This window comes from Aythya marila (genome assembly GCF_965140915.1).
Source record: "Aythya marila genome assembly, chromosome: 3".
In the NCBI taxonomy this organism is placed as follows: Eukaryota; Metazoa; Chordata; class Aves; order Anseriformes; family Anatidae; genus Aythya; species Aythya marila.
In genome coordinates this window covers 116,433,098-116,503,357 of record NC_139044.1, presented here as the reverse complement: position 1 = coordinate 116,503,357, position 70,260 = coordinate 116,433,098, and the positions used below count along the sequence as shown (strand labels likewise).

Sequence of the window (70,260 nt, the reverse complement as noted above, 5' to 3'; positions counted from 1 at the left end):
AGACCTTTCTCCCTTCTCTTTCTCTCTTTCCAGGCGGAGAGCGGCGCGTCGTAATTAACGGGCTGCAGGTGATCAAAGCCCCGCAGCCCCTAAAGGGAAGCGAGGAGGAGAAGGGGGGGGGAACAAAGGGGTAGGAGCAAACTCTCCCTGCAGGGCAGGGCTCTGAAATGCAGACGAGCTGAGCTCGGGGGGCTGGAGGCTGGCCACGAGCTCGACAGCAGCTTCACATCCTACAGGTTGCAATGCTGATGGCCAGGCTTGGCTCTTCCCCACCGCTTACAGCAAGGGAAGGCAGCGCGATCAGAGGGGAAAAGCATCCTCCTGTGCTCTTAACAGGACCAAAATCCTTGGCCAGGCTGTTTGGGTAGACTCATGTAGCCCTGCTGGAAGAGAGGAGGACTCCTGCCCCTGAACTCTCCTCCCTATCCCCATTCACCCCCCTCCTGTGCGTTACCACAAGGGTTTGGGGTCATTGGGAGAGAAAAAAAAGAGGTGGGAAGGGGTCAGCAAGCAGCAGGTTGGCACCTGGAAGGGATCCAGGCCAGTTCCAGCAAGAGCAGGGCTGGCCCTGTTTCTAGCCCAGTTTTCTAGGGAAGAAAACCAGGCACCATCAGGGGCTCGGGGTGGCTACGTGCCAGCATCATCTCCTCCCTTCCTGCACCCAAACCCATCCGATGTCCCCAGGCAGTGCCAGAGGGAAAAAAAACAGTGTATTTAGGACTCTGGACCTCAGGAGAGATGATTTCAGCTCATTCAGGGAGCTGAGAAGTTGTTGGGGGGGGTGTGGGGAAGGTGTCTGAGACAGCTGGTTGATTTTTTATTTTTTGTTTTAAAGAAAACTTATTCAGAGCTTGGGAACAAGCCCTGCCTTTGCACATGAAAATGAGGAATTTCAGCACAAAGCCCGCTCGGTTAATTAAGACACTTCTTGGTGAACAGAGCTGCTAAAAGGGAGCATACAAGAAATGGAAATAAGGAGAGCAAATGAAAGAGGAGTGCCAAGGCAGTGCTCGGGTACTGAGGGATAAAAGCAGCGGGGCTGGCACCCAGCTGGGGCACAGGCTGGCCAGGCAACAAGGGGCAACAAGAAGGGCTTTACGAGATTTTAATGGCACACTTCAGGGAAACTGGGGGCTTGCTGCCGGATGGGGGGATAGCTTAGCACTGGGTGGTTGTGGAAAAGGTTGGATACCTTGTTTTTTTCCTCAGTTTTCATTTCTCCAAGCTTCTGCACAGAACAATTTTTTTATTCCATTTGCATCTTGCTACCGAGATGTCTAGGGAGCATCCTGGCATCTCTGGGATCACCATTCAGAGCAGGCTGTTTGGCAGCTAATGAATCCTAGAATCATTAAGGTTGGAAAAGGCCTCCAAGTTCATCCAGTCTAACCATCCAACGCAGATAATTACCATCCAACGCAGATAATTACCATTTTATAGTCACCTTTCCTAACGAGCTGGCCAACCCTCCCCATGGGGATCTTAGAGGACTGGGGGTCTCTGTGATGGGTGGGCTTAGAAGAGCACCCAAGTCAGGAAGAATAACTTATTTGGGACTTTTTTTCTTTGTTTTTGTGCTGTGGCACTGCTTGTGCTAGCAAACCAAACAGGCAAAGTGTTTGCTGGGAGCCGACTCTTTGGTGGTCCTCATGGACTACAGCATGATTTAGACATGGGACAATGATCCCCAGGCAAGGTGTGGGGTTTTGTGTGGGTCAGGGATCGCTCCCAAGATGTGGTCTGGCTGTGGTTGCCCTGTTTTGTGGTTAATATCATGGATATAACAAGATTGACCACTTGGCCCGATCGAGTCCTGGTTCCTGGTGGAGAAGCAGCCCTTGGAGGTCCCCTCTGATCCTGCGTTTTCATGGGAGGTGTATATATCTTGAAGACTTCTTCTCCAAGCCTTGGCTTGGAATTGCATTTAGAAATTGTCCCTTTGGAAGACTTGTGAGTCATTAGTGATTGCTGAATGACGAGGAAGGTTTACCTAACCCCATCCTGACTGTTGTGCAGGGCAGGCTGAGCGTGCCAAGGCGATCCCATCTGAAACCCAAGGCCAGAAGGTCCCTGGCTATACCTCTGGGGCAAGCAGTCGGCCATCCCACATCTCATTTTTCAAGGCATAACTGGAGGATAAATGTTCTACCTTTCTGGGGTGGCTGGAAGATGCTGACCTGGGCGGATCTCTCGCTGTGAACAGCGCTCCCATTTCCCATCCAGCAGCTATCCTCAATCTCAAGCAGCTTGGGGAAATTCTCCCTGCCTCCTGGAGCATTCCCCATCCCAAAGAAATCTCCTTGTGGCACCCTGCGTTTTTGGAGCAGCTCCTTCCTGCCCCCATTGTTCCCATGGCGCAGAGACAATGATCTCAGACGGCAGCGCTCTTGAAACCCCTCCAGAAAGCTGTGATTTACGAGAAGCCTGTTCCAACTGGCAGGGGGAATTCGTCAGTGGAACAAAAACATTGTGCAATTCCTCCTTCCTCCTCTTCCCCCTCTGAGAGGCAGGCAGGAGCATGTCGGGGAGCCCTCCACTGAGGAGAAGAGATTTTGGGGAAGGGTTTGGTGAAGCATTGGGCATCTTCTGCCCAGACCTCTCCTGGTAGCCGACCTAGGGCACACCAAGCTGTTGAAGGCAACCAGGATGGTTTGGCTGCCCCAGGGTTTGAACCACAGGGACTCCACGCTGCCTTCTTGTTGCTAATAGCTGGGCAAATCCAGGTCTCTTTTACCCTGAATGAAGTGTGTGCAGAGCTGGTCCCTCTGGGTACAGTAAGATGAAAGAATGAGGGATGAAAGCCTGAGAAATCAAGGGATTGCCCCATATCTGTTCAAATGATTTGGGGTGCCTTGCTCCCTCGTGTGTGTTTCTTCAGATATGCACTTGGTTACAGAACACACAGCGAGGGAAGAGAGCCTGGTTTGGTTTTGGTGTGTAGCCTGCCACCTCCTCCTTGCTGTCCTTTGTTTTTTTCTTTCAGTCCCTTCTGTCTTCTAAAATAAAACCCACTTAGCAGTCAGCTTCAGTCTGAGAAAAAAAAAACAAGCTGCTTGGAATACTCCAGCTGGAGTTGTATTCATATATATACACACACACATATATATATATAAATAGTTGGACCATGATATCTCTTCACAGACCGTGTTAGACCATGACAATCTGTTCATTGGGACGGGTTGCCCAGGGAGGTGGTGGAGTCACCGTCCCTGGGGGTGTTCAAGGAGAGGTTGGACGTGGTGCTTGGGGACATGTGGGTGACATTGGTGGTAGGGGGATGGTTGGACCAGATGATCTTGGAGGCCTGTTCCAGCCTTAATAATTATTCAAAGGTTCTCTGATTCTATGATCTGAAATACCACAGAGCAGCAGCAATCTGAAAATTCAGCATGTGACTCTATAAATAAGTCATTCCCTGGCCTTCCTGGTATAAATGTGACTTATCAGAGCACTTCTGTGATGATCTCTCTGTTTAATTTCATTAAGGGCTGTGTGGAGGCAATTGTGGGAGACATCAAAATACAAATCACTCACTGATTATTTGATAGCACTTCACAGTGCCAGAAGAGTAAGGAATGAGGCAGTTCCCTCAGGAATAATGACCCTTTTTATCATCGCTGTACAGGGGCTGTGAAAGAGAAGCAAGGTCTCTTGCCCATTAATGTATCGTGATGGACCATGCCAGGGAGCATGGCCAGTTGACTAAGATGAAATATGTAAAATAGCTTCTTAATCAACTCAGAAAGAGTAGAAAAAAAATAATCAAGCTGGGCAAATTGTTTTTAAATGATTTCTTCATGCTGTAAAATATACAGAGTTTTGGGTTGACCAAAACTTCAGGGATTGGGTCTAGCTGGATGAATGGCTGTTCCCCACTGACAGAAAAGTTTCATTAAGGCTATTTCAGGAAAAACGTTTTGACTATTCATTACAGAACAATGTCTGAAAGCAAACGAGCTGTTCTCAATGGTTTTAGTGTTAAATTAATATTTTTTAGGACTCTGAGTACAATAAAAATATAACCAATTAAAATACTAGACAATCTAAAATGTGCATACATGTGAGATTTTGGGGCAACCTGCTGAAATTTGGTTTTCTAGTTAACCTTGGGAAATCTGTGATCTTCCAGTCTGGCCACCCGAATTAAAAATGTTCATTATTCACATGGACCAGCCTCAGAATTGCTCTTTAGTTTCAGCAAGGAACATGTCTCATGGCCAAGCAGCTGCAGACAACTTGAGAGAGCTTGGGACCACGTTCAGCAGAGCCATGGCAAATCAGATACTTTTCTATTTATTTTTCTTCCTTAGCTGGATATATTTTGAAGTGCCTGAAATCACCTTTGGCTCAGTGGCTGAGTAACAAAACAACACCTAGCATAAAAGAGTGAAGAGTGACTTTTTTTTTGGCTCTGTTTCCTGTACATTTTTCTCCAAACACATAACATGTCCTCCCACCTTTATTTCTTTCCATCTCCTCCAGACTGCAAGGCAGAGAATCTGCTGCTGTAGCCATAGGGGATGTCCTAATGATGTGCAAGGACAGAAAAACCTGATGGAAAACCTTTTACACCCGTAAACCTTGCAAACTCCATGCTGGTGCTCAGCAGCGTGGAGGTGCTGGACCCACCTGGTGCTTCATGTGAGGTCTCCAGTCCCTGCCTGCTCTCCAAGCAGGACTGGAGCCGCTGAACAAAAGGAGAGACCAGAGGCAGGAATCAGTACAGACATCGTTTTATAATTAAAAAAATTGTGCATTTCGATGAACAGCTGGCAGTTTATAACCATCCTCATCCCACTTAATGCAGAAAATACATGTCTGGAACCCAGACGTCTGATATCTCTAATGCCACGTACAATGACCTCCTAAGACTGTGCTTGTACTAACCCCTGGCATTCAGCTGCCAGATAAGAGCCCAAAGGCAGGACCCCTCTGTATCTGACTCTAGATTATCCTAGAGAGAACCAGTCCCTCTCTTCCAAGGCATTATTTTCACTGAAATGCTGTCGTTGCCATCTTTTGATCGAAAATGCCTCCGAAAACCAACATGGGACATGAATAGATATTTTCTTTTTATTAAAAAAGTAAACAAAGAAGAATTTTAATGATTTTTTTTTTTTTTCCCAAAATGTCCATGGGGAAATAAGGCTATTTCTCTACTAGTAAACTAAATGGCATCACAATCCAGAGGCCAACTGGCAGTCTGGCCACAACCCTATTAAACCTTCAGTACCTGGGCAGTAAAAGTCTCCAAGTTTAGGCACAACACTGATTAAACTATTAGTACAGCTACAGCTCTGCTACCCCCAAATACCTCCCAGACAGCCATACACTAGAGGGGGAGGCACCACCGAGCTGCTCTGGCATGCTGAGAAGAGCAGAGCTGGGCCCTGGCACGGTCAGAAGTGTTGGAACAGGAGGGAGAGCCTCAAGGCAGCCACGGTCCCCTGTTTTGGGTGCCAGGAGCCCCAGGGAATCTGTGGCTAAACCCCTTGTGTCCCTCATGCCCTGAAAGGCAGAAAAACACAGCATCCACCCTACACACTGCCAGGACAGGAGGGAATCCCCCTGCGATGGCTGCAGGTCCAAAGCACGGTGAGGGCAGCTCGTCGCAGCAATGTTTGTCCCTTTAATTTGTGGTCGCACTTCACCCTCATCACCCAAATGTCCATTCTCTCCTCTTGGAGGTCCTTTCTCTGACGGATGCGTGTTGCTACAGAGGATCCAGGATTTGCTGGTGCTGCTGCTGGGAGGGGAATGTCAGCCCCGGGTGGTTTCTCTGTCGTGGGATGTCCCGGGTATAAACTCCCTCCGTTGCCTTACTGCTTCTGGAGATAGCCACGGGAGTCTTGTGGCCACGGCTGACAGTGGGATCAGGAACAAATATTGCTCTGGGTATAAATTTTAGGGCACGCAGGTGACTTCTGGCCAGATGCAGCCTCTGTATAAATATGTCCACGATTCATCCATAATCCGTACCACAGAAAAAAATAAGATAGAGTACACTGGACTCAATGGAGCACGTCAACAAGCACATCTCACCACTTTTTGGGGCTGCAAACCATTTAACTCACCATCCCTCAGCTTCTGGGAGGGCTCCTTTCCACTGGAACCCATCTTTTCATCTGAAACAGCCCCAAAGACCCCATGCCTGGGCCGTCAGAGGCAGAGGATCGATGTCTCAGGAGACATCCAGGGAGGAGAGTGACGTTTTCTGAAGACAGCTCTAGCCTGGGAGGAGGTAAAAGGGAGGGGAAAGGGGATTTTTGCCCTGATTTCTGGCTGATCTTTGAACCTCCCCTCTGACTTCTGAATACTGGGGATGTGTCCACCTCTTTGCTACTGCAGGGAGAGGAGAAGGAGGAGAAGGGACTTTGCAAAAGAGCAGGCTAAGTGCCCAAGCTGGGTTCAGATGCTCCGTGCTTCCTGCAGGTCCTGCCTTCTCATCTCTGAGCCATCCCAGCACCAGGCTCTGCTTCTCCTTATGCCACCAAGACCAGCCGTGGGTTCCCCGCTTGCTCCCGTTCCCTCTGCCCCTCTGAGACCTCTTTGTGCCCAGCCATCAGGCAGGGAGCGCCCTGGCACTGCCCAATCCTTCCTCCTTCTCCCCCATCCTTCCCTCTTCTGCCCTGCCTTTCAGCACAGCGAGAACCGGCGCGAGTTGATGTTCATCTTGGTGACCCCGATGAGCTTGAGCGGCGTGGAGAGGCTGAAGGAGCTGACGAGGGGGAAGTCGCAGAAGAGGTCGGAGAGCTCGTCCCGCTCCTCCAGCTCGTACGTGGCGTCGTTGAGCATGCGCTGGTGGAGGTGGCAGGTCTGCTCGATCTTCAGCTTGTTGATGTCGCTGCGGAGGCGCATGAGCTGCCTGGCCAGCTGCTGGTCCTGCAGGCGCATTTCTGCCTGAAACGCAAGACGGAGGGAGGGGAGGGGAGAAGGTATCAGCATGGGCACTGCACGCGTTGCTCAGGGTGCTGCTTGCACCAAATCATTGGGAAATTAACGCGGCCAGGGGTGCTACCCCGCTGCGAAGGACTGGGATGGAGGCAAAAGTCTTCCCTGCAATGCATCCCAGTCAAATAGGAGCTCAGGATGGTGAATTGCTGGTTCTGTGCCTGGTCAGCTCTCTGGAGGAACTGGGAAAATGGAATTAAAGCCAGCACACCAAGGCTGATAGACTGGGTATCAGCCGGCACAGGCTTCAGAGCCTCCCTCTCAGCCCTAAGCAAAGCCCAAATTAATCTCGCTCGTAAGGGAGCAGCCACAGTGAGAAGCAGCAATTAGAGGTGGAAAGGAGCAATTAAAAGAACCCCAGAGAACCGATCCCCAACTACCTGGCACGGGTTTCCAGCCTACATAAATCAGGGCTGGTTCGTGACAGCGGGGAGCGCGGCTCCCCACATCCCCCGGGGCTTATCTCGCGGGCTGGCAGCAGATCTCAGGATGGGGCCCCCACGGTCCCCATGGGACAGGGAACAAGCACCCCGCGGGCTAACAAGCTGAATATTTCAGAGGGTTTTTCCTCCCCTGGCACCCAACTTTGAAAGGTGGAAGATTCAGAAGTGATGAAAGGAAATTGATTTTTTTGTTATTATTACTATCATTTTTTTTTTTTAAATTCCGACTCATAATTAAGCAGAAAACTCCTTGCCACAGGATATTGGGAGTGGTGAAGGAAGGAGGTGATCGCTTGGCGGGATTCACAGTGAGCATCAGCCTTTACCTGGGGAACAGAAGCCGGCAGACGCCAAGCCCCACTTCTCACCCCACCTCCCTCCCTGCAGAAAAGCAGCAAACCTCAAAAGCCACAAAGAGAAGGGAGTGGTGGGAGAGAAGCCAAGCAGGTGAACCTTGAGGCTTGAATCTCTCCTGGAGACAAGGAGGGAGCAGCACAGGCTGGAAAACCATCCTCTAGCTGGCCCCGTGTGATGCCCTGACCCTTTTCTTGATGTCTCCTCCATCCCAGGACATGAACCAGCACGAGAAGGAGCCTGCTGGTACCAAGGATTCCTGACTGTGAGTTTATTTCTGGGTATGTTTTTGGTATTCTTTTTGTTCTTCTTAGCTCCCTGTGGTCTGAGCGAGAAGTTCAGAAGCAGACCCAGGCTACGTGTACATTAATATGTTAAATTGTGCATGGCCACAAAACCTTTCTCTCTGCTCAGCTGCAAGCGCAGTCCTGGCATCCTTTGAGCAGAGGCCAAGGCACACAGCCCTGAGCAACTCCCCACAGGCACCCCTCAGGAGGTAACTTGGGGGGATTCGTCCTCAGCAGGCATTTGGGATACAGCCACCGTGCCTGGATTTTAACAGCCTGGACACAGCCAGACCGTACCAGTTTGCCTCCAGGCCTGAAAACCAGCTGCTTGGTTTATGAGTACAGATGACGAGTGAGGAGTAAATTTATTCCTGGGGTAGTGGCTGGAGCACCAAGCTGCAGAGGTGAAGGGAGGAGGCAAAATTCAGCTCAGGATGCTCCACAGGTGGCCCTGGTGTTTCTGCACAAGACCTTTCTGATGCTCAGAGCCCAAGGCAAGGGCTGACGTTAATATAATGTAAATTAATCCGAGCCAAGCAAGGCTCTTCTCACTCCTGTCCCACAGAGGCACCGTGGAGGACCTTCCTTGGTACTCTCAGACAGCATTTGGGGTCCGTTGTTTGCAGAGGATTCATTCACCTTCCTATAAACCCCAGCCTGAACTTCCTTCTTGAATTGTTGGTGGGGTTGTGGCAATTTACCCTCTTCAAAAAAAAAAACCTCAACCCAATATTTCCTTGCCCACAGCAGAGCAATGCCACTTGGTAGGCTTTTCTTCTCCTACATGAGTTGAATTATAAATAAATAAATAAATAAATAAATATATTAATTATATCTTTCCCTGTTTCACAATGAATGCCGTGGCTTGACATTTTATCAGGAAGGCGATCGCAGATGTTGTTGGACTGACCCTTGGTCAGTATTTCTTGTCGGTTAATCAAGCTACATGAGAAAAGTCAACAAATGCTTTCACCAGAGGTTTTGAGGAATGTGGGATTAAAAAAAAAAAAAAAAAAAAAAAAAAAAAAGTTTAGAAAATGAATTAGGAGACCTTTGTGGAGAGGGAATGGACTTGGAGATTGCCATTTCCCTCCTGCAAGCCAATTTCCCTCTTTTTGACCCATTCTTGCTTTCGATGCTTTTCTAAGAAACCATTTTGCTTTTGTGCAAGTTCACAGACAAAGCTGTCTGGGTCGTGGGGAGCAGATTCCCAGCTTTGTCCTTCAGGTGCTCAACCTCTGGACTCCTTTCCTTTCTTACACCATACCTGGCACCCCTGGCATTTGCTGAACCAGCCCGGCTGGGCAGAAATTATTGTCCTAGACCCAGCCCTTGCAGGCTGTGCTCTGGGGCTCTGCAGGGAAGCAGGGATGAGCTGTCAATGTGCACGTTTTCCCAGGGACATAAAGTCCTGTTCTGCCCTCCAGGCCAGCAAAACGGATGGACGGGGGACAAAGCCTGGTAGTGGCTGGCTGAAGGACTATGTGCACTGTGGGGAGATGGCACAGGAGAAGTGATTAAGGATCTCTTTTGGAAAGGAGCACGGTCAGCGTCCCAACCTGTGCTCCATGAAGCTCGGGGTGGTGATCTGCGGAGAAGTGGTTGCTCCCCCAGGGTTCATACTTTTTATTTCTAAAAGATCAAAAGAAAGTGAAACTGGGTGCAGCCACTTGGATCCAAGCGCAGCCCAGCCACCAGACCCTTGCCAAACACTTCAGAGAAGTCGGGCACGTCTGTGTTTAGGTTTGAGGCTTCATCTTCAAAGGTGCTCGGATGCCACCCTGCTGCGGCTAATTTTAGATGCTCACGCCCTTGTGGTGCAACCCACAGCCCCAAACAAGGTGTTTTTGCGATGCCTGTGGGTTACACAACCCCAAATCAAGCGCAGATGCTTTAGCTAACACATGCAGGACCTGGCATGGGTCACAAATCTCACCTTTCTTCAGTATTGGGTTTAGACTGTGTAGAGTCTCTCAGAAACTTCATCTTACCTTTCCTGAGGGACGTAGTTACCTCTGCTTTTTGTTGAATTAAGTGGCACTAAAATGTATCCAGGACTGGTAATGGTATGTCTGGGAGAAAGCCCACAGCCAGAGGAAAAGCCTGGCAGCTCAGCATCCAAATGAGGCCAAGAGAGGACTTAGAGAGGAGTAGTGTTTTTCAGAGCTACAGTTCCATCTCTGCCACGTGCACAAACCCATATCCACCCCATGAAAACCCACCACTCTCTAAAAAGGATGGTTGCACCCAAACTGCCCCCTGGGGATGGTTTTGCTCTGTCTAAACACCTCAAACTGCCCAAATTCCAGCAATTTAGAAGTAACGATGGCACTGCTTCTGTGCATGTGCACAAGTCCTTTCACTGCTTGAATTACAAATATGGACAAATCCTTCCTGGACCTTCCTGGACCTGTTATATAGCAGATTTCCAACACAAGCCACTCCATCACTACATCCATCCTCTAGATTCCTCCTCTTTCTCCCCCACCTCCCAAAAATCACACAGCAATCTGGACTGGTGCTCATGACAACAGTGTTTTGGTGCCACATCGACATTTAAAATAACCTAAGTACTTGCTCAACCAATATCAGTGTCAAAAATAGAAATAATAGCAGGAGCTTTGTAAAGCATGTTGCTGAGTCCTATTGCTCTTGATGAGGAAGACAAATTGATCTGGAGTGGAGACACCAATGGAGAGAGCACCTGACTTTCTTTCCTGCATACTGGCTCACACACCTCTGATTTCAGTGCAAAAATGTTGGTGAATTTGAGAAGGAAAACACGCTTTCCTACCACGCCACTGTCATTACTGTCCAAAGGCATCCCAGCTTGTGGTGGAGTTTTGTCCTTTAATTACTTGCCACACATTTAGGGGAAAAAAAAAGCACTTTGAAGGCTCAGTTTTAGAACTTGTAAAAATTTGTCTTGACAGGCCAAAAACAAAGCAGAAAATAGAGCCTGACCACTCCGATCCCTGGGTCTTTCACCATACCCTGGCTGGTGGCAGTCTTACTTTCAGTGTTGATGATAAGCAGACACATTTGACAGCACAGAGGCAAAGAGGAGACAGGAGGAGTTAGGAAGGGAAATGTTCCAGCCCCCGGGCGGTTCAACACATGCTGAGTGCTGCAATTTGCTCGTACACCTACACAGAGCCTCACAGCACAAAAACAAGAGCAGGAATTTGCATGTCTGAATAAATCAGCTTCCCAAGGCCAGATTCTCAGCAGGTCCCAGCTGACGTGGCTGGCTGGAGCTCAGTGGGCATATGCAGACCTAAAAAACAGGGCCAGGCCTTCGCATGCAAGGTGCAGAATCAGGTCCCAGGATTGGTCACCTGGGGAGAAAGACCGCGAGCAGCAGATGCACAGTAAGACCTTGGGCTTGTCCTTGGCTTCCCTTCTGACCGTGAGAAGCCTGGACCTGGCTGAACCCGAACCAGAGCATATTCTGGACACACGGGGACAAATTCCCTGCAGCGTTGGATGACCTCTATTTTGGGAACTGGAAGTAATGCTTCAGGTTTAGCAGGCAGCTTTACTTGTAACACCATGGCTAAGAGGAAATCTGGGCATGCACGTGCAACTAAACTCACTTTGCTTCCAGAACTGGGTGTTACAACACAAACCACTTGCTGGGGATGGTCTGCTGCATGTGCAAGCTCCTGAAGCTCTAACGGTTTGGCAGGGTGCTCATGGTACAAGCCAAAACCTTGCTAGGCTGTGCTAATGAAACAGCCCCGCCTAAACATGCTGGGAGCTGTGGTGAGGTTTGAACAGCGTGAGCGGTGCAGCTATGCTTTGCTCTGCTTCATTTTGTTCTGTAAAGGCACAAGCAGTGGTGTACCTGTGTCCTGGGCACACACTGCTTCTGCCCTTTCATTGGGGAACTAATTTAGAATAATCTAAATTGACTCCTCTTGGACTGCATAGAGTGAGGGAGAATTCAGCCTGCGAAGGAGGATGGCATGGCAGAAGCAGATTTCCCCTGAGTTATGACATGGATCATTTTTGGATGCTGTTCAGAAAGCTGCCCAGATGCTCATGTTGATTCTGATTGTAATGGTAGAGCAAGCAGGGCCAGAGCCTTGGTCATCATCTCATACATTATCAGCGTGCCTCCTGGCACAGCTTTGATTCCAAAAACCAGCAGTGCCCCAAGCAGCTCTAGGCTTGGTTTGTGAGTTACCAGGGAGCCACAGCTCAGGAAAGAGCCCTGGCAGAGTTGGTGCTGATGCAGATGTGCTCGCTCCTGCTATGCTCTGTGGCTGCGTCTGCACCAGGCTGCTTGTGGCAGGGCTGGTGCTGTGCCCAAGTCTGTGGTCTCTGACGTTAAACCAGACCAGAAAGATTTATCGCCCACTGAGGGCAACCATAACCGAGGGATGGGTGCTGGAGCCCTGCCTGTCTGCCCTGAGCAGGCTGTTGTCTGAAGGATGCTGCACTTTCTGGCCTTGGATCCTGCCTTAAGCAGATGTAGAAACTCTACAAAACCATAGCCATACCCTGTTCTTAAATCCCCCTGTTCACTTTGCCATCATTAAATGCTGGTAAACAAGGAAAAATCCTGGCTGTGTTGGGATAAAAGGAAGCTGGTTCGTTTATTTCAAAAGAAACTGGGCTTCATCCTTGAAATGCAATGTGAAATGCATCTTTTTGTTCCAGCACCCTGTGAAGCGATGGCCTTGCTGTGTTCTCACTGTTCGCTGGCAGCTCTAACCCAGCAATAGTGCCTCCAACATAGCTATTAAGCTGTGTGGTCAGTCAAATGCATGCTCTGTCTTTTGGGGAAATTGTTCTAAATTACATGAGTCACGTCCAGATCCAGTAAAGACTGGTATAATTAAGAGACAGGAAAATGGAAAGTGAGGAACAATTAGGGTTTGCTTTGCCCTTTTTCTTCCTTAATTTAAACTTTTAATTTTCATCAGATGAGAGTTTATATACCACACCCTAGTCTAAAGGGTAGACTCTAAGACAATTTATACTTTGGGCAGGAGACCAAGAACAAACCAAACCCGTTAAAATCTGGGTCTTTAAGAAAGAAGAAACTGTTCCTTACTGTCTTTGAGCATCTTGAGACTTGGGTTTTACATCAAGCCCTCTGTGACTATGAGAATTCATCACAGATGCAAGCATGGACCCAGGTTCAGCTCTGAGATCAGGAGCTGATATTCTCCAGAGCACCGAGTGATTTTAGGAGATCAACTCAAAACTCTTTGTAATAGTCCTGGATTTCTGAAAGTGCTGCTCTTGTTTTCCAAGAGCTATGGTCCTGAGACACATCTCAGCCACCAAAACTGATTTTCAAGACCACTTGTGTAAATAACTCCTTTAGAGATCAATCCAGATGGCAAGTGCAGCAAGAACAACAAAAAAGTTGTTGAATAAATATTCTTTGGCACGGAAGTCGCAGGGACTTAAAAATATATATATATTATTCACTGTTCTGCATGAGCAGCTTTCCTCAAAGACTTTTGGTGCTTATCAAAAGCAAAGGATTTGCCCAGGAACATTTTCACGATCGTGTCTGAACCACACGTGCTTTCGCAGCCCTCAGGGACCCCATTGCAAATAGCGCTGCTGTCCAAACAGTTGCAAATGCTGTTGGCAATCACAAGGCAAACACCCAATTTGGCAACAGAAACAGAGTCCCGTGACATCAGTTGTATCCAGTTTCCAGCCACGTGGGCCAAATAATAAGGATTTTTTTTCCTTCCATTTTCATTTTCAGTCCAGAAGGGAAGGATTGCTGGGAAGCGCCATCTGTCTCTGCTTGATCCTACTCTTGTGCAGAGCAGGGCCCACTCTCCAACCCCCAAAACGGCTGTCCCAGTCCCACCATCCATCCTCTTGGCATTCCCTGGCTCCATAAAGGATACACCTATGTTTCCTGAAGGGAATTATCCCCAGGACATGCTGATTCCTGAGCTGGGCTGGAAGCTGCTTGGGTCAGTGCTGGCAGGCTGGGCCTAGGACCACGACAGCAGCACAGCACATGAAAGCTGAGCTTCCAGTGCCCTTGCCCTGGCTCTGGTTATTTTCCTAACTTATGTGTAGAGTTTATATCGTGTCTTTTTCTCTGTGAAACATGGTTAGCAGCATTTTTCCTTCCTGCTGAACTACACAGAGCAGGTCAGTGAAGACTGACATAGGCCTGGCCCGCCTGTCATGTCCTCCCCTTGCTTTGGGAAAGCAGAAGGTCTCCAGTCCTTCCTCCTGGTGGCTTGTATCAACGAGAAATAAAGATATGTGTTAGATGGGGTGCATGTCTGAGGCAGGAGGATGACAGAAATGTGGGCCAGTGTCTAACGAAGGAGGACTCGACAGGTGATGAACCTGTGAGAGCTGGCTGAGGAAGGGTCTGAGGTCAGGCTCTGCCATTGTCCCGCAGTGCGGAAATGATTTGGGGAAAGATGGTTCCCACAAGACTTACATAATATTTTAATTAATTAATTAATTAAAAGGAAATAAAAAGGGGGAATTGGGCAATCACTTGGAAGTTAGATCTGCTAATGCTTGTTAAATGGTGATCGGTATGCAATGTCCCACTGAGGGAGCTCCTAAACCACTGATGGCCACAGGCAGCAAGGGTAAATCCAGAATGGGTAAATCCAGCAAGGGCAATGTATTCAAGCTGTATTCACCTGAGGCACAATTAAAGAAGCAGGAGATGGAACAAACTGCTAAAACTCGACTTGCTGTATTTCTTTGGCCTGCTGGAGCCCAGCAAGGACTCTGAGATGGACCCGGCTCCTTCTCCAAGGCCATGGGCTCTCTGTCGTTCACCTTTCCCTTTCCCAGGTTGCTCCTGCCAGCCATGCAACGACTGTGGGTTGCTTTTTCACCCGGGGCTGAAGGCAGCTGGGAACAAGGAGCTTCTTGTTTCCCCCTCCTTCTTTTCCCTTGAAAATAAAGACTGCTATCTACCAGGGGCAGGAAACCACTTACCAGTTCCTTCCGGAGCCACGTCAAAGCCTCGTCGATGCTCTCAAAGCCGCCTATTTTCCCTGAGGTAAGAGTCACCTTGTCCTGGGCAGGGTTCCCATTGAGGTGCAGCTGCACCTTCCTCAGAGGGACAGTCTCCTCCAGGCCCTTTTTGGCCTCATTCCCGTCCTCCTCGTCGGCCGGCTGGGGGCTCTTCCATGCTTGCTCCTCCAGCTTCGCCTTCCACTCCAAGTAGGACGGGCGCCTGGTTTCCAGCCTCAGCTTCTCCGTCAAAGCCTTGAGGCTCCTCAGGTGATCATCAGGAGGAACGGCACCTCCAGAGCCACCATCTGTGCTGTCCACCACCTCTTCTATTTGGATTTTAGGCAGAGACATCCTCTCCGAGAGTCCAACGGCATAGGGGTGGGCTCCCACGGGTCAGGGACAAGGGTGGGAAGCCCTCAAGACCAGACCAGCTCACTGCAATGAGCCCAACGTGCCCCCTCCGAGGATAAATACTGCTCAGGCACCACGCCGAGGCTGGACGGACACCTAGAAGAGAAGCAGAGGGTTAGTTTCCACTTTGAGAAGGAAAAGGGAGCAAGGAGGGAGAGGCAGCTCTTGCAGCGCGTGGGCTTTGGGAAAGGCAGGGTGCCAAGGTGCTCCCGGGGAGTGTTACCTCATCCCAGCTCTCTGCCTTGCTTTTGGGGCAGGAACAGACAGGCTTTTTGGGAAGCTCTGGTTACGTGCACCTTCGATTTTAAGGGGCCGTGATAAGGTTGCCGATGAGGCCAGGAAACACTGACAGACCCTTCTGAGGCTCTGTCACACAACCCGATGTCCTCTGTCTATTGCTGGGGGTCAGGGTGACTTGGCACCATCCTGCTGCCTCCCCAGCTGGCAATCCTACATCTCTCCACTTAAGTGAAAAAGGGACAGATGATAAAGGACAATGCAACCTTCTCCCAAAAGTTTGAGCCCAAAGGAGAGATAGAAATATATATATATATGTATTGTTCGTTTGTTTTCTTGCCCAGTTTTAGGGGGTTGCACTTAGATCTAGGCTTGCTAAAGATGCCAATCTCCAGCTGTAAGATTCAGCTTCCACCCATCCAGTGAGCTTGAGGCAGGAGCAAAGCCCCTGGCCAGTTTGGGGAGTAACCGAAGCACTGGCACAGCTTGGGTTTGGATGCCTGCACTAAGAGAGATCTGGGCTGGTGGTTTCCATCACTGACCAGCTCCAGTTTGCCTCATGGCAGTGGTCCCTCACCCTTGCTGGCTCCTGAGCCGTGTCTGGATGGTGTCCAGGACAATGAGCACCAGCACCGAGGAGCCAGGAGCTTTCTTCCCAGCATCTCCTCCTTACACCACCGGTGGACCACAGCTTGGCCAACCAAACCTTCCTCCGTGGGACAGAGAGCTCGAAAAACTCTGCAAGAGTTAAGCTCAGGCAGCTTCTGCATTCATTTGAGGTAGGATCAGATAAGAGACTTTCTCAAGGTCATATGCTCATCTGTGGCTGAGCTAGGAATAGATCCAGAGCTCTCGTTTACACGTCGAACGCAAAACAAAATACTTTTTGCCTGCCTGGTAACATGCCCAGAAAGACCAGCCGGGACGTATGCAGCTTTCTAGCTGGATGCACTGAAACACAGCAATATGAGTTACTCAGCCATTCTTCTCCCTGCTATTTGTGCCCACAAAGACGTGTGCAGCTCTGAAATCCAGACCATAATTATGCCTCTCAAACCTTTTCAGTAAGAAGATTCAATTTAAAATAAACACCAACAGAGAGCAAGATTTATCCTACAATTGCGTGGAGGCACATGGGCTGAATGAGTAGCTGATAATATACACACAGACAGTCCGGGGGTGGAGAATTAGTCATGTTGCGGTCTTGTTCCTGCTCCTATTTATGTTAATGAGAGTTTTACGGTGAGCGGGAGCAAGCCCAGATACTACATCAGGTTGAAGCCAAGCGCTCTTGTGCCTGGAGCAACAACAGTTTTCCTTCTTCTGCTGAAAAAATAGATTATATGGAGGGGAGAGCCGAGGGCTGCCTGTTTGGAGAGTCAGGCCATGCACCAGCTCTTGCACTGATGCTCTGCAGAGCTGAGGGCACGTTAATGAATTTTGCTCCAGCAGCATATTCTAGCCCACTGACATCAATAACGGGAAACACTAACGACTTTGAAGACCTTGTCTGAGTGTTTTTTGCCTCCACTGAGGTGGAGATAGCGAGAGGTGGCAGAATCCAGCTGTCTGATAGAGTTGAACGCACTGGGCTGCTGGATTTGGTATCCCCTAACAGAGAAAACACCTTTATTGTAAGGCTGACATCGCCAAACATTGCACCTACAAAGCAGAGCCCCCGCAAACTCTTTTGTCTCATGTCTCCAGCACAGATCTCCACCTCCCAGCACCTGCTGAGGGATTTTTTTGCCCTGCAAGTGGCACCGTTCCAGCACACCCTTCACCTCCCAGCTGCAACACCAAGCCCCTCGTTCATCCCATGGGCATCCCCCTAAATAAGCATGTCCGTCCTCCAGCCTTTCCAAACTCAAAATTGACTTGGGTGAAAAACCTGATGGAGAAAAAAAAGATCTGGAAGTGGTAAGCATGCAAAAAATGTCTGTGTGCAAGGCTGTAATCCAGCCTTGTTTATTACTCCCCAGTGAGATAATTCCCAGGGCAAAAACCGGCCTCTGGCTCAAACCAACAAACTTCTCCCAGCCTCCCTGTCCCAGGCTCAGTTTTCCTCTAGGCTGGCCTGGAATTGATGTGCTTAATCCTTGATTTGTCTTCCTTATGACACTTGGCAGTCTCGATGGGTTCATGCCATGCGGAATGAGGGGTAACAGGAGGTTGGCACCAAAATGGTGACCAAAACCCAAAGGGTTTCCCCCTTTCCTTGCAGGAAAGCTATCAGTTCTGAAGGTACAGGACACATCAGGTCACCGAGTCAACACAACACCTTTAATTTCTTCATTGGGTTAGGCTTCCATGGAAAAAACAGCTTAATTGACCCACCCTGCAAGCTGTCATCCAAAGGGATTAGCAGGAGCGCGCGAACGGATGGAGAAATCACAGGACTACCCAACTGCCTTGGGTGTGAAGTCCTGCCAAGCCAAGGCTCACTGAGCTGGCATGCCCTGAGGCTTGGCTTTTGCACGTTTGCAAGCCAGCAAAGCAAACACTGACACACCAGACACACCTTGTAAAGCTCGTGGGGAATCCTGTGCTCTAAGGAACCAGGTCCAGCGGCACAACTGGCCACTGCAGCTTCCCACTGCAGAAATTCCTCCATCCCCAGAGCAGAAGCAGCAGGCCTGTCCCCATCACACACCCTCAGACATCCCTGCTTGTGGATTAATCCATGAATAAATAGCAGGAGAACCACATGAATGCCTCCTGAGCAAGCAGGTGAGATGGTGTAGGCAACAGGAGGCAGGGGCAGGTGGAGTGTGGTGGGAGAGAAGCTTTGCTTTCTCACCACTAGCAGTGGATAACACCACGATTCAGATACTATTCATGGTCAAAAGGGAGATCACATGAAATGATGCCTTGGTCTGCTTTGAATATGAGGTTTTCATGCAGCAGGCATTCACAGGATGTTAAATTCAGGGCTGTAAAGAAGGGCCCTCAGTGCTTTGGAAGGTCACATGCTAGAGAGCAAAAGGTCTAGGAGAAGAAAAAAGAGAGCGGGGGAGAAACACTGAGGATGAAAATTGGAGGAAAAAAAATAATCCACAGAATAAATAAAGCAATCAGCCAAGACAGGTATAGAGAAAAAAATATTCAGTTCTCTTCACTGTCCCTGGTGGACATCAGCTTGCAGTGATAGCAGCTTTTATTGCAGAGGAGCAGCAGTGATTTTAGGAGTCTACATTAATCTGCTTGTCTGGTCCTTGAGAAGAAAACAAAAACCCTCGGTGTGGGACAGAGCCCAGGCTGGGGGAAGTCTTTTGGTGGGATGCAGGGGTGCCCGCATGGCCCATGGATAACACCTGTGCCATGTGTCAGACGGGGCTTGGGTGTTAACGACCTTCAAAATGCATATTAGTGCCATTTATGCCTCAGTTTCCCTCTCACCAACTGGGCAGTTTGTGCAGCTGGGAAAAAAGCTCTGGGGGTCTTCAGAGATGTACAGGGTTTCACCTCCTGTATTTTCGGCTGTCTCCATCCCATCTGGGTTCCCATGCCCTGACTATGATCAATGCAGGGATGCCCTATAGGACCCGTGGAGCTTGGGACGCAGTTCAGTTTGCAGGCAGTCACTCCAGCGGGGCCATGCAGCCGCCCCATAACCCTACAAAAGAAAACCCTGATACAAATTCCACCTACCAACGCCATCCCCCATCCCTGCGGGTCTGTTTGGGTGATGAGGAGCCTGCAGGTGCAACATCAGGAAGAAAAGAGGGGGTGAGAGCCAGCCGCCCGTGCCCCATGGGGCGAGAGAGTGGCGCTTGCGTCCCCCAAAAACCTGGGGATGGGGTGGGGGTGGCAGCCCCCCCGTCGGTCTGCAGCAGGTTGGGAGCGAGGAGGAGACGCCTGTGCAGCGGGGTTGCCATAGCAATGGAGGCAGGAGGACCCCGGCTGCTGCTCGGTGCTGGATGGAGGCTCCAAGCATCCTCCGGGCAGCACAGGCACCGAGGATCCAGCAGCAAGGCCGCTGCAGGCAGCAAACCTCTCCCCGGCTGCCCCACGGGCTGGGAGGGGAGAAATTCTCTCTCCAGGTTGTGTTATTCAGGATTTGGCAGCCCCATGGGTCGCTGCAGCACCTGAAATCTGCTCCTGCAGGAAAAAAATCTGGTTCCCTTTCCTGCCTGTCCTGAGGCGACCTCCAGCCTCCTTCCCCCAAGCAGGAGGAGATGCCAGCAGCCTGGAGATCAGCCTGATCCCGAAGCCAGGACTCCCTCTGGGTGTGAGCCCCAGCTGGAATCGGTGTTATCAGCTGAGGGTGCTCAGCACCTGCCCAGCACAGTTGGGGTGAGGATGGGCTGCACGTGGAGACCCCCTGTCCACAAATCTGTGGGCTTGGCCCCTCTTCCAGCAGCGAGACGGGGACACCGAGCACGAGCATGGGTCTGGGGGCTCTGATGCCCACGATAGCCTCATCCCTTCTCATGCAGAGACCCACTTCCAACCTAGGGAGAAGACCACATCTCTGTCCCCTGGTTGGTGCAGGGTTTGGAGAGGGGGTTCCAGAGCTACCCCATATAATGGGTTGAGACACCGATAGAGTTTAATGGGATCCTGGGTGCTCCTGGGTATTCCTATGCATTTACCACCATGAACAAACCCCAAAAGACCTCCCAGGCAGCTCAGATGTTCTGGTCAACAGCGGAGAGGCAGCCCATCCTGCTGCTTCAGCCCTTCGGGTGTGGATTTGGCGTTGGCAGATAAATGGGGGCAAGAGGCAAGACGTGGGGTTTCCACTCATGCAAGACCCGCAGCGGGGTGAGGAATCACCCTGAGGGTTCATCCTTCCACCCTAACAACCCCCCAGAAGTAGCCCCAAATGCAAGGAAGGAGTAAGGGGAGAGCAGTGGGGGGCCGCAGCCGATCCCTCAGCCTGGCAAGCGGATTAAAAATGGGAAGAAAAGAGGGGACTCGCTCACCTTAGGGCATTTCCCTCCAGTGCCAGCAGCAGTTTCAGAACCTGCCCCAACAAACACATCCATCCCCTGGATCCCTGCTGCACCGTGCCCCTCCTGCACCCTCCGACAAAACCCAGCAGGCTGCTTTCGAGGCAGGAGGACGGAGATTGCTGCCTGCTTTAGATGGGCCCTGGCAGCTCCATCTCCAGAGCAGCCCAGTTCCCCTCCATCAGCAGATTTCCAGTGGTCGGGTGAAAACCCAGCATGAAGATGGCCCGGGCTGTGCCAGATGTTTGGCATTCCTGCAAACCAGTCTGCTGGTGACGAGTGGGAAGCATTTGCAGACTGGGAAGCCTTCATGGAAAGCAGGGGGGGCGACGCTGACTCCCAGCCCATCACCCAAAGCAAGGTAAAATCGTTCTTAGAGGGAAAGGGATTGAGCAGCAGCAGCTAAGGCAACTTTTTTTTTTTATCTTGGGACCTAATCCTGGCTCCCAAATACGTTCTCAAAGGACCTGTGGCTTGGCAGAGCCTCTTTCCTTAATTTTCACCGCTGTCCACCCCCAAACCCAGCTGTGTTTCACCAAGGGAAAGAGCAGCTGGAGAGGGCAGGGACCTCTGTGCCAGTGCAGCAGGGGAGAGGCGAAGGGCTGCAACTCCTTGGGAAGGAGCTGGATCAAGCTGGGAAATGCTCCCTTCTCAGGGGACTGACACACAGAGGTATTTTTCCCTCAATGCAGCATGGAAGGCAGCAGGCAGAAGGGTATGATTTCAGAGGAAATAAAATAAAATAAAATAAAATTCTTTCTGGGGAGAGATTTTCTTCATTCTGCCCAGCACCGAGCTCACCCCCTGCAGATGCAGTGCCAGGACCAGCTCCCGTTTGACTCCAAATTAAAGCGATCAGGGGGCAGGATCGCCCCCCTGGCGACCCCCTAATCCCTTTTTCGTGCTCCCTGTCCCATCCAATTACTCGCCTTAGCAGCCGCCGAGCACCAAGCACTGCGCTCAGACCTGCCTCCTCCCAGGCGTTTGCAGCGCTGAGCAGATCCCCACTTTGCTATTTAATATTATTTAAGGTGAGCTGCTCACAGACCCCCACTCCCTCCTCCCAGAAAGGCTGAATTACTCCCTGGCTGGTTTTTATTTATTTATTTTCCTTTTTTTTTTTTTTTTTTTTTTCCTGCAGTGTCTCTGCTAGGTTTTGCAAACCCCGAATGGCCGCGGAGCTGTTGCAGGCTCCTTCCTTCCCTCTCTGCTTCATTTTTGTGTCGTTCTCATCCCTCCCAAGAGGTGCACACGGGAAAGCAGAGGAGACCTGAGATGCAGATGACAGCGATGGCACCAGCGTGCTGAAAGGATGGCAGGTGGAGGGCAAACCCACAGCTTGTTCCCACGGAAAAGTGGGGGAACCCATAGGATAGCGGCAACGGGCGGACAAAGCCGCGGCAACGCGGTACCAGCTGGACACAGCTCCTCACTGGAAACAAGGCACCGGGTTTTCCTTCATTTCCATCCCTTTTAAGCAAGCTTCCTAATGTAGAAAAGCTCCCGGGGGCGAAGCAGGGGTGAATAATCCAGGGAGCATCCCAGGGAAATAGGGAGGATCCCCCAGCCCTGCGCGGGTGCCAATTTGGGGAACGGATCAGCTGCACCATGTGCTTTTGTGCTGGGGGTGCCCGGCTCGTGCAGGGCTGCACCCGTGCTGGGAGGGGTGCAGGATGACCCCGTTCTTTTAGTAATTAGCCCCAAGCTGTTACAAAGGGCTCTGGAGAAGTTCTGGATGATTTTTTTTTGTTGTTTTCTTTATCATTAAGATGAGCTGCAAGGGCCAGACCTGAGCAGGTGGAAACCTGCTCTGCTCGACGCGGTGCCTGCTTCAAAACCCGGAGGCAGCTACACCCTGCGAGGCCACCAGGCTTTATCCCACGGTGCCTGCCCTGCACAGACCTCCCCGGGGCTCTCACAAATCTCAGGGAGGGGGCAGAGGGAGCAACAGGTGATCATCCCAAACCAGAGCCACAATTTTTCCTGTTACACCCCGAAAAATCCCGCCACAGGAGGTGGTGAGTGCCCCCACAGCTCTCCCAGCTGAAAGCAACATCCACAAACCTCGCTGCAAAGGGGGGCAACGCAGACCCTGCCCTGATTTCCAGCTGCTCCCAACCATCAGGGTGCTGCCAGCCTGGCCATCTCCGTGGATTTTTGTCCAAGCAGGAGATGGTGGCGGGGGGGAAAAGCAAACCCCAAATCCCCCATGTAGGAGCATGCACGCTGAACTTGGCAGTGCTTTGGGGTCCCCACCCCACTGCTCCCTCCCCAAGCACCTGGTCCTTGCTGCTCCCCTTTCCACAGGGCGACCAAACCCAGGGGTCTCCTGCCCTGGGTGCAGCCCTGGGTGCAGAGGGGGGTCCGTGGGGTCCTCCCCAGCCCCAACGCCAGCACCCAACTCACCGGGGAGGCACTCAGCGGGAATGCTGCACGGACATCTTGGCTCCCTCCTTCCGCCTCGGGTCTCCAACTTGGTATTTGCAGAGCGGTGTCACCAGTGCTTTCAGCAGACTGTCTCATCCTCCTCCCTGTCTCGCTTCAGAAATCTCTCTGTTGTTTTTTTTTTTTTTCCTTATTTAAGGGACTTTTTTTTTTTTTTTTTTTTTTCTCCCCAGCGGTTGCGTCAGGCCTGTTGCCTGGAGACAGGCGAGCTATTCCAGTTCGAGCTTTTCAGTCCAGATTTCCTGTCTCTCTTTCATTCATACCACCAAGCCCTGAACCTACCTCCCACCAAGCAATAACCCTGGAGAGACCTGAAAGGGAGGAGCCGCGCAGCCCGGGTCCTAGACATCCTCCAACAACGGCACCCAGATGAGGGAGGAGGGGTAGGGATGCTACGGGGGATGAAGGGACCCCAAAAATTCACAGGAGATGCCTGGAGAGCCTGTGGCTACTGTCCCCGTTGCTGTTCCCGTTATGCACCATGGAGAGAAGTGAGCGCTTCTCCACGGAGCCCGGGGACCTCCGGCACTCGTCTGGGGATAACATTTTCCAGATGCCACGGCTTGCCCAGAGGTCAGCAGGCATGCAGAAGGCAAAGAGGGACAGGGACGGTTTGGCAAGGCTGGGAAGCATCTCCGGGAAGCCCTGGGGTGGGTATCTTGGGGCACCGTGGCTGGCACCATGCAGAAAGCAGCACTTAAACTGGTCGTTGCCTGTCTGCTGTACTGGAAAAGAGCCTGTGGCTCCCACGTCTCCCCCAGCAGGGCTGGAAACCTCTTAATTGCCTCCAAGAGAGGCAGGAGCCCAGCTGCTGGGTGATGTGGGGACCCAGGCTTTCCTTCTTTCCCCGGGGGTTAAGGATTAACCCCACAAAACCAGGGGGTGGCTCTGGAAAGTAGCCCCCCAGCCATCCCCAGGTGCAGCTGTGGCACGTTTGGTGTCTCAGGTCCGCGGGCCGGGATTGTGAATCCGGTGGTGCAAAGGGTTAAGCACTGGCCACGGACACCTAATCACCCAGGCCCCTTCCCACATCCAGCCTCCTGCTTTTTTTCTTCACCCTGCCCCTCTCCCCCGGGGCTTCAGGGGCTGATTTACAGCCCTTTTCCTGAGCCCTGCATCCCAATGATCCCATTTAAGAACCAAACCTGGGGTGCCCCACAACGCTCCCTCCCAGTTCAGAGGCTGTGTTTGTACAGCACCAAGCGCAAGGCACCCTGCGAGATGCAGCACTGCAGACTTCAAAGAGCGAAGAGCAGCATTTTCACATATCTGATGCAAATTTAATATTTAAAAAATTTTTTTTTTTTGCTTGGACAGCACCCTTTTTGTCAATTTTCAGATGTGCGTACGCAAGCTGCCTGGTGATCAGCCCTCAAAGCCGTGCTGACGGCTTGCACCCACCCTTCCTGGGGCTGCTGGTGGTGAGGAGGGACCAGGGAGATGTGAGAGCTGTTCCCTCGCTGCTCAGACCTGCTGATGCAGCCCTGCAGCTGCGTTTAAACGCTTAGCAGCAAACGGGTGGCTCCACATTTCTTGCAACATCTCATCAAAACAAAACTGTGGCTCTGACCACGAACCAAACGATATCAGGGCACGGGCATGGACATGCGGTTTTGACCAGGAATTAGCAAGCCCAGGGCCCCTTCCTGGCAGACAATTTGGATGCAGACACCCAGTTTTGATAGCCAAGAGCATTTAATTGCACGACGTGGCCAGACAAGGTCAGCTGGCCTCAAGACCAGGGACCAGGTCTGCAGAGGGTTAGTTTACCAGCGGAGGTGTTGCCACCAAGGCTGGACGTCTCTGTCGTCGCCGTAACAGACCACACACGGCCCCTGCTCCCTCTTCTGTAAATGTTTATTTTTAATTTAGTTGTGTAATGGATTTTGAATGAGCTGCCATAAGACACCAGTGAAAGGCTGGAGCGAGGTCCCTCTGAAGTCGCCTTTTGGGTTATGAATGTTTTTGGCCTGAATTTCTCTCATTTAAGTTGTCTTCACCAAAAGGACATGTGGTGGGAGCTGCTCCTCTCCTTCCACCAAAGCACTGTCCATGATGAGGCTCTAACCCCAACCGCCTGCACAAGCACCTGAAATTAGGTGTAATAACTCAAATCTGTAGAACACTAATGCTGTCTATATGTATAGTTCAGTATTTTATTTTATTTTATTTTATTTTATTTTATTTTATTTTATTTTATTTTATTTTATTTTATTTTATTTTATTTTATTTTATTTTATTTTATTTTATTTTATTTTATTTTATTTTATTTTATTTTATTTTATTTTATTTTTATTATTTTGCTCAGATACAGAGAGCCCTCTGCTGCACTCGGAGCTGCAAAAGCAGCCAGCCTCCAGAGCTACGTCCTTCAGCATCCCTGGGCACAGCACTTTTTCTGGAGGACACTTGAACCCATGGAAACACCTTGATACAGGCCTGGATCCTTGCTGGGATGTGGTTTTGCCAAGTCCAAGCTGGCAATTGCCTGCTGCGAGAGCAATTCCCTGCAGGCTTTTTTTGGGACATATCCTGTGCTTACCATGGTCCCATAAGGTAGATGTGCCCTATAGCCAGCCAAATCTCACCTGGACCCTCTGAGCTTCCTCTGTGTCACCAGCAGGCAGAAATGGCCATTCCTCTTCCATAACAGGAGCAGTTCAGGGTGGATAGGATTTGAACCATCTACTTCTTGCCCTGACTTTTAGGTTTGGGGTCGTTTTTCTTGTAGGCATCCTGCTAACAAAGCATGGAGGAGCTGGACATGCCAGCAGGGGAGCATGGCCATTTTGTAGGACCACATGCTGGGAGCATCGATGGTTGCTGCTTGGTTGGTCACCAAATAAATGCCTTTTCCCCAAGGCGAAGGACTCAACGTGCCAGGACTGGGATGGGGAGAGGAGGCTGTGGTGCTCCAACCACCCCCAACCTAGCAAGAAGTCTCCACTCCCCACATGGGTGCTTGTACCAGGACAGCCACCTGAGATGGCTGGAGGGCCATCTGGGTGCTCGTCAACCTGAAAATGTGACAGAGGCACCTACAGAGGGCAGCAGGTCTCCAGTTAATGCTGTCCCCTGGTCACTGCAGGGGAACCAGTGCACGACACCACGAGAGCTTAACTGGGGACCTCCGCACAAAAGGGCCAGTCTAATTTGGGTTTCACCCCCAGATGTTTGCTGTTTGCCCCTTCCAACTGCATTTCACCACTGTCATGGAAGGGCTGGAGCCCAGCTGTTTTCTATCACTTAAAAAAAAAAAAAAAAAATCGATGTGGAAACTGCAGCACTGGCTTTGTAAATGTATGCGTTAAGTTTGCAAATTATTCTTCTCCTCGACTCCAAAAAAAGTCCCTAAGCCCTGAAGAGCTGAAAATCATTTGCAGAGAAAATCATAACCTTTCCCAAAGATTTGAAGTGGCTCATTTGTAATGACTTTCCTTTGAGAATCTGCTAACCCCAGTTCACTGCAGCAACCCGGAGAAGCAAAAAGCATTTAAAATCTCAGGACCAAGATGCAGTTTTTTTCCATCTTTCTATTTTACTGGGTGAAAGAAAAAGGGGTGGGGGGGTGGGGAAGGGATGGCGGATGTGAGTTCTACTTTCACCCCAACTAATTGTTGTAAATTAATTTCCAGAACTGTTAGGGAATAAAAAATTCCCCTTCCAGTCTTACCGGGATTCCCAGTAAGGCTACTTTGTAATATGCCCTCTGGGCATCTTCACTGGAAAATATGGGAGTGGAGGGATTTGGGGTGAACACAACCTCCCCACACTTCAATTCAAGCGTTCTGCGTCCACCCTAAATTTGTCACCAGGGCTTCCTGAGCCAAGGAAGAGAAAGGTGAAGAAAGCCTATCTCAGATACTGTTTTAGGGTGAGATGAATCACTCCTGATTAGATACCTTCCAGAATCACTCATGCCCATCTTGGGTTAAATGCTGAGCTTCAGACACTGTGGTGAATCCTAGGCCTGCTGTCCTTGACGTGGAGACGTGAGGTATTTCCTGGTGTCCACATGTTCCTGCATGTATCTGTGATGTGTTTTGGTCACTAGCAGAGGTGCAGAGCTGTATGTCCCACATATCTGGGACATCCACTGCCCAGCAGCCCCCCAAAACACTGCTGGACAGGAGGGATGTTGACCCAGCACCACCATGGGCCAGCTGGTGAGGGTCAGACACCCAAAGCGGTGAGGTTACAGGGTCTGATTTTAGGGGCACATATTTAAATATGACTACCACAGCACTCACAAACCAACACCAACACAGCAGTGGGCCTGAAGGCACCATCCTCAGGGCCTCATGGCCCTTAAGAAAGATCAGGGAGGCCTCATGTAGACAGGGCCCACATGGAGAAGGTAGGGGAGCTCCTTAGGATTCAGCCCTTTCCCAGTTCATGCCCAAGGTAATTTCGCTGTGAAACAACAGCCACAAATGATGATGGGCTGCACGGAAACGTGGTGTAGACAGCCTAACTCCCCAAGGATCTCCTCAACAGCCTCTGCAGGGACCAAGGGGAGCTGCAAGATGTGTCATGGGGCACGGAGGTGTCCACCAAGGAGATGCGCAGCAGCATCCTCGTCTTTGGCACCCCCCATGTATGAGTCAGTGCCTGCAAGAACTGGGTGAAATTTCCTGGATTTGTAGCTGATGGCCAGATAGCACAGTTTCACTTCAACCTTTGGTGTCACAACAAACTGAATCCAGCCAATAGCTTCAGCTCAGGGCAAAAATGAAAGACAAATTGGTTTTTTGTTTTGTTTTGTTTTGTTTTTTTTTTTTTTTTCAGCCCAGCGGTTTGATTTTTCTAGTTTCTGGACCAAACTGACCCATTTTGGAGGAACTAAAATAAAATGAGAACGAGTGAAACGTTGCTTCTTGTTAGATTCTTATACTTTGTAGGGTTTTTTTTCCAGCTTCATTGTGGCTTTTCAATACTTAAAGGGGGCTTATAAAAAAGAGAGAGAACAACTTTTTGCTCAGGCAGATTATGATAGGAATGGCTTTAAACTAAAAGAGGGGAGGTTTAGATTAGGAGGAAATTCTTCACTCAGAGGGCCCTGGCACAGATTTCCCAGAGAAGCTGTGGATGCCCCATCCCTGGAGGTGTTCGAGGCCAGGTTAGGTGAGGCCTTGGGCAACCTGATTTGGTGGGTGGCATCCCTGTCCATGGCAGGAGGTTGGATCTGGGTGATCTTTAAGGTCTCTTCCAACCTGGGTACTTCTGTGATTCTAGTGAATGAACCATACTTAGACAAACCCAGACTCTGGAGGCTGTCTCCAACCCCCAGATAGCCATCAGCAAGAGGATGTTATCTCGGCCAGTGATATTACCTGAAACTGCAGGACCGAGACCCAAGGTTTAACCTTCTCTTGCATAAATTTGTAATTCCCCAACACAGAAGGGGTTGATAAACAGCCCACTGAAGATCCTGCTCCAGGCAGGGTCCCTGCTGTCTGGGAAATGCTTGGGCTGCCTTGCCGTGACTCAGCAGAGGCTCTGTCCAAAATCCCACAGAATCACAAGGCAATGCACATCAGCTTCCTCGCCTCCAGGCAGGTTGGAAGGTCTGAAACCCCGCTGGTGAGGGTGGAAATGAGAACAATCACGTTTCACAGCATTAGGCAGCAGGCAGTGAAACACCCCAGCGTGGTGTGACCTGAGCAGATCCCTGCCCACCGCAGCTCCAGATCAGCACTGGATGGGCAAAAACTTTTTGCAATATAGCAAGCTGCTAACGGCAAAAAATACAGGGAAGGCAGATCGTACGAGATCTTACATAGAAGCGATAAAGAGATAACAGGATGTGCTGTCATCTGTCTCCTGCATCTCTTCTTCCATGCCCTAATGACATCAGCTGGCTGAGACGCAAACAGCTCTGAGGACAAACACGACCACTCTCTTTCAGATGAGATTTTAAGCAGAAGCAGAACCTCAAATGGAAAGTGAGTAAGATTACGGCACCGTAACCTAGATGATTACAAAAGGGGAAACTGCTCAGACTAGAACCTGACTGGAGATAAACTCTCCCAAAGGTTAAGCGCATGCAATAAATATCTCCATCCCTGCCATTGGCCCAGCGCACTCTTAGCTGTGAACGGGCCAATCTAGAAAACTCAGGACCCGTATTTCTCCTCCCCTTTTCAAACCAGCGTTTATACCCTGGGGCTTCATGGGTGCCTTCACACCAGCCTGAATGAGAGTGGTCCGGAGCATCAGCTGAAGAGGGACAGTGCTTTTTATAGCCTGCCGAGCCTTTGTGGATAACAGTTCTTCTAAGGTAGCCACCGTTCCAACGTCAGCACTAAAGGAGCCGTGTGGTTACACTACTAGCCCTTTAATTGCTATAAGTGTAACAAACTAGTTCGATTTGTCATTCAGCTGTTGTCGACAGGAAACCACTAACAGCAGTCAACTGACAACGCCATGAAGAATTAGGGTTTCTCTTTCTATGTGCTTTAAGGATTAAAACTTATCAAGGGGAGCTTATGTTCTTAAGTACGCATCCTGCAAGGGATTCTTTAACTCTGGTGGACAACTAGGATCGAGTGGGCTATGGTTTAATCCGAACAAAGGAATCACCAGGTAAGAGAAAACACTTTTTTTTTTCAAATTCAAAAACTTTACTTCATTCCTGCTGCTTTTTTTATCGCCTTCCTCTTCATTGAGTGAATGAACTTAGAGCACCCAAGATTGGGTCCATCTCTGGTTATTGTCTAGGCATCTGGTTATTGTCTAGCCATCAGTGGTGATTAAGCCCTCAAAGATATTGAAGGGAATTGGCCGTGCTGCTGCCATGGATCAGGACAGGGTGCATTTCTTTCTTGCTTGCTGGCAGGGTGTATCTTCTGAAATCTGGGCACCCTCTGAAGTGGGACTGCTGCTCTAAGTGAGAAGCTGACCTGGCATGTTCTCTCTTGGGCACTGATCAAACTCCTTCTCTTCAAAAGAAACCAAAAACATAAAAGTGGATCAAAGCCCTCTAAACAGCAAAGGGAGGTGGAAGTTTGGATGTTCAGGCTCCAGGCGGTGGCTGCTGAATTGAACCGCTGGGTGCTGCATACGGTGCAGAGAAGGGTTGAGCCTTTAATTTGCCTTCTGCCAAGAAGCACATTTGGGACTGCAGATCTTTGCTTTGTTTTGCCCCACAGATGGGTTGGATCATTTTGGAGATATTTTTCTCCTCGGAGATAATAATTCTGCTTTCACAAGCTCCTCCAGTTAAGCTGGGAAAACCAACAGAAGCCTAATGTGGACAAAGCTTCTGGCAAGCTGGAGAACCCCAAAAGGGGTTATAGGAAGGACAGGCTCAATGCTTCTCCCCCTGGTCACTTTCCATCCCCACAAAGGCAGAACTTACTCAAACCTCCATAACTTTCACTCTCAGTTATAATCTAGGCCAGGTTCAAATTTTTCCCTAGTGCCATGATTTGGAGCCTGGATCTTTCAGAAGCCACCTTGCTGGCTGTGTGATCTCTGGGGGGGAAGAGCAGTTGCAGTGTCATGGGGCGTTTTGCATCAGGGCATCGTGGCCAGTGATGCCTGTCAAGTCGATGCTTTTTGTGGCACTTTAGTTGCCTCCCTGGTGAAACGGGGGCTTTTGTTTCCTATCTCATAAGGCTGGCGTGAAATTGAATTTATTACAGATCCCTGAAAATGTAGGGTCAGGACAAGGTGCGTACATGGTCTGCAGCGATGTTGCTGACGGTGCTACACATGGCACTCACACGTGGTCCTGGGTCTAGTGTGAGATGGAGAAGAGAAGCCGGCTAGAAATTAAGGAGAAAAAAGGACAGCTACAGGCCAGTGAAGGCATCCTCATCAATATACTCCAGTAGTTATTATCTCAAGTTTTAAGTAACTTTTGAGGGCTGCTGAACTTGTGATCTTTTGACCACAGTTTGTATTTTCTCCTAGACCTCCTGCAGCACTATCATTATGCCGATGCACAAGAATCTGTTAAAAAAAAAAAAAAAAATCAGCCTGTTCTTGTTTTGTTCTGCAAAAATAGAGCTATTGCTACACCTTGGGTGTTACAGGCAAAAAGCCGAATTTTCTGATGGAGGAGAAAAGACACAAGACATATTTAAGTGAAAATTCTGTGGTGTTACTATTACTTTTTTTTTTTTTTCTTTCTGTTTTTATAATGACTTTCCATATTCTTCCTAATAGAACATGGGGTGCTGTTGTATGCATTTCTACCCTGGGCTCTAGTGCTCTTGGTTGAGGTGGGGTGCTCTTCAGCCCCTGCTAAATAAGCCCATGATATCTCAAGCTGAGCATTAAATAATAATAATAAAGGCATCCTACTTCTACAGAATTTGGGCCATACATCCAGTTCAGACAAGGAGATCAGCCCTCTTATTTTTGCTTTGTGATTTTCCTCTTGACTGACTTTTCAGCCTGTAATTCTCCTTGAAACCTTTATGGGCACATCAAAGTCCAAGCAGGTGTTGAGGCTGCCTACAAGTGCAGAGGGGACTTTTGGAAATGAGGCATTTTTCACCAGCGATACCCCGTTGTCACCTGGAAACATGTTCCTGTGGATTTCACAGGAGTGACGGCACCGTGTTGGGCAGAGTAGGAGCTTTTGGGCACACTGTTACTTCATCATTATTTGTCTTCCTTCCTTACTATCAGTCTTTCCATTCTCTCTATGTTAAAAAGGGAGTTTCCTCGCTGCTTTTTCATGCTTGATGAGACTCAAGGAGGCAACCAAGCGTTGACTCCATGTGGGTGAGCTCCCCTGTAGTCAATCGTTTCCTGCAGACCCACGGGGTTCAATCATGGGCAACAATTTTGCAAGAGCCCCGGGGCTAAATCCTGCTGGAGCCATGGGCAACCCCAAAGTTTCCACTCACTGATTCATTTAATGTGCTGCAATTCAGCTTTCTCGTTAGATCCGTACCGCACTGCAAGCAGCAGAGATTAGAGGTAGCAGAGGGGATAAAATTGGATGCAATTCTCCCTTTTCAGAGGTCTTGGCAACAGATTACAGCCTCAGGGTCCCACTGCTTGTGGAAGAATTGGCTGCACCATCAGATGTCACCATGAAACTCAAAAGAAAGTACATCCCTATATGAAACAGGATATACAGGTCATGGTTTTGGTTTAAAAATAAATGCTAAAGTGCAACTTATAAACCAGGAACATAAACCAGGCCTCTAGCATTTCATATTCAACAAGCCCTGTGCTTCTCAGAGGTCTCTCTGTCTTCCACATCACGGCTAACGCCACTTGACCTCATTTCACTGTCCAGCCAAAAAAATTCCCCCTCTCCCCTCTAAAAAAAAAAACAACCCCCAAAGAGAGCAACTCCTTGTGTTGAAATAAAAAATAGACTTATAATTATAATTGCTTCCAAGAAAATGTTGCAACTGAGCTGGAGAACAATGTTTCTGGGGTTTTACAGAGTAATTTTGCCTTTGTTAATGTCGGTCAGTTTTAACTCGGAAAACATTGCGGGTTTGCCTATTCAAGCTCCCAAACCCCATTTCAAAGGGCCTAAAGAAGAAGGACACAGCTGAGCAAAGGTGCGGACAGCGTGATCAATGGGGAATTTTTGCAAGAAGTAGTGCTGCTTGATTTGCTGGTGCCCCTGCAAACAAAAAGGAGGGAATAAACTCTGTGTTCACCATGGGCAGGACAAGGAGTTGTAGGTCTTTCAGTAAGGAAATTCGTTAAAAAGTGCCAATCATTAAGAAGTCATTTTAAGGCTTTGGATCTTGAAGAGCTGTGACAGACTGGGGAACAGTGGGAATTTCCATCAGCAAGCACCAGTTAGGTTGTCACCCAGAAAAATGTAGGTCCACCAAGCAGATAGATGACCTTCTGAGGGTCAGCCCCACATTTCTGTGACCCTGTAAAACTTGCTTTTTTTCCAAAGTGAAATGTGCTCTTAAAAACCTCTCTGATGATTTCGTCCCCGACAAGCTTTTATTTACTTATGAAATAATTCGTTGAACTTGACTGGATCTCACAGATGACTTCTGCTCGTCTGGGAAGTGGGAAATCTGTTGCTGATCAAAAAGCAGCGTGCAGGACTCCTTGTGTCCTGCATGTCAGGCACGTAGGAGACAGAGCAGAAATAGAAAACACATGGGGTTTACAAATGAGTCCTTTGCTACCCAGTAAGAGGAGAAGAGTGAAAAATTATTAATTTGTCTGGGACATCTGGGTTGCCTTACCGATGGTTGAAACGCAACTCTGGGTGGAGGAAGCTTGGGTGAACAAACTCTTGGTGCCATTTGCATTATGGCCAAGAGGCAAATGAGGCAATTGACCCTGTATCCGAGTCACCGAGGTCCTCGTTTACCACATTGCAAATATCTCCTCGTCCGCAGAAGGTCAAAGCCTCCTCTTTTCTCAGAGCTCTGTTCTTCCCCAGGCTATGGTGGCAAGTGGTGAAGGACCATCAGATTACACCAGGTGGCCTCACAGGAGGGTGTCCCTCTTCTCAGTGTAGCCTGTGGTGGGAAAAAGGAAAATCCTGACAAAATGCCACGGGCAGAGGAACCGAGGTGTTGCAGGACTTAGCTGAGATCAGCTTGGTGCCTGCCCAAGATGCAAGCCACAATGGCATCCGTGTTTATGTGATTAACTGCTCACAGTGAATGGCTTGGAAACGAGAAAATTAGGGGCAGAACATCTCAAAACGGGTGCGTGATTCTCGACAAATGGGCTTCGAATGCAGGTTAAGTGGTCTATGGAAAAATCACAGCGTCATCAGCAACATGCGATGGAAGGAATGAGAAACAAGGTCATACTAAGCAAATAGAAAAATTGATATAAAATCTTTACCTTGACTTTTATCACAGAGTTTTTTCCCAGTTGCCTCTTACGTATTCAGCCTTCAGCACTTGAGACTCACAGGAGAAAGACCACAGCAGTTTGAGACATTACTAGAGTAAGCTTGCGTCAGAAAATACTCTTTTTCCAGCATTTGATGAAAATACCAGCGAGGCAGGGCTTTAACTGCTGCAAGTAGCAAGAAGAGGCATGGTGTGGAGGAAGCTTGGCAGGGAGGATTGTGGAGGAGAGCACGTTCCTATCAGTAGAATACCACACAGTAAACCTCAAACAAAGCCACTGCTGCATTTTCTTCCCCATCCCTTGGGCTAACCCACCAGATTCAGCAATAAACACCAGTAGCTGAACAAGGGAGAGCCCTGCAAAGCCCTAGCTAGGAGTTTGGATGCAGCCACCTTATTTCAAGGGGGGAGAGATGGAGACCTGACACTATTTTACTCGCAGAGATGCTGCCTTGGAGCTCAGAAAGCCCCAGTGGTCAAAATGGAGGCTGGAGGGTTGGTTACCATGCGTCAGCATCCTCCTCCAGCAGCACTCCAGTGCTCTAAATTGGCTTTTAATCTGCCAGAGGAATGGCAGCTGGGAGGTTCAGATGGTAAATTAGGATGCTCATTGTTAATGGGAGGGGAAAAATCACGAGCAGGCCATGAGAACAAGGTCTGGAGGGAACAAGCCACCCAGTTTGCACTGCAGGGGTGTAAGAAGCAGCCCCTGGGGCCAAGTGGAAAGTGGAGGTGCCTTCATCCCTCTGGGTGGCTTCAGATCGAAGCCGAAGTTCTTTCTGCAGTAGTCACCTTAACGGGAACACTTTTATTGGGTTCAGTGTAAAGGGAGTGTAAAAGTGGTGGGAGTGGGTTCTGCTCCAGAAGGAGGCTGTGCAGTGGGCCACTGGTGTTGGGGGTACGGCCAAGTGGCCAATCCATTGGGTTTTGGGTCATCCAGAGGGAGCTGGCAGCATTTTTTGGACCCTCTCCACGTCCAGAGGTGTGGTTGCTCCTAGAGATCTTTCTTTGGGCGTTTTCCCCATGGGCTGGACTTTTGGGCTCGGTGCACAGCTTACGGGGGATTTGTAGCAGGTAGCAGAGATGAGCCAGCTGTGGGATTGCACCCTGCAAAGCTCCTGGAGAACATCTGGAGACCGACACGTGGCAGTGAGGTGGGACCACTGCCAGCCAGACCCTGCTGGAGCAGGGTTGATGACAGCCTGCACCTCCGGGCAGGGGAAGCTGGGGGCAGGTGGAGCCCATCTGGAGCGACCCGGGAGCTGCGTACGAGACTTCCTCTCTTTTCAGTGCCCTTTTTTTGCCTGCTTTTGCGGTGACTTCCCTCCGGCTTCTTTTAAAGGACACCCGTGGGCTGGTGCTTCATGATGTCTGAGCAGATTGCAGGAGGGCATTCACTGCCTCGGCTTCTCCGCTCTGGGTCTTGTCTCACGGCCGGGAGATTCCCAGTCTGGAGGCAACAGAGGAGGCACAGGGATGAAGGGCTGATTCTCCCCTCTGGGTCACAGCCCTAGGTCCCTAAAAACCTCCCTGGGATGCAGTAGGTAGATTGCACATTATCTAACCTGTTTAAATAAACTCCTCACTTCTGAGCTGCTCTAACTGCTGCCCTCCCTGGAAGGGTCTGTGCAGCAGCCTGGCTGCAGCTGCTGGGTTTCCCCACTGTCAGAACTGGGAACGTGTCTCAAATCAGAAGCAGGTTTCTGTCTGGAGCTGCCGTGCTGGCGCCCTGTTTCCCAAGATGACTCGGCAGCCTTATTTCTAAGCCTTTGCTGCACCTCGTGGTGGCTCCTCCTTCCTACCTCTGCGGTGGATGGCAAGCAGCTTTCTAAAAAAGCAACTTCCCTTTTTTGTAGGAATAGGAAGTGAAGCTCACTTAGCAGAGAGCACTCAGATACTTCAGATGCACTCTCTGCCGGAGGATGAAGCCCTGCCCTTCAGCTCAAAGCGCTCCAGCTAACCCTAAATCTGCCCTCTCCCTCCCCAGCCCCAACCTGACCTCCTCCAGCTCTGTCCTCCCTCCCCAGCCCTTAGCTGGAGGAGAGCGGAGACAGCAAAATGCAAGCTGGGGAGGGAGAGGTTTAACAAATCTGCAAGGGCTTCCTCATTTCTGTATGTCCTTGGTATGCAAAGAGCAGGCCTGATTCTGCAGCACACCTGCCGGAGGGGCAGCGGGGTGGGTGTCTGTCCTGGTTGTCCTCAGGGAGCCCCCAGGATGGCCCTGGGCTCTGCCAGCTGTAGGATAAGAGGCATGGCATGACCCCAAGGCCAACAAGGCACTTGCAGAGTCCTACTTAGGGCCCAGATTGTTGTCCCACAGACTCACAGCCCTCCACAGGGCTTTCTCCCTCTGCCAGGAGCCTTGGCGATGCCCACGAGCATCGGCACCCGCATTGCGGGGCACCTTCCCTGCTCACACAGCATCGTGTCTTCAGCCACCCTGGTTTGAAAGCTATTAAACATCCTCTGCCTTGACCTGGGCTTCAAGCAGCCCCACGAAGCCTTTTCTTTGTAAACAACACCACCAGCACGTGGGCGGCCTCTGGGCCGTGCGCCGCACTCGGCGGATGTCTCCTTGCCTTCATCTGTCCCAGCGAGCGCAGCCGAGGCACGGACTGAAAGCCTCAGGGGTGCTGAGACCCAGTGTCCCTTCCCTCCCTGCTGCAGAAACCACCTCGTGGCATCACCCACAGAGGTTTTGGGGGGGTCCTTGCGACGGCTGGAGGACAATAAATGGCAACCCAGCAGGTCTGCTCCACAAAACGCATGGAAAATGCTCCCTACGGGAAGCCTCGGGAGCGTGTAGAAACAAATCTTGCTTCTGATACATCATTTACCTCCTAAGGCAGACACGTTTCAGTCTCCCTACTGAACATGCTGAGGCAGAATGAGAAAGTAACTTCCTCAGAGTCTCCCTGTCCAAGTCTTCGTTCATCAGAGCACACCGCATCCTTGGTGACATGACTCAGTAGGTTCGTAGGGGGTCAGGGCTCTCTGGAACAAAACACATTTCATCTGAAAAGACCTTTATTAGTATTTTTCTTCTCATCACAACAAGAAAAGATCGCTGCAAAGCCAGTTTGTTCAGCCGTTTCTCCGAATTTGGTGGTTTGCCTAGTGGAAACAACCCATCCACAGCCATTGCAGCTGATTTTAATGACAGCTGCTAATAGCCTGTGGGTTTCGCTGGGTTTTGTGTCTGGGTTCTCTCCGGGTTTCTCGCCTCTCTCAGTGCTGTTTTCATTGGCCAGGTTGTCTGGGAAGTGCAGCTTGCCCCCCCCCCCTCCCCGATGGATCGTGCCGATATTCAAAATAGAGCAAGGAATCCTTGGGGGGAAGCGAGGAGCCGGTTCTGACACAGAGGCGCGATTAAAAAAAGAAAGCCCATTAAAAACCATCTGCAAAACCAGGCTGCTCTGGCATCCTGGGGGGGCGTAAGACTCGAAACCACCGGTCCCATGGATGGTGTGGACGTGGTGTGAGCCGGGGGTCTCTCACAGAGAAGTTCTGCCACCGCTCCCAGCCCCATGGAGCATCTGCCATGGGTCGGACCCGTGCTTCGTCCCTCCTTGGATCGTGCCTCCAGGAGCGGCTGCATGGCAAGCAGGCAAGTAGGGGTCACCCCACCCCTGTGCGCATCCCCCCGAGGGTGGGGAGAAGCCCAGCAGGCTTTTCTCTACCTTCTTCCTCTTCCCCATCCCCTCCTCATGTGGTGCCCCCTGCTCTGCTTCCCTCCCCCGAGATCTGTGGGGTAAAGAGAAGATGGGAGCAGTCCCGAGAGGCTGATGAGACCGAGCCCCGGGGGATGGTTTGTAGGGATGCTGATCCCTTGGTTTGCTGCAAAAAGAGGAGAAATGCGTGCCAGGTGTGCATGCCCTGGTTTTTCCATCCTGGGGTGGGTAGGGGAAGGGCTCTGTGCCCAGCAGCCAGCTCCAACACGGCTTTCCAAGCAGCTCAGGTGGGGAGCTGGAGATGTGCCCCCTTCCCTCTGTCCCTTTGCCTCATCTGAGGGTGGCAGGAGGGTGCTGAGACCTGACCCAGGGGGCTGATGGATCCTGCAAAGCCCTCTTGCTAGGAAAAGGCAGCTTCCCTTTCTGCAGGGAACTAATCTCAATTATTCCCCTTGTCCCCAGGGGAATAACCCCCAGGAAGGGCCTTTCCAGGGGCAGGAACGTGGCTGACCAAACGTGGAGGTGTGGAGGGACACCCCATCCACCTGCCCATGTCCCCACGGCTGTGAGGGCCAGGCCGACATGATGTGGCTACAAAACTCTTTAAAACAGAGCATTTCAGAATTTGGCCAAGCGAGCACAGCCTGTGCCCACTCCCACAGGGCTCAGAGCTCACCTAGGGGTGGTTTGTGGAGTGGATCTCCCTTTCCTGTGCTCCATCTTGCCCATAGCTCATTAACAAGTTTGGGGCACAGCTTGTGGAGCAGCACCTTCGGAGGAGCTGGGGCAGGAATTCTGTCCTCCTGACCCAGCAGCCTGCTCCCACACCCCCGGGACCCCCAGCCCTGGCTCCGTGTCCTGGCCCGCAGCCTCTCGCAGCTCTGCCAAGCATCTGCCAAGCTCCAGCGGGGCGCGATGCTCAATGTAAGCAGCAGTTTTTCCTCCAGACAGATGTTTTGATTAGCAGATGACCACTTTGGCAGCCTGCAGCTGCGTTCTACTTCTACCAAGAGCAAGAAGCTTTTATTATCTTTTTTTTTTTTTTTTTTTTTTTTTTTTCTTCCCTGTCAAGAAACTTTTTTTTTTTGCATCTGCTTAAGCTCAGGAGCCTGGAAATCAGCGCAGTCACACACCACCCCCAGCCTCACTCAGCCTTCTCCCACAGGGTCTCGGCTTCTAAGACAGACCCCAAACAGTCAGGTTTTCTGCTGGGTTTATTTGCTTAGGATTCACCTGCTGCAGCTGGAAAGCACGGCAGAACTAAATTGTAGTGAAAACAACAAGCTGGCTAGGCGTTGATTGCAGCAAGAAGAGATTCCCAAATCAGCCACTGGGCTAATTGAAACAGGGCCAAATGCAAGCAGAAATTCAGCCTGTTATCTTTATCCAACAAGGACCACGATCTGGATGGGGTTTGAGCATTGCCAATAGGAAATTTTTACCTGCTCCAGGGAACCTGCTTTGGCAGGGGAGTTGGACCCCATCATCTCTTAAGGTCCCTTCCAACCCCTACAGCTCTGTGAAATTCCCAGTTTTTCAGCAATTTTGTAAGGATGAAACACATAAGACAGCCACCTGCTTCACCTCCCAGCAAAAGCAATGATGCCTCTGGCTCCATGGTGGGGGTGTTCAAGGAAAGGTTGGATGTGGTGCTCAGGGACATGGTTTAGTGGGTGACACTGTTGGTAGGGGGATGGTTGGACCAGATGATCTTGGAGGGCTTCTCCATTCCTAATGATTCCGTGATTCTCTCCAGCTCTTCACAGGGACTTCATTGCTCTAATTCCTCCATGCACAGCCTGGTCACTCCTTGTGAGCAGCAGTTTTTGGCCATAAGGGTCACCGTGCTGTCAGCAGGAGACCAGCACTGTGTGCACTGCAGGAGGTCTTCATGCCCTCCTTCTTGCAGGAAGGGTTGTCCAAGGGGACTTTACCTGCTGTGCCCTTCTAGAGGACAGTGGCCTCACTCTCCACCTTCTGCCTGAGACAGATCTTCTGCAGGGCTGTTGCTGTTTATAGCACAGCACATTTCTTGTTCATTTCTGCCTTCTAACCACCTCCTAGCAACGAAGCCGCTAATCATTCACAGACTTAAAAATGAAATTAAAAAGAACTCGGCCAAAACCCAGCAAAACTGGAAAACAGAAGAAAATGCTTAGGTAGGGATGTCTTCTTCACTGCTGATCTAATCAAGTTCTTCAGTAATTCTCTGGTTCTGTCTTGCAACACAACCCAAGGGTGCCTGGCTTGGAAATGTAATGAAATATTTTGTTGAGGGAGAAGAAAGCTTCTGGAGAATTTAATGCGTCTGGGATGTGCCTAGACCTGGGGGAAATCTTTCAACTGGACTTTTTTTTGCTCCTCACTGATGTAAAATTGCAAATCTGGCATTATTAGGTTATTGTATCCAAAGTGAATTGATTTCAGTAATTCTTTCGGGTAAGGGGAAGACACACATGAAAAAGCTTCAGCATTTAAAACATAACTGTCTGCATTTTCAGAATATGGTGTTTTTTTTTTGTTTGGTTGGTTTTGTTTTGTTTTGTTTTGTTTTTAATGCTATTTCTATTAAAATGCTTTTTCTTAAGAAGGATATTCTTAAGTTTTAAAACGAGGTGAAATATCTAATCTTGGTCAACTATGAAAACCCTGCTGGATCCACCCTAGCATTTGAATGGAAAAGGGGTGATTTTGTGCTTCCTCTGGTCTTGGGGGTTTTTGGAGCTGCCCTCACAGTGAAACACTATTGGCTTACTCAAGCCTTAAGCTCTTTTTCCATGGCACACTTTCATGGGGGTGAGGCAAATGATGAGCCGCGACTTCTGCTTTTCTGCTAGGTTCTGCCTCGTTTTTCCCCCACGCCCACCCATGCGATCCCAAGGCCGTTCATCTGTGTCATCCACATCTCTGGTGCAGAAGGCATTACAGCCTTCACATCAGCAGCAATTTGGAGCTCTCTTGCTTGGGCAGCGAAAAGCAGCCAACCGCAGTCGACGGCATGCCCGTGGTGCAGGGTTGCTTACCGTAAAGAGGAGATGGGGAAATAAGCTCATGCTTGCAGTGCCTGGCTTAGCACAGGTACTTCCATCCTGCTCTTTGATCTGCTACAACATAAAGCCTAAGTGCGTCCAGCAGCACCAATCTGACACCATCCTCTTTGCTTTAGCTCCCCCGAGCACTCAAAATGGGCCAAGCATTGACACAAGGCTGCTCGTCAAATGCTGTGGTCAGCAAAGACTCGTGTCCTGGGTCTCGTGGGGGTTGCAGGCACAGCTTGGTGGTTTGCTCCTCTGGGGCAACTTCTCCGACCCCTTTCAGAGATGAGTGAACGATAAAACTTACATCCTTGTCCAAATATCAGTAGAAATATTGCTTGCGCAGGGCCATGTGGTGGGATCTTCAGAAGACTCCTCCGTTGGACCATTGCTGCAGGAACATCTGTGCTTGCATCCATCTCATCCAGCTCTCACTAACGAAAATATCACCTCTGAAGACAACCGAAATTGCCTTTGGTTCTCCAGGGCACACACAGCAGTTTTTGGAGGTCCTATACAAGTAACCCATGTGTCTATGACCTGCGTGTGTGCCCCACACATGTTCGGAGCTGTACATTATGCAGAGCTCACCGTCCTCATCTCTGCTGACTTTCTCAGCCAAAAATCTTTAGAGTCTCTCAGAAAAACTTCTGCAGAAATTATTTTTACCCAAAACTTACTGGCATCCAAACCAGACTCTTTTTTGCTAAAACTTTTCAAACATCCGGAAATTTTTGCATTGCCTCAGCTGTCTCTGTTCCATTACGATTTCTAGTTGCCTTCAAAATATACATTATTAAAATATATTTTCTTGATTTTGAACTTGAGTAAACTTGAGAAAATGAGTCTAAAAAGGAATGAACACATGGAGAACATTTTGGTTAAATATTATTGATGTGATGAACAAAACCACATTTTTCTTATCTATACTCACAGATTATATTAGAAAGAAGGGTTTCCCCACTTTCAGTCATTAAAAATAAACATTTTTAGATGGGCAAAGTAGTAAATTGATGAAAGGATATTTTTATGCTTTTCTGAGTTACTGTTTTCTTACCGGCGCTCTTTTCCACTGTGAGGAAAAAATAGACTGTGAGACCTATCGGTTACTTTTCTCAAATCTATTTTTGTGATTCTGATTTAAAAACCAATAATCTAAAGCAGAAACACTGTGAACAATGCGCATTCATCTCAGCCATCTTTTTTTTAAAAAAATAATAATAATATTTTTTAAAAAAAAGAAAACATTGCCAGCAGTGGGTTGGTAGCTTACCAGAAGCGTGCTGCACCATTCAGCATTTGTCTGCAGCATTATTTTAGGGTTTTGTCTAAGACCTGCTGGCATGAAGGATGGTTGCACTGGCTGCTGAAGGCGCGGAGAGCATGAATGCTGGATTTCATAGGGATCATAAATACCTAGAGCAGTGCTAAAGCCTGTGTGCTGTGGAGATGAAGGCGTGGGTGGGAGCAGGTGACCTTTGCAGGAGAGTTCTTGCTGGTTCCATTTCCCGCCTGAGCTGGGACATGTTGTTTGCTTCGCTTTGTTGCCTTGCACTGACATGTCCGGAGTCGCTTTGCACTTGCATATGTGGAGAAAGCTCGGTTTATGTGAACACGCAGAGAGGTGTTTGCAGAGAAGTGTTTCCAGTCTTAGTGTGGTGGGACACCAAGGTGTCCCTGGTGCTCCCTTGGACACAGATACATCGTGTGGAGATCTGGAGGTCCCTGCTTCCCTCTAACCCTGCCAGAGGAGCTGGGATGGCCATAAGCCCGTTCAACACCTGGTTGGACCTGCTGTAGTTGATGTTTCTCCTTGCCCTCACATGCCAAGGATGATAGAGTCATCCTTGAGAGTGACTCAAGACCCCAAAATGTGCAGTCACCATTCTGCAGACGGTCCATCAATTCTCTTATAAAATAATCGGGTCAACATGACCGGCATTTGAAGCCTATTGCAGACTTATGCTATATCTCACATCCCCTAAGTCCATAGAAAAGATGCCAATTGCCATGTCTGCATTTCCCATTCGGGACCAGAGTATCCCAAGGACCCTGAGATGCTCCAGAGAAATAGTAACAAGGACCACAGATCCATGTCCAACAGAATCTTGGACCACATGAATCATAGAAGGTCCTGAGTTGAAATGAACCCCCAAGGACCATCGTGTCCAGCTCCTGGCTCCACACAGCAGCACACAAAACCAGACCCTGTGTCTGAGAGTGTTGTCCAAATGCTTCTTTAAGTCCAGCAGCTCAGTGCTGTGACCACTGCCCTGGGGAGCCTGTCCCAGTGCCCGACCACCTCTGGGTGCAGAACCTTTCCCTCACACCCATCCTTGACTTGAAACAATCCTTTGCAGTTCCCTAGGTGAAAAGGGAGCTTGAGCCACCCTAATTTATTATCCTGCTAAAAAACACCATTCAGAATCAGAAATGCTGTGTGCAGAAATGCACACAGACATCTTCCAGCGGTTTGCAAAGTGGAAGGGAAGGAAAAGCTCACTTCACAACACATGAGCCATTGCATGACAACCAGATCTAAGCAGAGCAAGATCTGGTTACAACCAGGAGGAGAGGCTGCTGAAGTTATGTGTCTCGCTGCAGGAAATGCTGTGGCTGACTCAGTGGGCCAAACCTCCCCTCCAACCGCACCGAGTCCGTGCCCACAGCGATGCTGAGGCCTATATACAGGTGGATGGGCCATCTGAAAACTCAGGTCTGAGAAAAAATGAGAGAAGGATGGATGCTGAAAAGCTTTTCATTGGAGAAAAGTTTGTATATGGGGTTATCCTGAAACATTTTAATAAATCCTTCCATTTTGCTGACTTCAGCCTAGGCAGAAGAGAGGAGGCAGTTTGAAAAAATGACACCTTAAAATATTGGGATGTCTCTGTTAGAAACTTAGATTTTGAAATAAGAAACATGCTTGAAAGTAAAAAAAAAAAATAATAATAATAATAATAATAATAATAATAATAATGGATTATTTTTTTCCTACAAATCTGCTTTCCAGAAGTCTTTTTGAACAAATCTGTTGGATTCTGACTACCATGATGTTTGGGGGAATTGACTATCCACATTATTCCCAGGACCTCCAGTCCTCCATATTCATTGCAGACCATGAGGTGTTTTAGAAAGAACGGGAGCCAAATTGTCTTTGATCAGACAAAAGTATTTACAATTTGGGATTTTTTTTTTAAACATTTAGCCCATAACTTTCTATGCCTTTTGTTCAAAGCTGAGGCTGGGACAGATTTTGGTGCTGGATGGTGTAGATACCTTACATATCCATGGCAATAGCTTTTCAGTAATGCTGGCTTCAGCTGCTCCCTACATTTTCAGGGGGCTGAGAAGGCTGAGGTTGTTGTGGTTTGGCTATTTTGGCTACCCAGACTCACTATTATGCTTGGATTATTCACCAGACCTGAAATTATATTTTAGGGCTGCAAATTAAACCAGCCCTCAAGAATGAGTATAGAAACCCTAGTGTGGACCAGAGGGTAGTCTATGGAAAGGGTTTGATTCATTTTTGTCTAGTGTTCCTTAAGGTGCCAGGGATGTGTTTTTTCCAACCTACCTGTACCTGGAAAACATAATCCAGGAGGTACAGGAGGCCCACACTGAACAGCATGGCTATGGCTTGGTCTTGGTCTGGGGACTATGTGGCACTCAACAGGCACTGGTACACCTGAACAGCTCAGCACAGTGATATCCGCCAGGATCTCCAGCATCGCTTTCTGCAGAGCATTCATGGAGCATCACCTGGCTGTGGAGCAAGTCAGTTGGGGGTCTGTGTGTTGGAGAGGAGACTCAGCTAGAAAAGTCATTTGTGCCTTTTTTTTTAAAAAAAAAAAGTGGTGATTTACAGCGTTTTATCTGAAACTCATCTGCAAAGTGTGAAGGACCAGGCTTGTGTGGGAACAGAAATTACAGGGTTTACAAGATCTGGGCTAGTAGGAGGTCTCTAGATGGGATGTTATTAGACTCACCCTTCCACTGTCCCATTTTGCTCTACATTTTCATCTTCTCCACTTTGTTCTTCATGGATTAGATGATTGTTTTCTCCCTTGCTGTCCGCATCTTTCCGCAAGAACAATTTAATTATAAAATAATTATTGGTCTTTCTTGCAGGATGGGCTTGCTTGGGAGCAAAAACCAGCTGACGTCCAACGAGAAATGCACTTCTGGAAGCAATTCAAAACACAAGAGTAAACCTCCTCCTGCCCCACCCAAGGTAAGTTTGCAGTTTTGTGACCTTTTGGGGGCCTCAAGGATGCCATTTTCTTTCCGGACATCTGTTATAGCCACAAATTAGATTTCTGCGTGGGTTTGTGACAATGGTGCTCTGAAAAGCTGTGTGGTGGTTATTATTATTATTATTTGCTTGGGCTGGTGTGGTGGTTTTACCCAGCTGGGCAGCTGACCTCCACCACAACCGCTCTCTCATTCTACCTCCTCAAAGCAAAAAGGGGAGAAAACATGATGAAAAGGGTTGAGATAAGGATGGGGAGATCACTTAGCAATTATCATGATGGGCAAAACAGACACAGCATAGGGAGATTAATGTAATTTATTGTCTATTACTAACAGTCTAGGGCACTGAGAAACTGAAAGCAAACTAAAAACACCTTCCCTCTAAAACTACATTCTTCTCCCTCCTCCCCCCGAGCGGCGCAGGGGAATGGGGGAACGGGGGCTGAGGTCCATCCCCCAGTCCCAAACTGCCCCAGCACGGGTCCCCCATGGGCGGCAGCACCCCCAGACCCCCTGCTCCTGCGTGGGCTCCTCTCCACGGGCTGCAGCTCCAGCCCAGGGCCTGCTCCTGCGGGGGCTCTCCATGGGCTGCAGCCTCCTCCAGGCCACATCCACCTGCTCCACCGGGGGCTCCTCCACCCATGGGGGGGCTGCAGCATGGAGATCTGCTCCATGTGGAACCCATGGGTGCAGGGGGACAGCCTGCTCCACCAGGGACCTCTCCACGGGCCTTCATCAGCCCTGTGTGCCACTGTGATCCTCCAAGCTGGCCCCATATCTCAGACAGGGCTGCTGCCTTCAGCACTCTGCAAACCAGGCTCGTCTTGCTGATCTGCAAATGGCACGAAGATGGGTCAGATTCACGCTAAGATTCAAAGTTGCAAACCGCAATGGAAACTTTACCATCAGGGCGGACAACAGGCTCAAAAAGAGGGTCTACAGCTAATCTGTGAGAATCAGAAATGCTGAGCACCTGCTGCTCCCTTTGGATTCATACAGCCTGTGCTTGCATGGACACAGGCATTTAGGGGATCTCAAATAATAAACTCTGTATATAAACATGGGAAAAGAGATAATCTAGATGCTTGTTGCTGTACAGAGGGCATGAAAATATTTTCTCTTTCCCTGTCCTTGTCAGCACTGCAGCCAGCACAAGAGAAACTCTATCTGCAATGGGCATGTGAAAGCCTGAAAACCATCTCAGGTCTTGAGCTCTGAGAAAGGGAGGGTGAGGGGGGAGGATGTCTATCATTGATTTTGATGACAGATGGTGGGGTTTTTTTACTCCTTTGGTTTCAGTTCTGAGTTCTCCCATCATGATGAAGTTCAGTTTTCATGACAGAAAATGTCACTTTGACCAAGAGGATGTTCTTTTCCTAAATTCCCTTCTTCCCAGTTCACTGGAGGGAAGCTGCTATCAGTGCAAATGCAGGATCATCAATCACCTTCTGACACTCGTTTTTTTGCCACGAGCACTAAGCTCCCACATGTCAGGGAAAGTCCATATTTCTTTCAGTTAAATTAGAAAGGGCAGTGGCTGAGCAGCTCTCCCTCCCTACAGTGCTGCTAAGTGGGAGCCAAAGGGTAAGGCGGACAGGAAGCACTAAATATTTTTTAATTCAGTGTGTGTAGTTCACCCCTTTTGCACACATATAAATATCCCTGGCAGTGGTCTCAGACCCACTTCAATCATTAGGCACTGTACCTGGGACCGATCACAAGTCTAAAGATGGGTAAAGGCCAACAGAGCCCACCGGGGCATTTCCATACTTCTAAAGTCCCAGCCTCCAAAGCAAGGTGGTTGCACCCCAGCTGCTGATTAGGAGTGGTCTCTGGCCAAACTAACCCTAAATCATTCCAAGGGGCTGGGCCAAAAAGAAACTAGGGACCAGGTCAACGTTTCAAATGTGGGGTGCCTTGCTGCTGATTAATTTTCTAGTTGAATCACTGCCTCTTTTTATGAACGTGTCCCTGAGGAAAGGGTGTTCTGCGAGCCATAGGGCAACCACGGCAAAGAACGCCCCAGCTTTTCTGCTTTGAATAATATTGCGACTGTTGTTTCTCAATGGGGCCATTCAGATCTCATCCCCCATTGATCCTAGAGCTGAAATCAGAGTTAGACAGACCAGGCTCAAAATGAGTGGGTAGCAGATTTACGTTTTTATTCAGAGGGGAGCCAAGGTTTATTCAAGCCGACAGTGAAGCCAGCTATGAACACATCACAGCAAAATGTGCTAAAACAATCACGACATACAGGGAGCCAGATGCAAGGCCTGTTGACTGACTGCAGTGGGCTCTGGATCAGACTCCCACTCATCTGTGAAGCTGAGAGCAGGCCTTCCTGCAAACACAGCAAAGCTAACAAACTTCTTTTTCTGTTTCCATCAAAGGGCAGACAATTTATCAACATCCCTCATCTAAACCAAGCTTCTGTACAAGGTAAGATGCTGAGCTCAATTACAGCTTCTTTCGTCTTCCCGTGGGGTTTTGCAAGGTGGTGGTCCCCCAACAGCAGGTCTTGAGAATGAGCTGTCATGTCACAGGCGTGCGGTTTCTGTATTTTCAGCATCGCCAGGCAGGGAGTTTATCAGTACGTTTCGGAACATTCAGTTAAATCACTAAATATTTGTCGCTGCCAGTTTCCCCTACTCATCAAAGAAATTAAGAGAAATACACTCCTTTGCTGGCTGAGCAAAGCAAGATCTGAGGCATCAGCTGCATTTCTCTGTCTGCTGCCCCGTCTGCAGCATGGGAACTTGTGGATGCGATATCCAGCCAGCTGAATGTTTCAGATGAAATAGCAGGCATCAGAGAGCCTAGGCAGACTACAAAGAGAACGAGAAGAAAGAAAAGTATAAAATAAGGATGCTTGGAGCCCCTGCCTGGAGACCGGTTATTGACTTCAACCACCTCTGCAATTATCTGCAAATCACAGATGGCGTTTGGTAGATGATTGCCTTTTAGCAGGAAGCCCTTTGCTACCTCTGCCTGGCCTCTGACAGCAGTTGTAGCTATTTGTGTCAAAGAAGTTTTGCAGATTAAAGATAGAGAGAGGATCAGAGAGGGCAAAAAATAGAGGAAGCTTGGAAGAAAGCAGTAGGCAACACGCAAATGTTTCTCGTGTGGGTGAAAGAGTAGGAGAAAGGGAGATGGGGCATGAGGAAAGGAAGAAGTGGGGTGGCAAACAGGTAAGATGGGTGGAAGAACAGACCTGGCCCTCACGGTCTTGTGGACACCTCTGCTTTTGACGTTTCTTACAGAAATCAGAACGGGAACCCTAAAATGTTTTGTTTTGAGCCAGTTCGGTGTTTTTCAGCCTTATGCCTGCACTGACACAGGCGTTGGGTGAGGCTTAGCTCTTTATCCACATGAATCTGTGTGCCTCTCTGTGCAAGGACCACTTTTCCAGAAGCCATGCTTTCTTTGGCAAAATTGTTTTCATAGCACGTCGCCAAGTTAGTTTGTTTTCATACCTCCACAACCGAGCAGACATCACCAGTTTTTCTTTTTTTTTTTTTTTGTCAATGTTTTCACTCTGGCTGGAAACACAGCAGAAGCTGTCTTTGGAGGCGTCTTTTACTTCTGCTTCATGCCAGAAGGCAGAAGTGGAAAGATGATAAATGCTTTAAGTACCGCGTTAGCCGTTTGCAGATCTCAAAAATATCGTGGTCCGTTGGGTTTGGTTCCAGTTTTGGAGGAATACTCACACTGATGGTTTGGGAACTTCTCGTTTTTCTCAGCCAGTGCCTAAGTTTCTAGAAATGATGCTATGTCTGCCTCTGTTCTATATAGCAGCATGGGCTGATAGGAACCATGCAAGGCATTTGAGATATTCTGGTGAAAGAGGATAATTCAAGTGAATTGATAAAAGAAGCACAAAATCCAGACTATTCAATCATATAAAAAAAAGCAAAGAGCTAAATTATATCTTATGGGAGCACTTCCAGTTCAAGGCAAAATTACCGATTATATATGCTTGAGATGTAATACTCAAATTCCTTTCCTCTTTTTTTTTTTTTTTTCTTTTTCCTTTTCCTCTTTCCCCCCTTTCCTTTCTTTTTGCATTTTTTTGCACTCCTTTCATTATGTCTTTTTTTTAAAAATTTTTTTTTTTTTTTTCTTCTGGTCTTGGCATTAGGCAACTTGTATCACAGTTTGAAGCTTTCACGCTGCTGTCTCAGAAATAATTTATTTAGTTATTGTTAACAAAAGCTTAATTCCTCCTGTCATTACTTGGCTTAATGGAAGGAGCACAAAAACAGGCGAGATGTGCATAACTCTCTTCTCAACCGTGGTGTTGGCAGCATCGCCAATCCACCCTTCACTTGTGAGTTATTCCACCATGCAAGTCTCTCATTCATTTTTCCATGGGTCCCTATGCACTCGTGATGCCTTTAAGCTCAGTGCTGCATCCTTCCTCCACTCTGTGAAGGATCAGCCCCTACGTGAAGGCATTTCTTCTGATTGAGGAACTGCAACCTCCTCACTTGCTTTGACTAACCACGGTGTGAACAGGTCGGATTTTCAGAGGGTGGGAGCCAAACGTGCTCTGGAAATGGTGTCTTTTCATGCACCTCGAGATTAGCATCAAAGCTCTAAGTCGTTTTTATTGTTGTTCCCTGAATGTGGATTTGAGTTTGAAAGGGATGCTGTCAGGAACGTGGTTGTACATTTAGCTGGAACAAGAAAGAGATGCTTCTGCTGAAAAGGCTGACTTTTCAATGAGAAATGAGAATTTTTTATATAAAAATAGGCATTGCAAATCAAAAGCAAGGGAGAGAAGGAAGATGAGAGTGAATTACCCCAAATGTTCACATTTCCTGATAAAAAAAAAGTTCTGAGTTTCAATCATAAGATATGATCTTATGTGGAAAACAGAAATTATCTGAAAAAAAAAATAATAATTCACTGTGTCAAAACACAAGGCACATGGATGCACAAGGCAGGAACACATCTGGCAGAAATCTCTCTTCCATTTCAAGCCTGGGTGTCTCAGGGGGCATTGCCATCAGACCTGGACCTGCTGGGCAACGCAATATCCCCATCCCACAGTCTTCTGCATCCTCACCAACAGGACTTAATGGCATTGCCCTTAGTATGCCACCAGCAGCTGCGTGTTTAGAAGTCTCGCTTTCCTGGCACGCATTTTCCTTGGTGAACCAGTCCTTCCCTTGCTGAAACGGGAAGCTGGACCCGTTGCTGGCAGCTTTAACTCACGGCTGAGTGCAGCCAGTGGGGCAACACATGTCCTGCAGGTCGTCTTTTACCGTACAACCACCCTAGCACGGCTCTAAACCAATTCGTGGCCCTCGGAGGGATGCTGGCACAACCTTCGCATGGCTCCATCACTGTGGGGTGGTTGCAAAGTCTTTCCATTCATGACGGGACAGTGGTGGGAAGCCTGCTTGAACCCTTTCCATTAAGCCATCAAACTGGCACTCAGCCTACGCAAACTGAGCTGGTATCTCGCTTTCCTGACAGCAGCTCTGAGCCAAGATGTGTTTTGGCTCGCCATCAAAGTCCCCGGGCTGCTAGCTCTATCTCCAAAGCACTCGCGCCCAGCAGCCTGCTGCCGCGCGGAGCCGCTCATGACCTAACCTGACCAAATGGGCCAAAAAAGTATTATCGAGGCTGTTTCTCAGCGGGGTGACAGGCTGAGGGAGGGAGGGAGGGAGAGAGCCTCTTTCATCATGAGACGGCAAGTCCTGCTGGCTGAAGCAGAGGGAGCGCTTTTCTTCTGGCTCACTTAAGCATGCAGTGTTTCTCAAATGAATGTTGAGAGGGGGATAAGAAGGAGTCATATTATTTTTTCGGCATAGAAAACCTTTTTGTCCTTGCAAATTTTACTCTTTTTATTCCATTTCTTCTTTTTTATTTTTTTTTGGTTCATTTTGGTTCTGTTTATTAGTATTTATGTCAGTTGTTTCAAGACCCAAATTTATTTTCCTTTTCCTTTTCCTTTTCCTTTTCCTTTTCCTTTTCCTTTTCCTTTTCCTTTTCCTTTTCCTTTTCCTTTTCCTTTTCCTTTTCCTTTTCCTTTTCCTTTTCCTTTTCCTTTTCCTTTTTTTCTTTTCCTTTTTCTTTCTCTATTTCTTTATCTGTTTGTTTGTTTTTTTTTCTTTCTCTTTTTCTTTCTCTTTTTCTTTCTCTATTTCTTTCTCTATTTCTTTATCTTTCTGTTTCTTTCTCTTTCTGTCTTTATCTTTCTGTGTTTTTTTTTTCTCTGTTTCTTTTCTTTTTCTTTCTCTATTTTTTTTTTTTTTTGAGCACACAGCCACTCAATGCTTGACCATGTCTACCCACTTGCTTCTATTTTTTAACACAAAAGTGAAGCCGCTGCTTTTTTTCACTTTCAAGAGGAGCTGGACAGTGTGCGTGCACGAGCATGCTGGCTGGGGACAGCTAGCAGCAGGCACATGCCCAGAAACCTCTCGTGTCAGAGAAGCTGTGCTATAACACCTGCCTTGTCAAGGAGGCAGCAAGAGATGGAAGCACTTCTCATGCCTTGAGATCCCTCAAGGGGAAGCCCCCATCCGTGCAAGCTATTTTAAGACTTCAAAGCATTCTCCCTTGTGGCCGACCATCCTTTTCCCCACACGTAGCAGAGAGTGAGGCTCTGCTGAAACTTCTCTTGCATCCCCAAGTTCCTCCTTGCAAGCCTGATGTGAGCTGCTTGTGGCTTTGGCTTACAGAGCCCTGTTCCTTTTCTCCTCTCCCCTCTCATGCTGACCCCTTCTCATCCCTCCTCACCAATAAATCACCAGCAGAGCAGCAGCCAGTCTGTACGGACACAGAACCCAAGTTGCCCCAGAGACACGTTATCTTGCGATGACAAAGGGCCAGTCTGGCTCTCTTGCTGGTGGCATTATTTGAAAAGGTCACACAGAGACTGTGGCTTGACAGTCTGTTTTGAAAAATGCTATATATAGACCCTCCATGGCTCTTGGTGCATTAATTAGGCTGCATACAAGCTAAAGGCTTTCCACAGATCTCTTCTTTTTCTTTTTCTTTTTCTTTTTCTTTTTCTTTTTCTTTTTCTTTTTCTTTTTCTTTTTCTTTTTCTTTTTCTTTTTCTTTTTCTTTTTCCTTTTCTTTTTCCTTTTCTTTTTCTTCTTTTCTTTTTCTTTTTCTTTTTCTTTTTCTTTTTCTTTTTCTTTTTCTTTTTCTTTTTCTTTTTCTTTTTCTTTTTCTTTTTCTTTTTCTTTTCCTTTTCCTTTTCCTTTTTCTCTTTTTCTTTTTTTCCTTTTCCTTTTCCTTTTTCTCTTTTTCTTTTTTTCCTTTTTTTTTCCTTTCCTTTCCTTTCCTTTCCTTTCCTTTCCTTTCCTTTCCTTTCCTTTCCTTTCCTTTCCTTTCCTTTCCTTTCCTTTCCTTTCCTTTCCTTTCCTTTCCTTTCCTTTCCTTTCCTTTCCTTTCCTTTCCTTTCCTTTCCTTTCCTTTCCTTTTTCCTTTTTCCTTTTTCCTTTTTCCTTTTTCCTTTTTCCTTTTTCCTTTTTCCTTTTCTGCTGTGTGTTAGTTCAGTGCTTGTGTTTGCGTGCCAATTCTCTTCATAGGCTTTGATCTGCCCCAAAATATCTGCTCATTTCGCTTCAGCGGCTGCAAGCACACCGAGCACACGTGGATGGTTGCACAACCTCTTCGCGAGCAGCACTGGCACAACCCAGGCATGCAAACGTAGCAATTCAGCTCCCCGAGCCTCCAGCCACAGAGATCTGCCCTTCACATGTGTACCCAGTGGCTGCTTTTGCCATGCACAGCATGGTTTGTGTGTAATACAGTGCATACATTTGTTTTGCTGTGCCAAATTTTAGGCTGGGCAGACATGGATGGAGTCAAAGTAAGGTGTTAGGGTAGGGGATGGGGACTTAAATCTGCTCACAGCCTCGGTCCAGCTGGGTTGCAGGAGAAATGGGAGACACAGAGCATCAGGTCTGAGGTCTGGAGAGAGGAAATCAAAAATGCATTTGTGTCGGGGAAGGAGATCCTGCATCCTGCTCCCCTGGGAATCACAGCTGAGCCAAAAAGCGGCTGGGCGCTGAAGTCAAAAACAGCAGCACAGCTTCCATGTGGTGTCACATCTGCAGGGAACAGCACGTGAAAGGGATGGCAAGATACAGGCTGAGCCCAGAGCATCTGGAGGCAGAGCTAGGCCCTAGCAGTGGGCTCCTCTAACAGGAACTGAGATGTCTCCGTACCTCCTTCAGTCAAGAAAACCTCCTCTTGTTGAGCCAACTCCCAGAGCCACCCTGGGAAGCGTTGCCACAGCAGTTTTCATTTCCCGTCCTGTAAAACCGAGGCCAAACACCGATGGATGATTTATGACCCTTCTTATTCCACACAAACATTTTCTCATTGTTGACGCTCGGGGTTTTGTGGATATGGGGATCTGGAGTGCTTTAAAAATACACACACAGGAAACACTTCGGTGAATCAGTGCTAGTCCCCGAGCAGGAGCTGTGGTTGGCAGGAAAGCTGGGTTGGCAGAAAGCTTGGCTTTTGGGAGACCCGGGGGGGTGAAATGCCCCACGATACACCTGAGTGTGCATTATCCCCCAGAAACAAGCTGGATTCAATGTGCTGCTTCTTTTTTTTTCTCTTTAGAAAACGTCATTGTGATTGCGCTGTACGACTTTGCTGCCTCAAGTGACCGGGACCTGGAGCTGGTCAAGGGGGAGAAACTCCAAGTCCTCTCCAAGTAAGGGAGCTGCTAGAAGAAAGGGGTTCAAGGAGCATGGTCCAGCTGGGAAAGAGGGGGAAACTTGGGGTCAGACACAAATTTAGGGACGGGGAAGGTGACACTTCCCGCTTCCCTTGGGTCATGGATAATTTGGGGTCAGGTAGTGTCCACACCTGGCTGCTACTGGGACCTTCCTCATTGTCAGTGTGTATGGGCTCAGAAATAGCATAAGCAGCAGCTTAACTTAGCCTGTTTCATATTTTGTGCTGATCGTGCTTTTGCAAAGGATGTGGGTTGGGCGTATTCTGGGGAAAGGACAGAATCAAGCCAGAGAGGTGAATGGTTTCATTTCATCTTGTAAAACTCACGAGAAAAGAGGCTGACGGTCCATCTGCCCAGTCCAGAACTGGGCAGGGGTGAGCTTTGGTCCCACTTGGCCTTGGAGGGCTGCTCCATCCTTGGCTGCCCTCTGAGGTGGCCTCCAGAGGTGACACGGTGTCTGGCAGATAATGGAAGGAGCAGAATGGTGGAGCCTCCATACCCTGAAACAAGAGGCAAAATAAACCCACAAAGACCCAGATTCCCCTTCTCTCATGGGGTTCTCAGCAGAGGTTTGGGGCTGTGCTTCTTCTGCATCAATACAAAGAGGCTGTCACCTCCATAAATCCCCGAAAGACCAAATGTTGTCTTTCTCACCAACCTTCAGCCGAGCGGTGGTCCTAGGAGATTGAGAGGGACCTGTAGAATAAAATTAACGTTTTATCTAATTAGCACTGTCCTCCTAGCAATGCATGAAACCCCAGAAACTATGTTGACCTTGCACCCTTAGCTTGTTGAGAAACCTCCTCTGGACACTCATATTTTATTTTTTTTTAGCGAGGGGGAGTGGTGGCTAGCAAAATCCCTCAGCACCGGGAAGAAAGGCTACATCCCCAGCAACTTCGTCGCACAAGTGGACAGCTTGGAAGAAGAAAAGTAAGTGCATAAGCTTATGAGGGGTGAACACTGATGCAGAGCTTTCCTTTCTGAAACACCATCCTGTCACTGGTTGTTGCGTTAACCGAGGTGCAGGCCTCATATCTGGCACCCTGCAAAGAAAGATTTGAGTCCCAAGGGGGTTTTATGCTTATTATACAAGCAGAAGAAGGATTTTATCCCATGGTTTATCCTCCTTGATGGCATTCAGTTATAAAGGAGCAGACCTGCTGACTTCTCTTGGGATCCCTCTTTCCAATCTCCTTTTGGAGGAACCCAACCATCACTGAATTCAGCAAGTATTTCACAGCAAGCAGGAACTTGGTCGAGACATAAATGTTCTTTGTATCCAAAGGTGTTTTTTTAGTGGCTGTGGGCACACAATGCTCAGACTCCAGCCCGTGTGTCTGCTCCAAATATAATTTTCTTGGGCTTCCTCATTTACCAGGTGAGCTGTGGGTCCAAGAGTGCCTCAGGGACCATGCTCTGGCTGGGCTTGCATCACTCATATGGGGAACTGAGCAAACTCTGCTCTCTTCTCTGCCTGAATTGATAAGCCCAAAGTGATAGAAATCTGGTGTTACTCTATCAAAAACAGCTTGTTACTACCACTTTCCAGCAGATAAAAAGCTGTTTTCTGAGAAAAATAACCCTCAGTTTCAGAGTGTGATGGTAAAAAGAAAAAATGAAAAAAAAAAGAACTGGAAAGATTTTTTTTTTAGAGCTTTTCCTGTTCAACCATAATTTTCCCTCCTCTGTCTCCCAGGTGGTATTTTAAAACTCTGAGCAGAAAAGATGCTGAACGGCTGCTGTTGTCTTCTGGTAACAAAGTTGGCTCGTTCCTTGTCAGAGAGAGTGAGACCAGCAAAGGTGAGTGAGATCTGCAGAGCAAGTGGAGCTCCTGGGCATTGCCATGGCTGGGAGAACCTTTCAGACCTGAGCTGCAGGGTTCAGCTGTGCCAGTGTTTGCGTGCAGCTTCCTGGACCCAGCTGGGCAAAATCATGTTTGCCAGGCTCAGCAGGGCTGTAGAAGTGAGGTGGGAACTCTGACAGCAAAGATTTTCTCATGATGCCGCCTGTACATGTAGTTCAGGCTGTGGTGAGGGTGGCTCCTGTCACCGCAGCTCGTGGCAGAGATACAGGAACACAGATGAGCAGCAAATAGTTTCCAAAACAATGTGTAGGGGGTTTCTTTTCCCTTTTTCCCCGAGGAAATGTTGCTTTTTTTGGTAAATAGTGATTCTTCTGCACACCCTTGGGGAAGCATTTCTGCTATTTGCAGCAGAAAGTGGAATTTTGGAGAGGTTTTTGAGAGAAACATTTTCCAGAAGAAAGACTTTTTTTTTCCTGATAGCCTGAAGCACAGGGAATCAATGCACACCACGGCTAATTGTTTGGAGGGAGACTGGCTGGAGCAGGAGAGGTGGACATCATCCACTTTCCTTCCCTGTGGACATGGCTGGCTTTTGAGGACGTGACCCAGTGAGGATGGAAAAGGCAGAGCATTGTGGCAACCTCTCTTAGGCAGTGGATATAGTTATTAACTAATGCTTAACCGTGTAATTGCAACTTCGTTCTGCGCTGTAAATTTGTAGACACTGGAAGCTGGTTTAGGTGCTGCCGTGGGGATTTCACATTGCTTCTTCCCTTCTTTGCTCTCCTTGCATCCTCTGGGCCAGCAGGCGTGCTTTGAGCATGGAGGAAATGATGCTCGTGATGGTCCCGTGGTTGTGCTCTGAAAAGGCTCCTTTTGGAGTTCGGGATAGCTCTTTAGTCTCGCTGTGCTTTGGTTTCTCCCCTGTGAAATGTTACACGTGGCTGGGATCGGACTTTCCCCTGCATTTTCTCAGGACAATTGTTTGGTGTTTCTGCTTGCCATGATCTGCAAACGCAGAATGAAATCGTGCCCCGAAAACTCTCCAGGGTGTGAGTGGGTCCAGGCTGCACGGAGCTTGGACAGTGCTGGTGGAGTCCTGAGGCTCAAGGAGAAATAACCAGGCTAGACTGGTCTTTAACATCCCATTTCTGCTGGCAAGAAGCAAACTTGGCTGGAGGTGTGTGATATCTGCGTTAGCAGATGTAGTGTATTTCAGCCCCGTGAAATCCCCTCTTGATCCCAAATCGCAAGAGGTCAGCTTCTGCTCTGAAATGTTTCACATGTGCCTTTTTTCGATGTTCTGTCTCAAAATATGTCTGTTATTCCTTCAAACACCCTGTCCTTCTCTGAATCACCCTATGCATCCAGCTTCTAACAAAATCCTGCCATGCCTTAGGCTGCTTGAAAGGCCACGGTGACACCACTTGATCAGTCTCAACCACAGTTTCCTCCTCTGTGAGGAGAAGGGAAAAAGAAGAAGCCCCACATCTCCAAATGTGCTCTGATGCTCAGTTCACTGAAGTAAAGCTCCCCGTGACCCACCACGAAATGTCCAGAGCAATGATGTGGAATTAACCCTGCCTTTCAAACCCCACAGGTTCTTCCTTCTTTTCCTCAATCATTTTCATTCCCTTTACACAACACGAGCAACATTTGACCTCCAGAGCTGAGCACTGGCTCGAGCTAAGGATAATAATACACATTATGGACTCAGCCTCAGAGGGATGCATCCTGCACCCTGCCTTAGAGAAGTACCTATCCACATCCCATCCTCACAGTGCCGCTGGCTCATTTTGTTTATGGATAAACATACAGAAATTCTGCAAGCCCAGGGGCTTCTCTTTCAGTCAACATTTTGCATCCCAGGATGACAGCTCCTTGTCAAGTGTGGGAAGCAGATCAGCGGTGAAATCTTCAGTGGATAGTTAGCCTTGCTGAAGCTGCTGGAAATAAACAAACCTTCCCCTGAAGGGGATCGTGATCGCTCTGAGAGCTGTGGGAAGGCAGGCACACAGCTGTGCTGAGGCTCGCAGCAAGGCTGCTGCATCTGCTCCCGGCAGGAGGGGCCTCGATGAATTCATCTGTGGCACCCAGCTGATCTCCTGGGCTTCCCCAGGGAAGGGCTCAGAGCCCTAGGAGACCTGTAGGAACTGGAGATGTCACACACGGCATGTGGAAGTGGGACCCAGACACCAGAACACTGATCTGTGTGCCACCCCAGGTTTGGCCTGGGAGGTGATGCAGGACTGTAGGACAAAGAATATCCTTGTGGCTAAGCAGCAGGAACTCCTTTTGGCCATCCTCATTGCCACCAGTGGAGATTAGGATCCTGCCATCCACCCGGCTCCATTTAACTCTTAAAATTTGCTGCTGTCATTGAGAGAAGAGAGAAATGATGCTTTTCAGCCCTTGTGCTGTGCCTTTACGCTGCTGCTCCCAGGAGAACAGTAACCGACCAGGGTGAATGATAGGGAAAGCTCCACGGCACCCGTTCCAGCAAAGCGAACTCTGGCTTGGGGTGAAATGCAGTCATTAGCTTTAATGGCAGGATAAGGATTAACACTGGTAGCAGGCAGCTGATGGATTGGCCTGGAGGATGCCTGCAGCCCCTGTCACTTCTGCATGCTGCACATCGCTGCTCTGAAAGATGCAGGAGGGTTTAAAGGGTTAGTGGTGTCTGGGGAGCAGGTCCTGCAGGAGAGCAGAACATTTTGGGTGCAATCTCAGCACCAAACAGACTGGGTCTCCTCTGCTGACTGTCAGCCCCCAGGGCACCTATCTTCACATGTGTTTGTCATTAAATCCTGAGCTGCCTTCTGCAGCGCTCTGTCAGCAGTGCAGCTGGGTTCACACCACGCCTGGCTCCGTCCTCCAGCAGCCCTTCCCTTGCCAAAAACCCACAGGCACCCTGAGCCACGTTGGTGCGTGCAATGTGCTCATTTGGGTTCTGCAATGTGCTCATCTGGATTCATGCCCTGCAAGCACCACTTTGAGGAGCTAGAGCTTGTATATTACTTCAGTCACTTTGAAATTAAAAGAACTTCATCATCACCAACAATAATAATAGAAATAATAATAGAAATATGAGAAATAATAATAATAATAATAATAATAGCACATGTAGTTAATCCACTCTAGCAGGACTTGTGTTGAGCATTGTGGACACAAGCCCTACAGAAGTGTGGACATTTCTCTGCACCCAACAGGATCCAAAGATCTCTCCCTTAGCTATGTCATTGTAACCTTTGGTCAATGAGGCACAGACTGTAAAAATGAGCCATTTTGCCCTTCCCTGGCGTTTTTTGTCACCTCATTGAGGACACTGCAGGACCCCATCATGCCAACGCCGTGTGCTTCCAGACTCGGGGTTCCCTTGCTCTGCATTTAAACCAGCAGGTCCTCCATGAAGATCGTGCGACCATATTTCATGGTTTGGTCTCTGCAGAAAGGGATTCATCCCAAAACAACTGCTAGCACTTGGAAAACTTTTAGCCTGTCCCAAATCCTGCTTGCCAAGATCCATAATCAACTGCAATACACCAAACGTCCACAGAGATGATTTTCTATTGTTACTTTTTTTTTTTTTTTTCAAATTATCAGTACAAGGAATGTTTTCCAGACACACTGCAGGAAACTGCAGTGAGAACTGGCCTGGTAATGGAGAAACACCAGTCAGTGAGCATTACGTGTTAGTAAACTTTCCCCTCGCACGGAGGATTAGGGTTTTGGAGTCGCTGTGGAATGCCCCACTTCTGCTTATGATCCTGCATGACAGATATGTACTTTTTAACATATATAGCTTTGCCTTTTCAAACATTAAAAAAGGCAGCCTATCAACCCGGGTGACGTATTGGACTTTTAACAGCCCAGCAGGCTTATAACAACTTACTCCGGAAATATGATCCAGACAAAGGCAAAAAAAAATAATAAAACAACATTACTTACATCTACTGAAATTTACCCTGACAGAGGCTTGAAGTTCCTGCACTGTAGCAACATACTGTGCTTTTCTTTTTGGCACCGACAAAAATAGAAAATAATAAAAAATCCATGGTTTGGATTATAAACCCATTATAAGGAAAAAATAGCAGATCAGAGCGGGAGATGGCTGAGCAGCTCCCCAGAGGTCAAAAAGCACCTGCAACGAGATATGAATCTAGCTGTGGGTTAGCCACAGACACAAGCTTATGGCCAAACAATTTGGCTGAACCACACGATGCTGATGTGCCTACCAGCTGAACCCTTTGGCATGGGGGCTATAGGAGAAAATAGGGACACAGGGATCTTGGGTAACACTGAGAAGGGACCTTCTTGTCAGTCTTGGCCTTCTGTCTCCCATGAACTGAAATTCTGGATGTGCTACAGACCTGTGGGTCTGCAATCCCGTGTTTGTCCAGGTGAGAAAAGCTCAGATGGGAGATGTGGAGCTGTGGCAAGACTACGATGACCTAAGGAGACTCTGATTGCTCTGGCTGGAGATGTGTTTTTGATTAGAAGTGGTTTCCTTGGGGCTGTCGGCCACTGCATGAACAGGTCTTACTCAACCAAGCCTCAACAAGCCCAGTAAAGCTCTGGTGAACCTTTGTCCTCTCCACTTGCCTTGGTGAGAGCCTTATGAGAGCTGCCTTGAGGAGGCACCAGCAAGGGCTGGGAGAAGTGTCTAGGGCTCAGAAAAGAGGAGGTAGCTGGTCGTGGAGTCAGGTGCTGCTTGGCTTTATAGTTCCCTCTTCTTCTCGCTTTCCAGGTGCCTATTCCTTGTCCGTGAGAGACAGCGACTCTGCCCACGGGGACATCATCAAACACTACAGGATCCGCTCCTTGGATGGCGGGGGTTATTACATCTCCCCCAGGACGACGTTTGCCAGCCTGCCAGAGCTAATCCATCATTACAGCCGTGAGTTTTTTCCTTCCCTAATGGGCCCGGGGTCTGCCTCAACCCCCATGGCTGAAGCATGGTGTGGTTGTGGAGGTGTCCCATGAGCTGACTTTTTCCTGTGGCAGCAAAACAAGTTAATTTTGGGTTGAAAGTTTTGTGTCAAACTGCCCATTGACCTCTCCTGTGGTTTCTCCTCCCACAGAGAAGGTAGACGGCCTGTGCCAGAGGCTCACAGCTCCCTGCATATCCCTGGTTCCCCAGAGGCCCTGGGCACAGGACGAGTGGGAGATCCCACGGGAGTCTCTGAAACTTGTGAAGAAGCTCGGCAGCGGGCAGTTTGGGGAAGTGTGGATGGGTAAGTACAATGCCCCCTGTTCCAGGAAGGAAATATATAAACAGAGGAGACAGAAAACCCTCATTCCATAAGACAGCACAGGTTTGGGCATGGGGATCCTAAAGCATGAACATATGCTTTATGGGTACACCTGTAGCAGTAGGTTCTGTACTCCTGGAAGCACCAGACAGTTTTTTTGCATGGTTCTGTGGTCCAGCATGGGTTTTATGGGCTAGATGTGTGTGAGGAGTCTCCAGCTAACTCTGTACTCACTTCCCAGGACATGCTCTCATTCTCTCTGGAAACCCCAGACAACAGTCTGAGATCATAATTTACCCGGGTGATGCTGCCCTACTTTCTCTGCTTCTCTCTTCTACTTTCTAACCCAGACCCAAATCCCTCACATGTCCCTGCCCATTTCTAACCAGTGGGAGAAGAAGTGGGGCGAGCTCAGCTTCCTCTGCTGTCCCTTTTGGGGTTGCCTGTTGCCTTGGTGCTTGAGATTGTGGCCAGCACCAGGCTGAGCTGACCTCCTGGCTGCAGAGTCCTGGTTTTCTGGAGTATTTGGATTATTTTAAAACCTAACCAGTTGATGGCCCTGGGGATTTCACCCAGGAAGGGCCCTGGGAGGGCTGTGAGAGGATGGGGTCAACTCATGAGCCTCCTTCACCTAGAGCAGGAATGACCCTTGACAGAACCACATCGATTTATGAACATGTATGCCTCTCCTTTCCCCTCTTATGCTTTCTGGTTGCTCAGATCTCACTGTGCTGAGGTTTACAACTCACTCACTTTTCTGTTCCCGAATCCACCAGTTCTTCTGCTTCTTATTTCATGGCCTGACAGAGCCCGTAGAGCTGCCGAAATTCCTCAGTGCATCATTATCTCCCTGCAGGCTACTACAAGAACAACATCAAGGTGGCTGTGAAGACCATGAAGGAGGGCAGCATGGATCCTGACGCCTTCTTGGCAGAGGCAAACCTGATGAAGAGGCTCCAGCATAACAAGCTGGTCCGGCTATATGCGGTAGTCACGAAGCAGCCAATCTACATCGTGACAGAGTACATGGCCAATGGTAAGGAGCCTCGTGTAACATTTTTGTTGGGTTTCTGCAAAATCAGGTCAATAAGCTGAGTGGGACTCCTATGCAGAATCCTTTTCCTAGAAGGGACTTTCAGGGTGGTTAAATATGTGCTCACAAATCTCATAAGCCACTTCACAAGATGGTGATGCTCCGTTTGAAGAGCATTTAAAGTTCTGATCTCGACCTTTCCAAATTTTTACTCTCTTCATGGTGAAATTCTCCTTTCTTTTGCCCCTCTGTCCATGAGGCTTGGGGTGAAGAATGTCCAGCACTTTGCAAAAGGGTGTGTGCGTTAATAGAGGGGGGAATTGGGCTGCTTTGGGGAACTTTCCTAATAGAAAGTGCTCCAGGGGACACCCACTGTCATCCCCCAGATTTTCTCCAAGATGCAGGTAGATTTGTTGCAGAAAAGCACCAGGGAAAGCAAATGCAAAGGCTTATTTGGAAGCATTACAGCAGTCTCTCCTTTTCTGCAGGGTGTTTGCTGGATTACTTGAAGACAGAGGAAGGAAGCCAACTGAATCTCCCAAAACTCATTGATATGTCTGCTCAGGTTAGTGAACAGCCTCTGGAAACGGACTCGAGGCCACGATTTGTTGTTGTCTCGGTAAAATTCTTGCAAGTTTGAAGTCTGTGTCAGCGTCGAGTGTCACGGAGAAAAACAGCACCTCCTGGTGTGCTGTCTGAGGGTTTCTCTCTCAGCACTTGGGTTCATGTCCAAGTCAGCTCTGCAATGCTCTGCTCTCCTTAGGGCAGCCTCTGGGGAACTTAGTACAGTGCTGGAGGGTTATTTTGTTTTGTTTTGTTTCGTTTTGTTTTTCTGGCTTACTGAGCAGGAAAAAGTCTGCTTCTCTTTTTACCAAAAGGATGAGAAAGCTCAACAAAGAGACTTTCTATATAGAGACACACTGGCTTTCAACAGTTCTTTCCTCTTGACAATTAGGCATAAAGAATATCGTGTCCCTCAAATCAGGAAATAATGTTATTTATAAGAAGAAACCTTTGCCTTTATAGGGTTGTGTCCTTCTAAGCATCTCCAGGCTGTAAATGTTAATAGTTAGTTATAGACCCAACTGCAGCATTTTTATTTAGTACCTTTCCTTTCCTTTCCTTTCCTTTCCTTTCCTTTCCTTTCCTTTCCTTTCCTTTCCTTTCCTTTCCTTTCCTTTCCTTTCCTTTCCTTTCCTTTCCTTTCCTTTCCTTTCCTTTCCTTTCCTTTCCTTTCCTTTCCTTTCCTTTCCTTTCCTTTCCTTTCCTTTCCTTTCCTTTCCTTTCCTTTCCTTTCCTTTCCTTTCCTTTCCTTTCCTTTCCTTCCCTCTCTCCTTCCTTCCTTCTGTCTTTCCCACCCTCCCTCCCTCCCTCCCTCCCTCCCTCCCTCCCTCCCTCAATTTTTCATTCTTTCATTCCTTCTCTCAAAAGATACATCCAGTGATTTATTTTAAATACCTGGTGATAAAGAGAACGGTCCAAATGCCTTGGTACTACACAGCCCTTAGGTTGATGGGAGATTTACACCACAGAACGTGGCTCGATGCATTTCTATGGAAGAGGAAAGCACCACAACCTGAGCAATCTGCTCTTGCAGACGTGACCCAGACAGCTCCACAGCAAAGCTGCCAGCAAGCACCATATGCTGGTGTGAGACACCAACAGCAGAAGCTACAAGTCTTTATGCAGTTCTTTAACACAACATTTATAACTTGCAATATTTAGCACATGGAACAGCAAAGCGTTTCCAGGCAGGAGGGTGGCAGCATCTGGGGCTGGGGCAATGGCCTCGTTTTATCCCAAGCACCAGGGTTGTGTAGGTCTGACAACACGGTGGCTGCAGGAGGATCCCAGCAGGATTCGGGCACGCACTCGGCAGCCCTGAGAGGAAGAGGAGGAGGCAGAGATATTTTGCAATCTCTGTTCATCTGCAGTGTCGGGGTGACATCATGACCCAACAGGCGCCCAGCCCTTCTAAGAGCGATTTTGGATCCAATTGCATCTGTTGGAGCTAAAATTAGAAAGCTCTGGGCTGATGCACTCGATCCTGTGGTCAGTCTCAGGGGTGAAAGCTCGAAAGCTCTCTGGGCTGGAACCAGCCCATCGCCGGGTGCTATCTCATTAACATCAGGACAGGAAATTACATCAATTCTTCCATTTTCCACTGCAGCAAACAGCACTTGCACTGAAGGGGTGTTGACACAGGTTAGAAATGCAGCACTGGAAAGTATGTGTTAGTATCCTGTTTGAAACCACATGTAAGCAGAGATGCTGATGTGAATCTGTATGGAGTGGAAAATCGCTCTGCCTTCACCCACAGGCGTTTAGAGGTTTAAATAGATGCTAACCATTATTAGAAGGGGTTGCGTGCATCCACTCACCCTCCTGATAAACACCTCGCCCAAATCTGGACCTGGCCAATAGAACAGCTCTGCAGTTTTGCAATCCCCCTGTGCTACATCACCCAGCAATAAAAGATTGCTGCCAGCACTTATAGGTACTCATCACCTCCCCTACGTGCTCCCTGCTCAGGATCTCAGGAGCAGGAACCTCCCAAAGTAAATTTTGGAGGTGCTTGAAGAAGGCAGCATGTGCCCAGGACACAGGATTTGCCTAGGACAAGGGATTTGCCCAGGGGCTTACCCTTTATCTCACTCATATTCCTATATATATATATGGGTCTTCTGCTCTACTGCATCCTGTAGGTATCAGAGGGATACTACGTGGTGTCCCTGGCTCCTAGTCTGGATCCAGCCCAGGGAAAGCAAACATCAGTCTCATTTGTGCTGTGGAAGGACCTCCAGGGGTCTCTTCCCCACACTAAAGCAGACCAGCTAGGGAAAATAGAGGTTACTGAAGATTATCTGGCTGTCCCTTATCTGGACTTTGGTACTGTGACAGAGGGAGAGGCAAGCTCTTTGAGTTGTTGGTTGTTTTTTTTTTTTTGTTTCTTTGTTTGTTTTTTAATTCACTTTTTTAATATGTAGTATTTATGAATAACAAGTGGGGAGAGTCTTGTGGCAGAAACTGGGAATCCAGTGATGTGGCTTCAGGTTTGCTTCAACTTTCCACACCTAGCTGCAGACACAGCTCAAAGCCACAGCCTCTGAGCAAAACAGAGAGTGACGCTTCTGCTCGGCTCGACTTGGCTGCTTCAAGCTTTGGGATGCCAGCCACGTGCTGGTAGAGCTGCATATAAACACATGTGCAGGGGCGATATCTATTTATGGATGGATGGGTCTGTCGACTTCTTTATCTACTTGTTTATTGATCTGTCTGTCCATCCGTCCATCCATGGATGGAGGTCCATGCACATGGAGGCATGTGGACAACCCTACAAATTTGCTGTGTGTTTATAAACGGGGCTGAGATGCAGCCAGGCTAAGATGTCATGGGAAGGTGCTGATGAAGATGGGCTCTTTCCTCCTCTCCTAGGTGGCAGAGGGGATGGCATACATCGAGCGAATGAATTCCATCCACCGTGACCTGAGAGCCGCCAACATCCTCGTCTCGGAGACGCTCTGCTGCAAAATTGCTGATTTTGGCCTGGCCAGGATCATCGAGGACGAATATTTGGCACAAGAAGGTGAGTGGTGTTCCCAGCATTGCCTCACCGACACATTTCCCTTATCTCCAGCCCTCCTGCCATGCAGATCTGCCAAGACATGGGGCACCCGAGGGCTGAGCTGGGACCAGGCACAGGGCACTGCTGTCACTGACATGAGACCAGAGCCCCCTTTCTGCTGCTGTCAGCACCCAGGAAGCAGGCAGAGCAAGCACGTGAGCCAAAAATGGGCTCCCACAAGAGGCAGCAGCACTTGGGGACATTAAACAGCAAGTGAAGTTTGCAGAGGGAAAAGGGATTTAAAAAAAAAAAAAAAAAAAGAAAGAAAAAAGAAAAAACGTCTTTTGGCACTGTTTGGGGCAGTCCTGCTGAATCTCAGGTTGTGTTCCTAGAGAAATGTTGACCTCCAGTAGTGAAACACTGCCTGTACCTACATGTTAACAGTGAGTCAGCCCGAAGGGAAGGAAATAGCAGTGTAATTCAGTCACTGCACACGCGGGACCACAGAGGGGAGCTGGAGCCATGTATCTGGACCTCGGGGAAATTTCCAGACGTCCCAGGCAAGCAGAGCCCAAAGCAAAGTGTGGGATGGGGTTTGAAGCCTGGGAGGTGTTTCCCGAGGGAACAGCACACGCAAAACATCTAAAACAAACAGACAAACCCAATATTCCCTGTATTAACATGAAATGTCCTTATGGCTCCACCTGCAAAGCCAAACTCCTTGCCGGGGCTGCTGAATGTCTGAGCTGGTGGTGGACAGGAGAGCGTGGCCATGAGAGGTGGCAACTGGTTTGATTGGTGCAGAAATCTGTCTACAGCCTTCTGGCAGCAGGGTTAAGTCAAATTCCTCTGGCTGTGGCTTTTTTTCCCCGTACTTCAAGGTTCAGTTATGACAGAATGCCATTCAGAGTGTAAAGGGGCCCTACAGAGCACGATGGAAATAGAAGAAATGGTGAAAACCAAACAATTAAATCTGGTGTGGCACTTACCAGAAAAAAATGAAATTCTGGAAACCCACCTTCTTCCAGAATTGGGATGAAACTAAGGTGCCCCATATGGAACCATATGGAATATTTTGAGGAAAGAGAATTGAATAGATTTTTTTTTCCTTTTACAATAGGAAAATTCTGATTCAACTTGCTATTCTCAATATACTTTATGATACAAATTATGCCCATTTCAATATATAAAATTATTTCAAAATGGAAACATCTCACAAACATAATTTGTGAAATGTCATGAAGGGACACTTTGAGATTGTTGCAGTTATTTAAGGGAGTTTTTGTCCTTAACAGAAGTTTTGGTGAAATCAGTATAATTCTGTTAACATACTCAGAAGACCTACATTTCCAGTGGAAAACAATTCTTATCAGCATTTTTCCAGCTAGCTTTAATCTTAAATAACAACTGCCCCTCTATCTTCTTTGAACAATTTTCACTTAATAGATTGCATTTCCTAAACTCATCAGTCTGCTTGTCAAAAGTATGACATGCGAGAACAAAGGCACTTATTTCACACACTGCCTTTGGGCTTTCAGCCCTGCGAGGGTATATACAAATAAAAATGTGTTTTTCCCTGCAGTATTTAACACGTTCAGTTCCTATGCCTCAAGGTTGGTTTGGTTTGTTTTTTTTTTTTTTTTATTTAGCCTCGGCAAAACTGAAATTGCAATCGTGTGGTCGTTGCTGGCTGCAGTTGCTGAAAAAAGGTCTTGGTGGACAGAACCAAACAGGATGTTTTCTGTTTGTAGAATACATACGCAGATTTGAAAACCAGAGAGCCTATGTCTGCATCATTTGTGCACTTTTGCTATAAATAGACCCCTAGAAGTGAGCAATTTAATACAGAAAAAAATCCCGCTGTCATTGGCCTCTAATCAAGCTGTGGTAAGCACTGACTTCAGGTAGCACAGGCACATCCCTTGTGCTGCAGGACCACGCTGGTTCCACACGGCAGGTTAGCACAATAGTGTACCTAGAGGGTACACACAATAGTGTAGCTAGAGGGTGTTTTTTTTGTATTTTTTTTTTAATATGCATATTGGCAGCTACCTAATTTATTTTTTTTTCAATACTTGGTTTCTGTGTATCAGTACCTATGCATGTTTATAAGCACACGTGTATCAAAAAGTCTTTAGAAGTGAAATAGCTCTGATGGCACTAGAAAATAGAACTGAGAGAGGCAAAGTGGTGCCTGAAAAAATGACCTTTTAGTGAAAGCAGGAGACAGGCAACAATGACCTTCCTCTGGCCATTTCTCCTTAACTCCATAGCACCTTCAATAAGTCCCATGACATCTCCCTGGTGCAAACAATGGCTTCAAATTTGGGGGAGTCACTTGCTAATGCCCATGAGCACCTCCTGATTTTCTTTTTTCTTCCTCCGGACAGGGGCCAAGTTCCCGATCAAATGGACGGCACCGGAGGCCATTAACTTTGGAGTTTTCACCATCAAATCTGACGTGTGGTCTTTTGGGATCCTTCTGACCGAAATCATAACCTATGGCAGGATCCCTTACCCAGGTACGGTGCGCTGTGAGTAAGGGAGGAGCATGCAGCAGCTTCATAGCATCTAGTGATGCTTCATGCCCAGAGACATGTAGAGGGGTATTCCCAAAAAAAAACAAAACCCACAGAGGGGAGTTGGGGAGGGTTCAGAGGGATGGGTGGGGGAATACAACCATGGATAGTGCCCAGAATTGTGGTTTACCCTTGCCCCTGCATCCCCACGGTGCTGAATAACCCCTTCTGGATTGCGTTTCCCTCTAGGGATGACCAACCCCGAGGTGATTCGCAACCTGGAGCGGGGCTACCGCATGCCCTGCCCGGATATGTGTCCTGCCGAGCTCTACAACATCATCCTGAAGTGCTGGCGAAACAAGCCCGAGGAGCGCCCGACCTTTGAGTACCTGCAGTCGGTCCTCGAGGACTTTTACACGGCCACGGAGAAGCAGTACGAGCCGGAGCCGCAGATGTAGGCCACGGTCCCACCAGCACCTGGGGACAGGGCTGGGGGGAAGCCACCATCCCACACAGCCCCACGGTGGCTCTCGTCAGGCCTTTCCCTTTCTCCCGTGTGCTGCCACGATGCGTTTGGAGACGGGGAAGGAAGAGGGAGGTGAGGGGAGGTGGCTGCTGCCAGCTCTGTCGCAGTCACCGAGACTGAAGAGGAGCTGGTGCAGCTCCTTCCTCCTCGGCCTTGGAGGATTGCTCCCATCGAGGGACTCTGCTGTGACCTTCTGCTGCCTCCTTCCTGACCCACATGGGGGCAGAAAAGCCTCTCAGCCCCCCTAGCTGCCACCCCTCTGCCTCCAAAAAGAGGGGAGCACAGCTGGGAGTGCGGTACGAGGCGGCTGCACAATGTCCCGCCCACGCTGATGCCACTGCTGGCATTACTACAGCCCCCTTCACGCCACGGGCAGGGGTGAGATGTGTCCTCTCTGCACCTCCATGGGCCACGCCAGGCCCCCAGGCTCTGGAGCAACCCCTCCATGTGGTGCCAACCCCAAATCCGTAATAAAGAACTGGATACGACCCTTTCCCTTTTCATTATTCGGGCATCAGGAGAAGAAGGTGCTCCTCCACCTCCCGTGCCTCCTCCCAACGCAAGGAAGAGGCTGTGGGGTTCCCTTGGGCTGTTTGGAGGTTTTTGGGGTGGTACCGGGGTGCAGGGGGGTCCCCAGGGTGCAATCCTGCGACCCCCAGCACGGGCAGGACGAGAGCCCGGAGGAAGGGGAGGTGTTCATGGTGTGGCCACGAGATGTCCCTGCTTCCCTGCAAATCTGGGTGTCTCCCAGAAGGGGGGTGGGAGTAAAAAATAATAAAATAAAATAAAGTAAAATAAAATAAATAACATAACATAACATAACATAACATAACATAACATAACATAACATAACATAACATAACATAACATAAAATAAAATAAAATAAAATAAAATAAAATAAAATAAAATAAAATAAAATAAAATAAAATAAAATAAAATAAAATAAAATAAAATAAAAATTAAACCCTAAATAAAAAAGAGATCTCAGCTCTGCTGGGTTGGGGGAGTAGAGGATGAAGGAAAAAAGCACAAAGTCCCCACCAAAGGGGCACAAGGAGCACAGGAACGAGCACCGGGCTGGGAGCTGGGAGGGCTCCTTTCAGATCATGGCATTGAGCAGCATCTCCCTTGGGTGCTTGCTCTGCTGGTTGTGCCAGGAACCAGATTTTGAGTCCTGCTGGGGAGGGAGCTGCTCCTAGCATAATGTCAGCAGGATGCCAGGAGAATGTGACAGCAGGGATGACGCCAGTCTGCCAGGGAAAATACCTGACCATCGCCAGCACATGTCATGGAGCTACCTGTGCACACCGCTGCTGCAAGAGTGTTGGAAGTAAAAGGCACAGAAAGGTTCATAACAAATTTGTAGGGACAACTTAATCATTGACAGGCACATTCAGGTCAAGTTCATTCACCTGTCGTTTGCCAGTGGTGGGCCAAAATCCCCTGTCGTGGTGCCAGCACCCTTGGACAGGCTTTCCTGATGGGATAATAATGCTTGTGTTGGTGTGAGTAGCACCTTGCCTGGCTTTAGACCCTGTATCCCTCCTTTGCAGACCCAGCATTGGGTGAAATACCCCACAGGGACTGGCTGAGCATTCTCAGGAGGCCAAAATCTGCACGCTGCTGCTTTGCACAAGCTGGAGGTGTCATTCCCTGCATCCCCAGGTAGCAAAAGGGGCTTTAATTGCAGTAATAAATTAAAAGGGGCTTTATTTGCAGATGACAGAACCTCATCTAGAGGTAGATCCAAAGGGGATGTGGTTACCTCCAGAGCATTTATTTGAGCCACAAGGAATAAATCAGCATTGACCAGCAGGAGAGCAGCAATGTGGCCAGGGACCAGACACACTTACACAGACCTCTTCATCAAATAACCCCATCCAACCACCTCCATCTCCACGGCCCTGCTTCTGCACCTCCTGAGCCACGTGCTAGTAGATCCTAGCACTAATTTAGGATGAAACAGCTTGTTTCCTGCTTCCACAGCACCAGCTATGGGCGCTATAACTATACAG

General features: G+C 48.6%; 2 protein-coding genes across 2 annotated transcripts; one reads left to right on the top strand and one right to left on the bottom strand.

Moving 5' to 3' along the window:
- Positions 1-4,691: 4,691 nt before the first annotated feature.
- Positions 4,692-23,125, bottom strand: FAM167A (family with sequence similarity 167 member A). The gene is made up of 3 exons (XM_082757003.1): positions 23,017-23,125; positions 14,987-15,514; positions 4,692-6,900 (listed from the first exon to the last, which is right to left on the bottom strand). Exons 2-3 carry the CDS (start codon positions 15,356-15,358, stop codon positions 6,637-6,639), a joined length of 636 nt encoding a protein of 211 aa, XP_082613129.1. The 5' UTR covers positions 15,359-15,514; positions 23,017-23,125; the 3' UTR covers positions 4,692-6,636.
- A 5,997-nt stretch (positions 23,126-29,122) lies between these two features.
- On the top strand, positions 29,123-68,748 carry BLK (BLK proto-oncogene, Src family tyrosine kinase). Its single transcript, XM_082756994.1, has 13 exons — positions 29,123-29,640; positions 44,704-44,806; positions 47,217-47,265; positions 53,425-53,518; positions 54,377-54,475; positions 55,242-55,345; positions 60,097-60,246; positions 60,431-60,583; positions 61,458-61,637; positions 62,123-62,199; positions 65,070-65,220; positions 67,590-67,721; positions 67,968-68,748. Exons 2-13 carry the CDS (start codon positions 44,705-44,707, stop codon positions 68,174-68,176), a joined length of 1,500 nt encoding a protein of 499 aa, XP_082613120.1. The 5' UTR covers positions 29,123-29,640; position 44,704; the 3' UTR covers positions 68,177-68,748.
- Positions 68,749-70,260: the final 1,512 nt, after the last annotated feature.

Coding starts and splice junctions, on each gene's coding strand:
- BLK (XM_082756994.1), top strand. CDS start 44,705: ATGGGCTTGCTTGGGAGCAAAAACCAGCTGACGTCCAACGAGAAATGC. Junction 60,247..60,430: donor GCTAATCCATCATTACAGCC/GTGAGTTTTTTC, acceptor CTCCTCCCACAG/AGAAGGTAGACGGCCTGTGC. Junction 67,722..67,967: donor TGGCAGGATCCCTTACCCAG/GTACGGTGCGCT, acceptor GTTTCCCTCTAG/GGATGACCAACCCCGAGGTG.
- FAM167A (XM_082757003.1), bottom strand. CDS start 15,358: ATGTCTCTGCCTAAAATCCAAATAGAAGAGGTGGTGGACAGCACAGAT. Junction 6,901..14,986: donor CGTGGCTCCGGAAGGAACTG/GTAAGTGGTTTC, acceptor CTTGCGTTTCAG/GCAGAAATGCGCCTGCAGGA.